This window comes from Abramis brama, assembly GCF_963993115.1.
Source record: "Abramis brama genome assembly, chromosome: 14".
In the NCBI taxonomy this organism is placed as follows: domain Eukaryota; kingdom Metazoa; phylum Chordata; class Actinopteri; order Cypriniformes; family Leuciscidae; genus Abramis; species Abramis brama.
The window spans coordinates 30470682-30542770 of NC_139976.1; the positions used below are offsets into that span (position 1 = coordinate 30470682).

At 42.1% G+C, this 72089-nt stretch overlaps 1 protein-coding gene across 3 annotated transcripts; it reads right to left on the reverse strand.

Moving 5' to 3' along the window:
- Nucleotides 1-27970: 27970 nt before the first annotated feature.
- On the reverse strand, nt 27971-55689 carry LOC311096014 (uncharacterized protein). Of its 3 annotated transcripts, XM_084134928.1 has the most exons (11): nt 55468-55689; nt 41290-41393; nt 36339-36420; nt 36104-36219; nt 35939-35993; nt 35769-35838; nt 34962-35615; nt 33124-33217; nt 32680-32767; nt 32372-32590; nt 27971-30704 (listed from the first exon to the last, which is right to left on the reverse strand). In XM_084134928.1, the coding sequence occupies exons 2-11, from the start codon at nt 41376-41378 to the stop codon at nt 30396-30398; spliced, it is 1776 nt and encodes a 591-aa protein (XP_083991054.1). In that variant the 5' UTR covers nt 41379-41393; nt 55468-55689; the 3' UTR covers nt 27971-30395. The 3 variants fall into 3 exon arrangements, with proteins under 3 accessions (XP_083991054.1, XP_083991053.1, XP_083991055.1); XM_084134927.1 differs by lacking the exon at nt 55468-55689 and having other exon boundaries at nt 41290-42304; XM_084134929.1 differs by lacking the exon at nt 55468-55689 and having other exon boundaries at nt 30530-30704; nt 32361-32590; nt 41290-42304.
- Between the last annotated feature and the right edge of the window lie 16400 nt (nt 55690-72089).

The window sequence follows — 72089 nt, forward strand, 5'->3', positions numbered from 1 at the left end:
TTGACGCTTTTCATGTGATTTAATGCCTACGGGATATAGGTATGCTGGCTGTCTTCTCAGAACACGTTCGCCAGGGGTTCAAGTTTTATGCACTGCCTATAGCGTCGTGGGTTCGGTGAGTTTTATTAATGTACTCATGAACTGTTTCCACCAGCTGTGCAGTAGTCTGCATTATGCAGAGTTACCATTGCTGCTAACTCTGTGTTATGACTATAATGTTACATAGCTGTTTCCGCATTACACAGTAGTTTTCAATTTCTGTTAACTCTGTGTATGGCTATAAGGTTATGCAGCTGTCACCGCTATTGCCGTCGACACTGTGTTAACTCTTGTGCTTGAGTGCTTATGGTGTTGTGCTGCCCTCCAGTGCAGCCTTCGCTTCATTGCATTGGATATGCAACTTGGTAGGTCGGAACAGACGTTTCTTGGTCTAGTTTCGCCATCAGTTCGAGTGCTCCTAGCGGCGCTGCTGGCTTAGAACTGTTGTCTCTCGTGGGAGTGTAGCTTGACCCCGTTTAGGGCTTATCTTCACTGCTCTCACGGCGGGATTCTATACAGTTCCCATATACGTCTTTGACGTAATGTTGAAGTGACTGCCTTGAAAGGGAACGTCTCCGGTTACTATCGTAACCTCGGTTCCCTGAGAGGCGGGAACGAGACATTACGTCAGCCGCCGTGCTCGCCGTTTGATCAGCTGTGCTAGCGTTCAGTCTTGATTCTGACGTAATTGTCGCGCCCATGCTATTTATACTGCCCGCGGACCGGTCAGCATTTGCATGTTTCGCGTCAATTGGCCAGCTGTCTCCAGCTGGCGTTAGCCTATAAGATTTCAGTGAAAATGAGGAGGAAGGGAGTTCCCATATACGTCTTTGACGTAATGTCTCGTTCCCGCCTCTCAGGGAACCGAGGTTACGATAGTAACCGGAGACGTTCTCTTACGAGAGGTTCTCTCGTACTGCGTAATATCTTACGCTATGGGGAAATCTCTTTTCCACGAGATATTGAAGCCAAAAAATTATCCTTAATTTTGTATTTATGTGGCCACGCATCACTGGAATAACAAGATATGGTCTTGAACAGAAGGTCTCCCTCTATGCCGATGACTTATTACTATATGTGTCCAATCTCTCTGTCTCAGTTCCAGCTGCTCTTGACATCCTTAGTTCATTTGGTCAGATTTCAGGCTATAAACTAAATTTGGACAAAAGTGAGCTGTTTCCTTTAAATCAAGGTGCCCAAAATGCTGCTCAGGGTTTCCCATTCAAAATTGTTCCATTTGGCTTTAAATACCTTGGTATTCAGATTAGAGACCGATTTGAAGATGTGTTTGATTATAATTTTGCCGCTTTGTTAGATCAGATACGGATGGACTTTCAACGGTGGTCACTGTTGCCTCTTTCCCTTGTGGCCAGGGTTAATTCGGTTAAGATGAATATTCTCCCCAAATTGTCTTATCTCTTCCAGTGCATACCTGTCTTTCTCCCTCAGTCTTTTTTTCACAAATTAGACAAATCAATCACTGAGTTTATATGGAACAGGAAGGTCCCTTGTATGTGAAAGGAGCTGTTGCAGAGACCTAAGACCCTTGGGGGCTTGGCCCTTCCTAACTTGAGGTTTTATTACTGGGCTTCCATCCTTAGAGTAATTCAGCTTTGGATTTCTCTGGAGGGGGCACCAGTTCCTCCTACATGGTTGAGTATGGAGATGTTTTCTGTTAAACCTGCTTCGTTGACTGCTCTCATCCACGCTCCTCTTAGCTTTTCTCCCTCCCCTTTTTGCAATAATATTTTAGTTAAATCCACTTTTTTTGAGTGTGCTGCTGCTGTATTTTTACAATTTTCAATGATGATTTAGTTTAGCAGCACCTCACTACAAGACTTTATTGACGGATGAGCGGTGGCTTTTTCTATTTAGTTAAATCCACTTTTAAAATTTGGAAGCAATTTCGACGCTATTTTGGTCTACAGACCTTCTCTTTCCTAGCACCTTTATCAGCTAACCCTGTTTTTCATCCTTCCTTAATTGATGGGGCTTTTTCTTTGTGGTCTGACTATGGCATCAAGGCATTTAGGGACTTGTATATTGCTGGTACATTTGCATCTTTCCAGCAACTCTCCGAGAAATTCCATTTGCCTAGACAGCATTTTTTTTAGATATCTTCAAGTTCGTAGTTTCATCCGCAATCTTAGCCACAATTTCCCAAATCTCCCAGCGGTCTCTCTAATTGACTCCTTTTTAACCCCATTGCCTACCATTAAGGGTGCTATTTAATGTTTATACAATCTTATCTATTCTTTGCAGCCTACCCCGCAGCATAAAATTAAAACCCATTGGGAGGAGGATCTAGGGGAGGGGATCTCGGAGGAGCTGTGGGATGCCATTTTGCGTCGGGTTCACTCCTCATCTATTTGTGCTAGACATGGTCTGACCCAGTGCAAAATTCTACATCGTACCCATCTCACTCGAGTTAGGCTTTCCAAAATCTATAATGATGTCGATCCCATGTGCATTAGATGTCATCAGGCTCCAGCTACCCATGTCCATATGTTTTGGTCTTGCCCTTCACTATTTAATTTTTGGACACAGATATTTAATTCTATTTCTGTTTGTACGGGGGTTCAATTTGATCCAACAGCATGTACCGCTTTGTTTGGGGTTTTACCTCCTACTTTGCAGCTTCCTAAATATAAAGCTGACTTTGTAGCCTTTGTCTCCTTACTGGCTAGACGTTTGATTTTATTGAGGTGGAAGTCTCCTGTGCCGCCTTCTCACTCGTCTTGGATCAGGGACATCCTACAGTTTGTGAAGTTGGAGAAAGTTAGGTGCTCGATACATGGTTCTCTTGCAAAGTTCAATAAAACTTGGGGTCCATTTTTTGCACATGTTGAGGGATTGATTTTTACGGCTATTCCAGAGTAGCCACCCTGATTGTCTACTAATTGTTAGTTTTTTCTTGTGTGAATTGGTAGCATGCTGGGATGTTTTTTATTTATCTCTGTAAAGTGTACATATTGGGCTTTTATTTAGCAGTGGGGGACCATTTTGTGTTTTTGTTTTGTTCTGTTTATTTATTTATTTATTTTTATTTTTTTACTATTTAAACTATTACTATTATTCCTTATCTGATTTCATTTTATTTATATTTTTCTTCTCTTTTTCTTTTTCTTTTTTCTTGTAGTTGTACTTGTTGTACTTGACACTGTTTTGACTCCCGAATTTACCTCTTGATTTTGTTATGTCACTGAAAAATCAATAAACAAATGTTTAAAAAAAAAAAATTTGTATTAATGTAAAACGCGTTGCAGCAGCACGCAGACATAGGCAAGACGGCTCGCGTGCCTATTGGCTGCTCTGCGGCAACTGCACCAGCCTATCGAGAGAGGCCCTCATGAAGTCAGATCCAATGAGGGCGCTTTGCGCCCTCAGCGTCACGTCCCGCCGAAACGGGTGTGGCCAGGGCCTATAAATACGGCTTGACGGGCTGGGTAATCTGGTTTTTCATCGCCGAAGCGAACCAGTGTTAAAACGCCGTGCGTGCTGAGATCCAACACCAAAGTCCCAAGGGCAGGTGCCCGGGGCTTATACAGTGCAAAATCATAAAGGGACTCGCAGAGAGTCCAGGAAGAGAGGCTACAATAGCATCATTCCTGTAATAAACAGCATCCTATAAGGAGCAATTATAATGATAGTATACCATACAGCCAGGGTCGAAAAACTCGGCCTAGTCTGATGAATATTATGGGTCTTACACACAGCCCAAAGGGTCACATGATTTAACAGCGAGCATTGCTCAAGCAGTTTCAGTAGTCTGGGCTGAAAGCATCGGGGCAGACAATACTGATCTTTTAGACCGAAAGCAGCCTAGCCTGCAAGGCGGGAACCTCTAGGTTATAAAACCTAATAAATGTAGACGGGGAGGCCCAGCCTGCCGCCATACAGATATCTTGCAAGGCAATCCCGCTAGACCAAGCCCACGACGAGACCATGCCTCTTGTGGAATGCGCTCTGACACCTAATGGGCACTGCAGGCCCTTAGAAGCGTAAGCCAGCGCTATAGCATCAACTATCCATCTGGATAGACTCTGTTTCGACACGGCAAGTCCCTTAGAACATCCGTGGAACGAGACAAAGAGCTGCTCTGTCTGTCTGAAGACAGCCGAGCGAGACACATAAGCCCTTAGCGCCCTGACCGGGCAAAGGAAGCTTGCGTCGTTCTCCTCATTAGAGACCGGCAGGGCCGACAGGGAAATCACCTGAGCCCTGAACGGTGAGTTGAGGGATTTAGGAACGTACCCGTGTCTTGGCTTGAGTATGACTTTCGAGTCATTCAGCCTGAATTCCATACACGACGCGCTCACTGAGAGCGCATGCAAGTCCCCTATACACTTTACTGAAGCGAGAGCCAGAAGAAACACTGTCTTGAAAGACAAGTGTTTAATGTCTATAGATTGTATCGGCCACAGTCCACGGCCGGCCACGGGCTGTACACCAGCTAGAAAACACAGACCATTTCGAGGAATAGAGCCGTCTAGTAGACGGGGCCCTAGCCTGCGTGATTGTGTTTAGCACTACCTCCGGGAGGCTAGTAGATACCCGTTGATGGTCCATGCATGCAGGGACCAGAGCTCCGGGCGAGGGTGCCAGATCGAGCCCCTGGCCTGGGAGAGAAGATCCCTCCTCACCGGTATCGGCCACGGGGCAGTGTCTGCCAACTGCATCAGGACTGGGAACCAGGACTGGTTTCTCCAGAGCGGAGCCACAAGCAGCACTGAGCATCCGTTTTCCCTGATTCGCTCTAGCACCTGAGGCATGAGCGTGACGGGGGGAAAAGCATAGAACAGACGGCGGAGCCAGACGTGGGCCAGCGCATCCCTGCTCTTGGAGAAAAACTCCGGACAGTGAGCGTTTTCTTGAGACGCAAACAGGTCTACCTCCGCTCTGCCGAATGTCTTCCACAGCAGCTGGACTGTCTGTGGGTGTAGAGACCATTCTCCTGCCGGAACATTGTTCTTGGACAGTCTGTCTGGTCCAATATTCAGGTGACCTGGCACGTGCGCTGCCCTGAGCGAGCGCAGATTGTGCTGAGCCCAGACCAGGAGGCGCTCCGTCAGCCTGTAGAGGTTTTGGGACCTGAGACCTCCCTGGCGATTTATATAGGCCACCACCGACATGTTGTCCGAACAGACCAAGACGTGGTGTCCTTTTATCCGGGGACAAAAGTGCTTCAGCGCGTAGTCGACTGCTATCATCTCTAGGCAGTTTATGTGCAGAAGCTTTTCCCATTCTGACCACTGGCCGAAGAACGGTCTGCCCTCAAGCAGCACTCCCCATCCCGAGGTGGAGGCGTCCGTGGACACTACCTTCACCCTCGAGGAAGTCCCCAGGCTTACACCTGATCGGTACCAATTGGTCGCTCTCCAAGGTTTCAGAGCTGAAACGCATTCTCTGTCGACCTTGAGGTGAAAAAGACCAGAGGTCCACGCTCGACGTGGTACTCGCGCTTTTAGCCAGAACTGAAGTGGGCGCATGCGAAGCAGACCCAACTGCAGTACTGATGATGCTGAGGCCATGAGACCCAGCATTTTCTGAAACTTTCTGAGCGGGACTGTAGTGCCGCAGCGGAAGGATCTTGTCGTGCGCTGAATATTCATTCTGCGCTGTGGCGATAGTTGCGCTGTCATAGACAGCGAGTTCAGTTCTGTGCCCAGAAAAGATATCTCTTGACTGGGGGACAGTGAACTTTTCGCCCAATTGACTCTGAGACCTCTGAGGTGCTCGAGTAGTATAGTCCTGTGCTCTATGAGCTCCGAATGCGATTGAGCTAGAATCAGCCAATCGTCCAGATAGTTCAAAACTCGCATGCCCCGAAGTTTCAGGGGTGCGATCGCCGCGTCCATGCACATCGTGAATGTACGGGGTGCTAGGGACAGGCCAAACGGAAGGACTGTGTATTGATATGCCTGGCCCTCGAAGGCAAATCTCAACAATCGACTGTGATGTGACGCTATCTGTATTTGAAAATACGCGTCCTTTAGATCTATCGATATAAACCAGTCCCCTTGGCGAATTTGCAAGAGAATTTTCCTGGTTGTGAGAATTCTGAATCAACGTTTTAGAAGCGCTTTGTTCAGCTGCCTTAGGTCTAGAATGGGTCTGAGACCCCCGTCTTTCTTCGGGACCAGAAAATATCTGCTGTATAGACCCCCTTCACTCTGAGCTTGAGATAAAGGCTCTATAGCCCCTTTGCTCAACAGTGTCGCTATTTCGGCTCGAAGTAGATGTGCTACTTCCTTCTTCACCGTAGTTTCGACTCGTGTCGTGTAACGGCGAGGGCGTCGAGCGAACTGTAGCAAGTAACCTCTCTTTATAATGTTCAGCACCATTCTGACACCCCGGGAAGCTTTGCTCACGCATTCGCATGACACAGCGGTGACCGGAGAGCTTTGATATGCTGTAACATTGATGCCGCGTTTACGGCATTCGAGGCGGGGGGCGCACTGATCACAGCCGGCCCGGGCGACTGATCACAGCCGGCAGCCTGCCCGCGCTCGACTCTACTACGGCGGCTTGCTGAGAGAGAGAGAGCGGGGAAAGGCTTGTAATGTCTGTTAGTGCATGTGGGTGCGGGACAGCGGGCACAATCTCTGCACTTAAGACATCGCCGGCATGTGCTGGTTTCGTTTTTACAGAAACCGTGAGACATGCAGTGTGTAGTGTTTGTGGGCACTGGGACGTGGGCACATTCACTACATTTAATGCACAATCGACGTGAGTCGATTCCATGTGTGCGAGTCCTGTGTGGCGGGCTGTGTTTGTGTGTAGGGATGAGCACTGAGTCGTGGGCATTTTTTCTACACTCATAACACCATCGGCCGTGGCCGGAACACCAGAAAATACACTCTTTATGAGATTTATCTGGGTCGCCGTAAAAACGGCGTTTGTGTGCAGGCAAACGGGCTGTGGAACCGGCTTGTTTTCTGCAAAATACATTGGAACAGTCACATTCTCTGGAACTGAACGAGCGAGAAGTTTTGATGAAAGTCTGGCCACGGCGGGACTTGAACGTCATCGTTTTCCTAGGCGGGCTAGGAAGACTTTGAGGCCTCGGGCTTTATCTCGATCCTAGGCCGGGGCCCGCGCGGAGGAGGGCAGTGGCCAGTAGAACAAGAGCGCGGTCTCAGGCCTGTCGACGCTGTGAAGCGGCGGCAGTGGGCGGGGGCGGTGGCTTAGAGCTACGAGCAGGCGGCTGCTTCGGGCAGCTTGCTGCAGAGCTGGAGCGTTTTGGCAGGAAATGCTTCATGGCCTGAGACGTTTTCTGTACCTCAGCGAATCTATCCGCGAAATCTTTGACGGAAGATCCGAAAAGGCCAACAGAGGAGATGGGAGCGTCGAGGAACGTGGTGCGCTCTGCCTCCGACATCTCAGAGAGCGTCAGCCATAAATGTCTCTCTGCCACGGTGAGAGAAGCCATAATTCGCCCAACGGCCTGTGCAGCAGACTTAGTGGCACAAAGAGCGAGGTCCGTGGCGCTCCTTAAGTCTGGCACGCTGATAGCTTCCAGTCCATCCTCATCTAACTTACGTAGAAGGTCGGCCTGGAAGATTTGCAGGATGGCCATAGAGTGCATCGCAGAGGCAGCCTGCCCAGCGGCGGTGTAAGTGCGACTGTGCAAGGCTGAAGTCACGCGACAGGCTTTAGACGGCAACACTGTCTTAGCCCGCCGTCCAGCAGAGGGCGGGCAAAGATGGGCCGCTACAGCCTCTTCCACAGGAGGAAGGGAAAGGTATCCTTTGTCTTTCGCACCGTCCAACACGGAGAATGCAGAGGTGCACACAGAGGTACGCACTCTAGCTGAGAAGGGGGCGTTCCAAGACTTCCACAGAGCCCGTCCAATCCTCACTGCCCGACGCCAGGATAGAGCAGCTGTCATCCTCCACAGATGCAGCTTCCTCGTCATCTATGAGGGAAGCCGCGGCAGACGGTGGCCGCTGTCCGTCAGGGAGAGACCAGAGCGAAGCAGGCGGCGAAGCTGGCAGGCGAACCGGTGAGCTTTCGCGGGTTGGAGGAGGTTCCGGAACCCGCTGAGCACGGCGCTTTTTACGGCGCGGCACCGCAGCGGGCGGAGGTGCAGTCTCGGTGAAAGCCACCAGGCGAGTCCTCAGAGTCACCATAGGCAGAAGCTCGCAGTGAGGGCAGCCGCCGTCAGCGAGCGTGAGAGCTGCGTGATCTTCACCCAGGCAGGAAACGCAGATGACATGGCGGTCCCTGTCGCTGAGTGGGGCTCGGCACGAGCCGCAGAAGGAACGAGGCATCTTGAAAAAGATGCTAGCTCTTTTAGATCAAAGTGTAAGTCGCGGCGGCGAAAACACACTGGCAGAGAAAAAGGATATAGTACGCCGGATAGCGTAGCAGGAAAAATCGGATTATCCAGCCCGTCGAGCCGTATTTATAGGCCCTGGCCACGCCCGTTTCGGCGGGACGTGACGCTGAGGGCGCGAAGCGCCCTCATTGGATCTGACGTCATGAGGGCCTCTCTCGATAGGCTGGTGCAGTTGCCGCAGAGCAGCCAATAGGCACGCGAGCCGTCTTGCCTATGTCTGCGTGCTGCTGCAACACGTTTTACATTAATACAAAATGAAGGATAATTTTTTGGCTTCAATATCTCGCGGAAAAGAGATTTCCCCATAGCGTAAGATATTACATAGTACAAGAGAACCTCTCGTAAGAGAACCACTGTTTTCTGTTTCAAACTTTCACATAGCATTTTTAGGTTCCATAAAAAAAATTAAATCAAATCAGATTTTGATTTTCAACATTTTCTTGAATTAAAAAAGACTTCACATATAAAAAAGAAATATAACACAAACACATTTCCAAAACTGTAAAAGGTCAGGTTATATAAAAATAAACCTATCATAAATTATTTAATGATAAACATATTACTGTCTTAAGTGAACTCATTTATAGTTATAAATGCAAATAATAATAATTATCAATATTAGGCTATTAGCCATGTATTAGGCTACATATTTAGAAGACGCTTTTTCCCAAAAAGGAACAAAGCAATTAGTCAAAATGTCATTAATAATACAGGTTATACAATAATAGGCTAAGATTATCACAAATAAACAAAATTTTGACGCATATCCAAGGGTTTGTGCGGAGTGTGGAGCGCGCACTGCATGGCACAGAGGTGCGGGTGATGGATCAACGATGGAAACAATTTAAAATACTCTTTAACTTCTGGTCATACAGAAAAGAATACATCATTCGCAAATACTTTGATTTGTGTAAATTCACAATAACAATAAAACATTGTGCTTTCGAAACATAAAATAAAGCATCTCCGTGAACTGGAGCGCATCTCACGAATGAACTGAAACAAAATACCTATAGGCTACCTAACATTACCTATATAAACTTGAAATGTCCAATTTTAAACAAACAAATTCGAATCGAAAGCAATTAAATACCTTCTGATTATGTAATCCGCATGCATTTCTTAAGATGCACCCGCTTTACAGCGGAGATGGAGATGTTTGTAGCCGAGACTGATTTTAAAAAACAATAGTAGGCTATATTAATGAACAATTAGGCTAAAATGCCTCGTTATTTTTTCAGACACATTTATTATCATTAGCCTAATTACCAATAAATAACCTCTCTGTATGGTTCCAGATAGGCATGCTAATGGTTCCATATAATGGTTTCAGAGACAGAGACGGGTTTTATAATTTGGCCTTAGAAAACATGTAAAATCGATTAGTCCATATTTGTGAATATTTTTAATGTTAAATAAAGGGACAAAAAGTCATAAACAAAAATCTGAAAATACGTCCATATTATTATTTTTGCGCAGCATTTGGTGTGTAGCCTACCCACAGTTCACATAAAAATTTTGGTGTTCAACTTTATGTTTTATAAATACAACAACTGTAAATTTTTCAGTTTTCAATTATGGGTTAAATAAGGGAAAATGAATGGATGCAAAAGTAGGCCTATTATCCGGCCTATTTATCATATTGTTTACTATATTTATTTGCTTGGTCAAATATTGCTCTGAGTTTTGTTTATTTTACTGTTGTTGGTTGTTAGGACCATTGAAATAACTGGCTGGTGCGTTTCATTGATGACGATTCATTCGTTCGTCAGCCAGTCAGATTCGATCATTCAACAGCCCCGTAGTAGCTAGGCTACAACTGTAAACAACGTAAATGCTATCTATATGACTTTAAAGACCAGCACAATGGCTAAAAAAAGAAAAGTGGACTGCGAATATAGACAATTTCAAGAGAGATGGGAAACCGAATATTTATTTTGTGAATATAAAGAAAAGCCAATGTGTCTCATATGTCAAGAGTCACTCGCGGTTTTTAAAGAGTACAATCTAAGAAGGCACTTCGAAACTAAACATGATAAATATGGAAGCATGGACATGGAACTGCGGCTGCTTAAAGTCAAAGAACTAAAACACAAACTTCAACTACAGCAAAACATGTTTACTCGCATGAACAGTCAAGGTGAGGGAGCAGTGAAGGCAAGCTTCATAATTGCAGAGGAGATAGCAAAAGCATGCAGGCCGTTCACAGAGGGGGAATTTATTAAAAACTGTATCCTCTAAATACCGGCCCCTGGTTTTATTCACAACCCTCAGCAAGGCCCTTAAGGAGTTTGAATTTGACACCCCTGGTCTATGTGAAACAATGGAAATGTTTGGCACTTGCCATTTAGTTGACATTTTAAACAAATTGCACTGTGGTTCTACTTGCAATGATAGTGTGCGTGTTATTATAGTACTTTTATCAACAACAAAAAAATTGTTTTTCATGTTCCTCACTGTACATTAACAGCATTATAGTTGAAAATATTCACAGCCATCATGACAAAAATTAGAAATATATGAGAAATATTTGCGTGGTGCCCCTGGGCAATTGCCCATATGGCCCTATGCAGCCATGTAAGCCATAATTATAAAATGTTACTGACCTTCCGAACAGACAGGATGCTATGAAGGGAAATTCAGTGCCATTTTCTCCATTTTTTTCGATCTCCGCTATCTTCCCCAGCAAAGGCATTTTAAAACAAATTATCTTGTTTAGCAAACACACAAAAAAACAAAATTTTAAAAGTCTATCCACTGTCACGGGTCACAAATTTGACACACGGCAATGAAAACCGGATGCTAGTTCTAGCAATGTGGTCTGTGAAGTTCAATTGATCATCAATTGCAACTCCAAGGTTCCTGGCTGACCTTTATAGAGTTATGGCTGATGAGCCTGCTGAATGGTAAAGTTGTGATGAAGTCTTGGGTTGGCTGGGACCAGAAGCAGGGTTTTTTGCAGTTTCTCTTTTGCAGGGGTTTCAGGGGTTTTCCTGGCTCAAAACGAGCGGAGGTAGACCATCATAAGCCTACTGTGTTTCCCACAGTATTGTTGTGGGTGGATTTTGTACATTTGAAATATAAATTAATTAATCTGGTGCACTTTGAGTCACCCGAAACCGCCCGTTACTTTTTTTATTAAAAAAAAAAAAAATCCACCCACCAACCGCCCAAACCTATGATATTCTTTGATTTAGATATCTGCATCTGATCATCACATTACAATTCAAATTCTCAGTGTTAAGCATGATAATATTAGTCCAGTCATTTTATGAAAAAAGGTTGAACAAATTGCAACAGAAGCAAACTCAACTGATTTTGTATCCTCAATAGCCTATGTCCTGAGTAAGAAAAAGAAAAAAGCCCTGAAGAATCCCATTAGGGGAAAGTTTCGAAAGTTTCGCCTATTCATTCTTTTTCTTATCTAAACATTGGATATAGCCAGGTGAAAATGTCTTGTTAAATCTTGTTGACACATAACAGTAAAATACTTAATGTTAAGGTCTGAATGGAACCCATTTAGGCTACCCATGAGCATTAATACATAGAGGCAGGAAGAAGTATTTTCAAACTCAATGTTTAGATCTGTTGTGGTATTTATGCAAATTAGCACATACGTAATTAGATTATGCACCATTTGTCCATGTTAACAAACCATTTAAAAAAACTTGTAATACATTTTTTGTTTGTATTGATGCAAGTAATATATAAAAGGTAACATTTTTTACCCTATTCACGTAAGAAAAAGAATGAACAGGCGTATGAATAGACTATATTTGGGTCTTTTTTAAAACTTTCCCCTAATGGGATTCTTCTGGACTTTTTTTTCCTTACTCAGGACATATTGAGCATTCAAAATCAGTTGAGTTTGCTTCTGTTGCAATTTGTTCAAGGTTGACCCCCATTTTGGCTTAAAATGACTGGACTACAACTGACAAATATAGCTTACTCACGGAGGAGGAATCTGTGTTTACATAAACAAAGGCTGGTGTACGAACTGCTCTCCGGTAAGCAGTCACTGTCCTGAATATTTGGTGGAATATTTGCCACTGAAATGCCGACCGACCGTACTACCTGCCTCAGGAGTTTACAGTTGTGTTTATTGTGTTTATTGTATATTTCCCTTAGTGCTAACGCTAGCATGGCTCTCAGGGAACTACATGATCAGAAACCCTGGCTGAATGGAGAGGTGCAGTGTCTTCTGAAGGCACGGGACTTAGCATTTAGGACAGGAGATGCACTTGCATTGAGAGCGACGAGGAGGGAACTAGAGGTCGGGGCAAATGCTCGGAAAATGCAGGGTCACTTTTTCTTCAATGATCCCCGGAGAATGTGCAAGGGGATCAAGAGCATCACTGACTACAGCAGAATAGATGTGCCCTCAATATCTATCTCTTCCCGATGCCCTGAATACATTGAAGGGGGTGGATTGGAATCCACTGCTGCTTCAATGTATATGTAATGAGTGATTATAATCAAGATATTAATCAATATTTTTCCTTCTAAATATCAAATGAGTTGAATGACTTCTCTGGAGATTTTACTTTGTTATAGAAGTTACCAGTGTGATTACTGAAATGTTCTTTTCATGTATTCTTTAATGTCTGTATTTGATATTTGAATGCAGTAACAGTGCTTGCTTATTTAGCCTGGCTTCCAGAAATGAAATAGGGACTTGTTTTGTGTTTGAGAAAGGTCTTCAACATGTGTTAAAACATATAGGGGTCATTGAAACCAATAATTTAAGGGACCATTTCTTTGTTAAAGCCTTACTTTCCAGTTAGACTAAAGTGTAGCTCTCCTTGAGAGAAAGAATGTATTATCTTGATGTTTAGAGAAGACTCTCCTGTTTATAGTTAAAGCCTGGCCAAATTCAACCTGGGAAAAGCTGTGTGTCGGTATGTGTGTTAGTCTTCTTGGTTACAGGTTAAGGAACCACTGGCATTATTGGAGATTGACTGAGTTTTTGTTCTGGACATGTTGGCGCCTAATCGATGGAGATATGCTTCAGTCTATCTGTATATGTGTGGAAAATTACTATGTTTATCTTTTTCTTAGCCAATGAGAATCATTCAACCTGAAGCAAGGACGTAGCTTAGACCTTGGTGAACGGTATACTCCTGTGATGTTTGTAACTGTAAGCAGGGCAGCCTATGAACTCCTGTGTGAGTCTTGAAGCTGACTTCTGCTGATGAAACTGCAACCTATCTTCAGTAAAACTTTTCTTCAATTTATTTTAATTCTGACTCCGGGTCTTCTTTCAAACATCTGGTCATTGTGTCCTAAACTGATACCCCCTAATAACATTTTATGCTTTGAGACATTCAATTCCATATTAACCTTTATTTAACCAGACAAGTCTACTACCAAAAAGATTAAGGTTTACCCTAATAATAAACCTTGGATGTTTAAAGCAGTTAAGTCTAGTTTACAGAAGAAGAAGCTGTCTTACAATCAAGGAGGGACATTAGAAAGAGAAGCAGCAAAAAAGGAGGTTAAAGTGGAAATTCTAAAGGCTAAACATCTTGGTTCGGTATGAAAAATATAGTAGGTGTACAGCAAAGTGTGAATAGAGCTAATATTGTCATGCATGGTTTCAGTTCAAATAGTGAGCTTGCCAATGCTCTTAATTTATTTGAGATTTGATCAGTTTGATTTTAAGGATGAAGCTGAGGAATTGAGATGTCAATTTAAAGGTAATCATCATCTCATCCTGGATCAGAGAGCAGTTGAAAAATCTTTTCTTTCACTGAAGTTAAATAAGAGTCTTGGTCCAGACAATATTTGTGGCAAACTACTGAAATATTGTGCAGGACAATTAAGTTCTATCTTCTATGATATTTTTAATATGTCTTTATAACTACAACATGTACCTAACCTGTGGAAGCAGCAGGCTGTTATTATCCCGGTCCCTAAAAATAATAGTCCTAATAAAAGTCCAAGGCTTTAAATGATCTCAGGCCAGTTGTCCTCACTTCTCTTATAATTAAATCTTTTGAAAAGCTTGTGAAGATGGAGATTGTGAGGCAAACTGGGCAAGCTAGACCCTATGCAGTTTGCTTATAGGGCACATAGAGGAGTTGAGGATGCTACAATTACTACTTAATCATTTGTTTAAGCACTTAGAAGGGAGAAATACTAATGCTAGACTGTTGTTTATTGACTTTTCCTCAGCTTTTAATACTATCCAACCTTACATTTCAGCCACGAGACTAATAAAGCATTTTGTGGGTTGGATATTGGATTCTTTGACAGATCACAGAGGGTGAAAGTAAATGGCATTTTATCAGATTTACTATGTACATCTACCGGGTCACCCCAGGGCTGTGTTCTCTCACCCTTATTTTATATTTTGTACACTAACATGTGCCAAAGCAGGTATGCAAATAAGACGATATTGAAATTTGCTGATGACACAGTTATTGTGAGTCTGCTAAGTGACAATGAGTCCAGTCATGGTCCTATTATTGAGGAGTTTATCACCTGGTGTGACAAATCTTATTTTAGTTAAACATAACTAAAACAAAAGGGTGTGGTGTGTAGAGGCACATTGTCATGATCTTTTTTGAAGAAGAAGTTTATAGAACTTATAAGAAGTTTAGAAGTTTTTTATGCTTTGGATATTTTGTAATGTTCTGTTTATTGTTTGTTTTGATGTTCTTTGGATTGTCTTAATTATGGATTGCTGAATCTTCTCTCTGCACAACAAATTTACCCTTGGGTACTAATAAAGACACCTTGACCTTGACCTTGACACTCCAGCCAGGTGAGCTGCCTTTCAGTGTGTCCGCTGAGGATGTGAAGAGGTCATTGCTGAGAATTAACACATGTAAAGCAGCAAGCCCAGATAATATCCCAGGAAGGGTTCTAAAAGATTGCACTCATGAACTTGCTGGGGTGCTGACTGACATCTTTAACACCTCACTCTCCCAGGCTGTGCTGCCAGTGTGTTTCAAGACATCATCCCCATGCCCAAAAGCTTGGCCGTGACGTGCATGAATGACTACCGTGCAGTGGCTCTCACTCCGATAATCATGAAATGCTTTGAATGGCTGGTTATGGACCACATAAAGGATACACTGACATTAATGTGGACCCCCATCGGTATGCTTACAGGAAGAACCGGTCTGCATCGGATGCGGTTTCATCGGCCATCTACTCTGCTATCACTCATCTGGAGAATAGGGACTCTTATGTAATTTTGCTCTTCCGGGACTTCCATTCTGCCTCTAATACAATGATCCCACAGACAAGGCAATAAACTGTTGCTGCTTGGATTGAAACCATCACTTTGTAACTAGGTCCCATGGACTTTTTAACAAACAGGCCACAGACTATTAAAGTCCATAGCATTTAATCTTCACCTATCATCCTTAACACCAGCTTCCCCCCCAGGGAGGTCCTAGTCCCCTGCTGTACATGCTATTATCATATGACTGCTTGGATAAATATTCAGGTAATCATATTGTGACGTTTGCTGATGACACAGCTGTGGTGATTGATATCCCACAACGACGAGTTCTTTTACAGACAGGAAGTGGAAGAGCTTGTGCACTGCCGCAGAGTAAACAACCTCTGCATTTGTGTGGGGAAGATGAAGGAGATGGTCATGGACTTTAGGAGGAGAGGTTACACCCCCTCTCCCCTCTTCATTGGAGGAGCATCTGTGGAAATGGTCTCCATTTTCAAGTATCTCGGGGTAGACATTTCCAATGACTTCACGTGGTTTTAACACAGGTTTGAATAAATGATTCAATGATTCAATTTGATGCTATAAAAAAAGGAGTGTGACGTCATGATTGACAGCTGAAATTGACAGCTTCTCTCAGCGAAATAGGTACTGAGGCACCAACTGACTTTTTTCAGGAGGAGATTGGAGCTTTATCTGTCATTCTATCATCTATCATTCATCTGTTTATTTCACACAAACATAATGAGATGTTCTGCAGAAAACTGTTCCAACCGATTCTGCGGGAGTGTGGGCGGGGCCTTGATACCACGGCTCCACTTCATGCTCACTACTGCACAGACTCAGGTCATTACTGCGCTCATTCATGACCCGTCAGCACCATATTAAGACATTGGCGGCTTCACTTTTCTACAATGCTGCATCACAGCAGCCTAGCACCAACTAGAACAAAGGAACCTGAAATAGCACTACTCATTGATTCAAACGGCAAATTCATTGACATAAAGAAATTTTTCCCACAACACAGAGCTGTTAAATTCTAGTGTCCCACCACTGACAAAGCCCTGTAACTCCTGACAGAATCTCATCTAGGCCGGCCCAGCCACATCATAATCCATACGGGCACCATTGACCTGCGGAGCCAACAGGACAGAGTGTCTGACTCCCTCAGAGCGATTGTGGAAAAAGCAAGAAAAACTCAAAAATCATCCTGTCCACTCTAATTCAGAGGAAAGATTTACATCCCAACACAATCAATAAAATAAATTCTAGCCGCTGGAACAAATCTCCAGACGCTGTGCCCTCCTGCCTAATGTCCACTTGGCCCACCATCCAGACATGGACACTGACTGTCTATATGATCACATCCACCAATATAAGAATTTGGTACATATACTTTCAAAGAGACTCAAAGATGTCGCTCTAAACAGGACCAACCAGACAAGCTCCAGGTGGAGCAGAACCAGCCCTAACCCAACCAAGCTAACGAGACACACTTCAGGAAACCACATCCCATCCAACACCTCATTTAGAGTCCCGGCCAAAGCACCTCGCAAGGCACCGCACAGGCTTGAGTCTCTAAGTCTCTCACTTACTAACACACAGTGGACAGTGGAAAAAAACATTGTTAATGTAAGTGGTGTACAGTGCGTGTACATTGTTTTTTTGATTTGTTGATGCTCCTACCATAACATTGCATCCATCATTCATTGTTTTCATTTAATCTATTGTAATTTTTTGTGTCATTCTCTTTTCACAAAATGGCAAACAAACCATACATATTATTTTAAAAGTTTAAAAGTTTTTCTGCATGGAATATCCAATGTCTAAACTCCTCAGTCTTTGGCCTAAAAAGTATAAATTCTGACTTTATGCAGGAACGTCAAGACTTAGATGTCATCATCTTTCAGGAAACCATGGCGTAGAGGAAATGTGTTCACTGGTTGTCCCTCAGGATACAGAGAAATACTATTACCATCAGTCAGACTCACATCAGTCACACAGTGAAGAAACTCGGGAGGGATAATAATCTGAATTAAATCTGAAATGTCCATAGAATTAGTCAGTAGAGAACAATACCACCTGTGGCTGAAAATTAAAGAAGGAATAATATCAGCATCTCAGCCTGTTTTCCTTTGTGCCATATATATACCACCCCTTGAGTCTCCGTATTTCCAAGAGGGAACTTTTCAAAACATAGAACGAGGAATCAGCCATTTCCAGGCCCAGGGAAATGTGCTGCTTATTGGTGATTTAAACGCTAGAACCGGAGAAGAATTTGATTTCTAAGAATCACACGGTACCAGATTCATCACTGGCATTAACAACTTGTGATAAAACTGTGAACGCTCACGGAAGGCAGCTGCTGCAGCTCTGCCAAAGACTGGCTCTGTACATTGTCAATGGAAGACTGCAAGGGGACTCACTCAGGCGACACACCTACAGCTCAGCTCTTGGTAACAGGACCGTAGATTATACAATCACAGATCTCAATCTTTCCTTTGAGAGCATTCAGAGTCAAACCCTTCAAACCTTTCTCAGACCACAGCCAAATCACCCTCTATATAAAGCAATCAGAAACATCACAACCATATCAAATGAACAAAATGATTTCATTCAAATGGACAGAAAACAGTTCCACTAATTACACCAATGCTATTGAACAGTTCAATCACTGTTACATTCATTCCAAATACAGGCATAGTCTAAAAATCAATTTGGCATTACAACATACATAAACATCAACATACAAAACAGCACAAAAAGTAATTTGACAACTGTTAAATCAAAGAAAAAATAGTTAGATACTGACAAATGGTTTGATTTGGACTGTAAGTCTCTGAGAAAAAGAAAAAAAAAAACTCAGAAATGTATCAAATCCAGAATATAGACAACCAGATAATCCGGACCTCCACCTTCATTACTGTGAGACACTAAAACAATATAAAACCACACTCTGTCTGAAAAGAAACTCCAGTTTGAAGAAATTTAAAAATCTATAAACTCACAAAAATCTTGGGATAAATGGAAATTATTATACAAACCAAATCAAGAAGTTCTGGAAAACTAAGATGGGGAGAAGTCCGGGAGGCCATCAGCTCGGAAGAACGTCTCTGCATTTTGTCTGAGGTATGTGCATATAGGTGAAAGAAGTATTCTTTAACAAATGCATGTGTGGTACGACATCGCTTAATTTACTAATTTACTTATTTTTAGGTAAGTTTCAGTGCTACAAGATATTTTACACATCTAAACACATTTATTATTTAAAGGTGCTCTAAGTGATGTTGGATGACATCACTTCTTGTTGACGTTCAAAGTATTGTTAAACAAAATGGAGGCCAGCTAGACCTTACCTCCTCCTCATCCGGGCACCAACCCCAAAATCCTTCTTGTCAGTTATTGGCTCAGCTGGAATAGTTTTATGTTTTGTGGTGCGGGTTAGCCCAGTTTGTTTTTGTTGCTGTTTGTGGAGCCTGGGCTGTCTACAGAGACCGAGTTTTTTCACAGTGTGTTCAGGGGACAGGCAGTTAGCAGATAGTGAGGAGATGTTTGCTGTACGTGACAAAAAAACGTTTGGCCTAAAAAACGTGTGACATCGCTTAGAGCACCTTTAATAAAATGTATTATCATTTAAAAATATGTTTTATTGAATTTATAACTGTGATGAGGTTCAATATTGTGGGTGTTGGAAAGAAGAAGACAGGGGTCGGCGTGACTGGGACTCTCGCTTTATTTGTCATAGAAAAAAACAAAACAAAAGAAAGGTGTTCTCTTAGAGAGCTTACGACTGATGTACAGCATCGGCCGCTCTTCACCCTCTACCTCCTGGGACAGGACCGCCCCCAGCCCTCTGTCCGACGCGTCTGTCTGCAGAAAAAAAGGGAGAGAAAAGTCAGGGGCATGCAAAAGCGGTCCGCCACACAGAGCAGCCTTTATCTGAGTAAAAGCCTGCTGACACTGCTCTGTCCACTGAACCGTATCTGGTACTTCCTCTTTAGTTAGATCAGTCAGCGGGCTGGCGAGGTCCGAATAGTTAGGTACAAACCTCCTGTAATATCCCGCCAGCCCCAGGAACTGTCTAACCTCCTTTTTGGTCTTGGACAAGTCGCAACTGCTGCTGTCTTGTCAATTTGGAGACGCACCTGTCCATGACCCAAGTGGAAGCCCAGATATCTAACTTCCACCCGCCCAACTGCACACTTCTTCGGGTTGGCCGTGAGCCTAGCCCTTCTCAACGTCTTCAGGACAGCCCGCAAATGCTGCATATGACGCTGCCAATCACCACTATAGATGATGATATCATCCAGGTAGGCAGCGGCATATGCAGCATGCGGCCGGAGAATCCTGTCCATCAAACGCTGAAAGGTCGCTGAATCTCCGAACAAACCAAAAGGAAGGGTGACAAATTGGTGTAATCCAAACGGCGTTGTGAAAGCTGTCTTTTCTTTGGACATGGGAGATAAGGGTGTAGTGGCCGTTTGTCAACAAACAAAAAGGAAATTAAACTTAAATCAAACTTTCAAACGACAACTTCTAGCAGCCTGGGCAGGTGATGTACGCAGGCAAGAAATAAAATCAAATTCCAGGCTGGATTCAGGGTTTTATGGCTGGTTTATTTGTTCCAACTGAGCAAACAATACAGCATCTCTCGCGCTGGTAAAAAAACATATGCCCATCACCCAGGTGCTTACAAGCCACCTCCTACTTCCTACCTTTATTTACCTTTACCTGTGCCCACTACTGCCCTCAGGTGTCTAAATCAAACATTGTAGTTATTAAACTAACCAAAAATAAAGGCTAAACATATATATATAAAAAAACTATTAACTAAACAAACAAACAAAAGAATATTACCAAAATATATATTACTAATGTGAGCAAAATCATAATAGTAAACTAATTAATTAACAAAATTACCACTACTGAAAGCAAACTAATGTAGCTCCAACAAAGGGGATCTGCCAATATCCCTTTGTTAAGTCCAGTGTCGAATAAAAACGAGCAGTACCCAGTCGATCAAGCAATTCGCCAACCCTTGGCATTGGATAAGCGTCGAATTTCGACACAGCATTCACCTTTCTATAGTCCACACAGAATCGGACCGAGCGTCAGTTTTAGGCACTAAAACTATCGGGCTCACCCAGTCACTGTTGGACTCTTCTATTACTCCCATGTCTAGCATTGCCTCTAATTCTCTCTGAACCACCTTTTTTTTTTTGTGCTCCGGCAAGCGATACGGCCTGCTGCGTACTACCACGCCCGGCTCTGTCTCAACGTGGTGCTGAATGAGGTCCGTCCGACCAGGCAGGGGCGAAAACACATCAGCAAATTCTGCTTGTAATTTTTTTACATCAGTGAGCTGGGAGGGTGAGAGGTGGTCTCCACCAGGGGCCAGGGCGAGAGATTGAGTTTTTAGGCTCGCTTCTGGACCGAGATCCTCCTCTCCGCTCAACACCGTCGCCATCATCACTGATTCCGCCTCAGACCATTTTTTAAGAAGGTTGAGGTGGTAAATTTGATTAAATTTGCCCCGCCCCTATCTGTTCGTACTACCTCATAGTTGAGATCCCCAATTCGCCGTGTGACCTCGAAGGGTCCTTGCTACTTTGCGAGTAATTTTGAATTTTGAAGTAGGGAGTAATACAAGCACTTTATCTCCCGGTGCAAACTGACGTAGTCTAGTCCCCCTGTTGTACAGCCGACTCTGTCTGTCCCGGGCCTGTAACAAATTCTCCATTGATAGCCGCCCCAAAGTGTGGAGTTTTGTTCTCAGGTCCAGGACATACTGAATTTCATTTTTGCTAGTTGAAGGTCCGTCCTCCCAAGTCTCCCTAAGGACGTCCAACACCCCCGGGGGTTAACGTCCATAGAGAAGCTCAAAGGGGGAAAACCCCATGGAGGCTTGGGGGACCTCACGTACAGGGGTTCTAGCCATTTATCCCAATTTTTGGTGTCTTCCTGTACGAACTTTCGAATCATGGTTTTCAACGTGCGATTAAATCGTTCCACCAGGTTGTCTGTTTGTGGGTGATAGTTGCTGGTGCGAATCGATTTAATGCCCAACAACTCGTAAAGTTCGCGGATGGTTCGTGACATAAATGCCGTGCCTTGATCGGTGAGAATCTCTTTCGGGATTCCCACCCGGGAGATTAGTTGAAACAGTGCGCCTGCAACGCTTTTAGCGGAAATACTGCGGAGCGGCACTGCTTCAGGATACCACATTGCGTAATCCACCAGGACTAAAGCAAAGCGGTGGCCCCGTGCCGATCGTTCTAATGGCCCGAAGAGGTCCATACCAATTCGCTCGAAGGGGACCTGCATTAAGGGAAGTGGGCACAAAGGTGCTTTGGGTTGGCCGGTGGATTCACCAACTGACATTCACGACAAGACGCGCACCACTTGCGCACATTCTCGTGAATGCCCGGCCAGAAGAACCGGGCCATGAGATGGTTTAGTGTAGCTAAATCCCTGGCCATTGGATTACAGTGAGCCGCCTGGAAAAGCATTTCCCGACAGCTTTTAGGTACCAACAACTGAGTTGTATCCTGTTTTGACTGGGAGTCTTGGGTCACCCGATACAACTTATCTTTTAAAATTGTAAAATAAGGATAGGAGAGCGGTTGGTCAGGGTGGAGAATCTGGCCGTCGATAGAGCAAACCTGATCAAAGGCATGTTTCAGCATGTCATCCTGGGACTGCTCCAGGGGAAAAGCTGCTCCGGCTCAGCTTCTCCCAACTGAGCAACTGCCACCTTCCTCTTATCTCTTTTTTCCCAAGAGGTATCCGCACACAAATATCCCAATAATTTATTAAATGCTGGCCAATTGGTCCCCAAAATTTGCGGATGCCGGAGGTGCGGATTAATTGCCACCTCTACTCTATGTTTTTGTCCCCTAAATTGAATTTCCACGGGCAATATCGGATAGTTCACCACCTCCCCGTGCACACATCGTACCTTAACCATGCAGCTATTATCCAATGCCCTAGGTTGAATCAGGCTTTGATGGATGGAGGTTTGGTTCCAGCCTGAATCCACCAAAGCCTGATATGTACCCCCCTTGATACTCACTGGTATCTGGTACAGGCCAGCTTGATCAGGGGCAGCCTGTGGCGCATCGGGGATCCGGATCAGCATCCCCACCTCCATCACTGGACACCAGTCGATAAAGTGTCCCGGATCCCCGCAGCGCCAACAAGCCGGCCCAGACTTCCCCGCCGCTCTGGTGGCAGGAAGCGGGTCAAGGGATTGGCGTGGAGAGAGCGGTGGCGCAGCTTGTGGGGTGAAGAAACCGCTGGTTGAGCCCCCTCCCCTGGGAGGGGCCCTGGGCGATGCCACCGGCTCCACTGGAACCCCCGTCCTCCATCTCAGCATCGGCCTTGGCGTAAGCCCCCCGCGAGACCTGGGAAGGGGAACAGGCTTAGAGGGGGGACAAGAGAGAGAGGGGGGAGAGAGAGAGAGAAGCAGATTGGGTCTCCCCCAGACCAAAAACCAACCTTGCAACATGGGGACTAACGTCCCGGTAAGTAGGAAATAGGAAGTCCTGTGAGAAGTGAGAATGAGCGAGAAACACAAACTGCTTTATGGCAATTCGACATAAACACACCCCCTCAATACCAGTTAGCCACGCCGGCTAGCTATAAGAACAAGTGACAATGGATAATTCTTCAGATGCTCCAGCGAAAAGACCAAAGAGATTGTTCTTAGCGGAGGAGGTGAGGGAGAGTAAGATAAGAATAAGCGATAATGTTTGCTAGCTTCATCCGCCCTCCTCGTTACGGCTTATGGTTGATAACACAATGTCAATGCTCTATGATACTGTGTATGATGTATTACCCACCTCGGTAGACATAGCTCCACATGATAAAGTTGGCCAGCTCTGATAATAACAAATGCACATGAGCAGCGGTAGAAAGGGGGAGGAGGGTGCCACAAGTGAGTTTTTTTTATGACAGTGTTGTGAAATTTACTTTTACATTTACATTTAGTCATTTAGCAGACGCTTTTGTCCAAAGCGACTTACAAATTAGGACTACATTAAGCGAGTCATCGTGAAGAGGCAAAAACAATGCAAGAAGTGCTCAAAATCCAAAGTTCAGGCATTATTCAGAGTAGCATAAGCCCGATAAGCAAGGATTCAAAGGAAAAGGAATGATTTTTTTATTTTTTTTATTTTATGAGGTTAAGTGCTCACAAAAGAGATGGGTTTTCAGCTGTCTTTTGAATGTTGTCAGGGATTCTGCATTCCGGATGAGGGTGGGGAGATCATTCCACCAGCATGGAACTGTGAATGAGAATGTTCTGGAAAGTGATTTCTCTCTGTGACGGAACCACGAGACGTCGCTCGTTGACCGATCGTAGGCTTCTGGTAGGGATGTAGGCTCGTAGGAGCGAGTGGAAGTAGGAGGGAGCTGAGCCTGTGATAGATCTGAAAGCAAGCGTCAATGCCTTGAACTTGATGCGAGCAGCGAGAGGTAGCCAGTGCAGTGAGATGAACAGAGGAGTGACGTGGGCCCTCTTGGGCTCGTTGAAGACAAGACGAGCTGCAGCATTCTGAATCATTTGTAGAGGTTTAGTTGCACATAATGGAAGTCCAGCCAGAAGAGCATTGCAGTAGTCAAGCCTAGAGATGACCAGGGCCTGGACGAGAAGTTGAGTTGCATGCTCAGTTAGGAAAGGCCTGATCTTCCTGATGTTGTGCAGTGCAAACCTGCATGATCAAGCTGTCTTTGAAATGTGATCTGTGAAGGTCAGCTGGTCATCAAATGTTACTCCAAGATTTCTGACCGACCTTGATGGGGTGATTGATGATGAGTCTAGCTGGATGGTGAAGTCGTGCTGTAGAGATGGATTGGCAGGGAGGACGAGAAGCTCAGTCTTTGCCAGGTTGAGCTGCAGGTGATGTTCCTTCATCCATGCCGAGATGTCCGCCAGACAGCTTGAGATCCGTGCAGCTACTGTGGGATCATCTGGATGAAATGAGAGGAAGAGCTGTGTGTCATCAGCATAGCAGTGGTAGGAGAAACCATGTGCCTGTATGATGTGTCCCAGTGATGTGGTGTAGATGGAGAAGAGGAGGGGACCAAGAACTGAACCCTGAGGAACCCCTGTGGTCAGTTGATGTGCTCTGGATACCTCGCCTCTCCATGCGACCCTGAAGGACCTACCTGTGAGATAGGACTCAAACCAGAGGAGTGAAGTTCCTGTGATGCCCAGTGATGAGAGGCTGGACATAAGGATCTGATGATTCACAGTGTTGAAGGCAGCAGACAGATCCAGGAGAATGAGAACTGAGGATTTGGAAGCAGCTTTTGCGATCCGTAGGGCTTCTGTGACCAACAGTAATGCAGTCTCAGTTGAATGCCTTTTCTTGAAGCCGGATTGGTTGACATCCAGCTGGTTGTTCAGAGACAAGAAAGATGTTACTTGGTTTAAACAGCTCTTTCAAGAGAGATAGGTCTGTAATTCTCTACAAATGATGTGTTTAGTGTTGTTTTTTTAAGCAGTGGAGTTACCCGAGCCTGCTTGAATGCAGTAGGGAAAATGCCTGTCTGAAGGGATGAGTTGATGATGTGTGTGAGTGCTGGTAGAAGTGTGGGAGAGATGGTTTGTAGAAGGTGTGAGGGGATGGGGTCTAGAGGGCAGATGGTAGGATGACTGGAGAGGAGAAGTGTAGATACTTCTTCATCTGTTAGCGGAGAGAAGGAGGATAGAGGGTTATTGGCTGTGGAAGGGGTCGGTCTGGGTTCATGTGTGTGTGGAGATGAGAACTGACTGCTGATAGATGTTGTTTTGTTGGTGAAGAAGTTAGCAAAATCGTCAGCAGTTAAAGAGGAGGTGGGTGGAGGTGGACAGAGGAGAGAGTTGAATGTCTTGAAGAGTGATCGTGTGTTAGAGGAGCTGTTGATCTCGTTGTGGAAGTAGGAGGATTTTGCAGCATGAACATCAACAGAAAAGGAAGAGAGGAGAGATTTATACATACTCAGGTCAGATGTGTCTTTTGATTTGCGCCATTTCCTCTCCGCTGCCCTGAGTTCGGTCCGGTGTTCACGAAGGACCTCAGATAACCAGGGGTTAGAGGGAGTAGCGCGTGCAGGCCTGGAGGAGAGAGGGCAGATATCGTCTACAGAAGAGGTTAGAGTGGAGCATAAGGTATCCGTTGCGGTATTCACATTCAGAGATGAGAATTGTGAGGGTGAGGGAAGAGAAGATGACATGGCAGAGGAAAGATGGGAAGGAGAAAGTGAGCGCAGGTTTCGTCTGAAAGTGACTGGTGGGGGGGTTGGTGGTGCAGGGGTAGTGAGTTGTAGACTGAAAGATATTAGGAAATGATCTGAAACATGGAGAGGTCTCACCAAAATGTTGTCAGTGATGCAGTTGCGTGTGTAAACCAGGTCCAGTTGGTTGCCTGATTTGTGAGTACCTGTGATGATGAGCTGTTTGAGATCGAAAGAGGCTAGGAGAGAGATGAAGTCTGTTGCATGCGGCTTTTCAAGATGAATGTTTAAGTCACCAAAGACTACAAGTGGGGTGCCGTCCTCAGGAAAAGAGGACAGCAGCACATCAAGCTCCTCTACGAAGTTACCCAGCTGACTTTGGGGGCGATAAATGACTACAATATGGATCTTATTGGGAGTTGTAAGTGTAATAGCATGATATTCACATGAGTTGTTGTTGCATAGAGAAGAGAGCGCTGAGTATTTCCAATTGTTAGAAATGAGAAACCCTGTATTCCAGACTGGCGAGGGGAGTGAGAGAAAGAGAAATTGCTAGAGAGAGCAGCGGGGGTCGCTGAGTCATCTGGACAAATCCAGGTCTCAGTCAATCCCAAGATACTAAGAGTAGAATGAGATGCAAAGGCTGGAATAAAGTCAGCTTTATTGACTGCTGACTGACAATTCCATAGACCCACAGAAAGAGAGAGAGGTGTGTGTGAGGATGAGAGAATGGGACGCAGATTGGCAGTGTTGCGCTGCCTTTTGCGCATTATGAAAGGGCATTGCCGAGAGATAACAGGAATGTATTGGAAGCACATGTTGAGTAAGGTGAAAATAAGATAAAAAATATACGGCCCACAGCTGTAGGGGGAGCTCGTTGAGAAAACATGCGACAACAAAAGTGAAAATCAGCGAAGAAATGGCTAGAGTTGCCAAGTTCCCCTTTAAGAGCTACACATTGTCACACTGTAGGTGGTCATTGAAGGCACAAGACGACAATGAGGGTAACAACAGTGTTTATTTAAACTAACTCAGGCAGGACAGACACAACCACATTCAACACAAACAAGAGCCGACAAAGGACTGAACAGAACAGGGAGTATAAATACACAGGAGGAAACTAATGGCGATTTTCCATTACCAGTAACAGCTCAACTCGACTCGACTCGACTCGCCTCAGCTCGCTTTTCGCTCCGTTTTCCATTGCAGATAGTACCTCCACAATAGTACCTGGTCGTCATAGCGACGCCGCAGGAAATTGCCGTGACTTAATCTTCTATGCGAGACACACCCGCTACCCACACACACAGGACAATGGAGGAAATCGAGTGTATGCTGTTTTTGGATGTTTTTGTTTTTGCTGTTTTTTATTCAGGATACTCCGTCTGGCGCGTGCAATGATGACGCAGTGAATAGTGACTGCGTGACTTAATCTTCTACGCGAGACACACCCGCTACCCACACACACAGGACAATGGAGGAAATCGAGTGTATGCTGTTTTTGGATGTTTTTGTTTTTGCTGTTTTTTTATTCAGGATACTCCGTCTGGCGCGTGCAATGATGACGCAGTGAATAGTGACGATCCTCTCTGACCAATCAGCAGTCTGCCGTGTTTTCACGTCACATTTTAGTATCGCCTCAGCTCGCTTAGAACCTCGCCGGAGGTGGTACGAAAAAAAGTACCTGGAAGCAGGTACAGGTACAACTTTTACACAGTGGAAAACCAAACAAAGCCGAGTCGAGCTGAGCCGAGCCGAGGCGAGCTGGTACTGTGTAGTGGAAAAGCGCCATAACTAGACACAGGTAAGGATGGCTGAAGCGAAACAGTCGTTCCGAAGCTTTGCGAGATCCCGAAGCGCAGATGTGTCGAAACACTGATCCGAAGCGTGATTCGAAACACCCATGTCACGTGACTATGACCAAACGAAGCCTCAAAGTGTTTCACTAAGTGTTTCATCAGGTGTGGTCCGCCGAATCAGCGTTTGATTGGAACGGTCGGGAACAGACCACACAATCGCACATCTGTATAAAAGTGAAATAAACGCATTTTGACCTCGTGGGTTTTTGTGAGAGGATTTTTTCAAAGGCTGGAGAAATTATCTGTAAAAAAAGAAGTAGGCTAAGTCCTTCCACAGCAGATAAATTAATATTTTTGAATAAAAATCTCTAAAAAAGTGAGACATTGTGGCTTGATTTCTTTTATTAATATTCATTTTTCATGACCAAAATAACATTATGCACAGTGAGGAGCCTATAGGTTACAAGCTTCACATATTAGAACATTATAATAATAAAAAAAAAACACATTTTTTTAATGGCTCGTCAAGGTTGTTTCAGATCAACACCTGCAAGTGACCACTAGGTGTCACCGTTGAGACGGGTGTCGGATTGATTCGAAGCCTCGAAACAATATGGCACATTTGGTTCAACTGTTTCATTGGTTCACGAGGCCTCGATTTTGCCATCACTAGACACAGGTGTAGAAAGTAAACTAATCAGGGACTAACGAGCACAGGTGCAGACAATATATGACATCATGGTGACACACATAACCTTAGAAAACGAGCATATTTTCTTTCACTAACAAGCTACACATTACTATTAAAATAAAATAGTCTTAATCAAAAGAGGAAAATAAATGACTGGGAAAGATGAATGCTTTTAATTAATATATTAATGATAAATTTTCATGTCATATACAAAATTAATTATAAAATATAGCTGCAAGTAGCAATTATTGGGGCCAAGCGCAAGAAGATAAAACATGCCAACATGCCTGGGAGTGTAAGACAAACTGCAGCAAGGAGCAATTGAAGACATTGTAAGATGATTATAGGCAAAATAGCTGAATAATAATATATACAGTCAGTTAAAATATGATTTAATGGTTTATCACTTTCAACCAATAGGTGGCACTATTACAAAATTGATGTGGTATGGTCAGAGTGAAGTGACAACAACAAATACAAAGTTTAGTGTCAATATTTTAAAAGGAATTGCAGAGATACAGCTTCAAAGTCATTTTGGTAACAAAATATTCGAAACGGTACGAAATCCATAACTTTTTGTCTGCATGGTCTGGAGATGATATGATTCGATTTTGGTAAAAATCAGACAAACCGTCTAGGATGAGTTTGAAAAAGTAGGAATTGAACGAAAATAAAGATGGCAGACAGGAAGTGCGGCCAAATATGGCAAGCTTAGTATCTATGTTCTTGGCGTGACCCAAGAGATCTATTAAGATTATTCAAAATGTATTCGCATTTTTGGAAATTTCAAAAAAAAATTGACCAAAAGGTGACGCTGTCTCGAAATCTTTTGAGTACCTTCAAGGCATGGTGCTGATGACACATACTGAGTTCCGTAATGTTACACCAATGCATTCGTTAAGTATAAAAATTATCACAATACTGTATTTTAAGTCAATAGCAATTTCATGTTTTGTTCTATTAAAGGGCCAACAAGAGGCACAATCCTACCATTTTTTTAATGTGTTCTCATGGTGAGCCCATACATGTGTGTGTCAAATTTGGTGAAAATATCTCATTTCGTTTTGGAGTTATAGACATTTATTTTTATAAACACATAAAAAATGACCCACACCTGACTTTGTTTGCATTTTCTTGCCACTTACTATTAATATTTTGTCATTAAGGTATTGGCGATTAGCCAACGACCTATGATTCCAAACTTCCTACGGTGGTTTCGTCTCGATTGGTCAAACGGTTTCGAAGATATTGGCAAATGTTTTTTAGGTGCTAAATCACAATGCTACCCAAACCTAGTTTCATATCATTGGACTCGGCAAGGATTCAGGAACCTAAGGAGATGACTCCCGTGAAAATAAGTCAACCACACCCAGAATTATATAAATTTGAAAAATGTATTTTACCACTAGGTGGCACTGATTCGAAACTTCTCAGGCTCCTTCAGGTCATCGTATTGATGACCCATTCCGAGTTCCGTAACGATACGTTCATGCGTTCATAAAATACAGCATTTTGGTACAAAATTCAAAATGGTCGATAAAGAGTTGCAGAGATACAGCCTTACTTTTGTTTTTGCAAGTGCTTCCTTAAATTAGTACGCACGGTATTCGAGAAAGGTTTGATGAATCTTTGTTGGCATAGTCTGAAGATGATCTAACTACATTTTCTTGAAAATCAGAGCAATGGCCTTCGAAAAAGGAGTTCAAAAAAGTAGGTTTTTCTGAGAATTCAAAATGGTGGACAAATTTTCAAGACGGAAAATGACGACATAAGGTGCAATAGAATCGATTTGAGCCATGGAATCATGGGAAAAAATAATTTTGTTTCTAGCCCTTATGGTTCAAAAGTTATTAGCATAAACATGATTGAAAATTTGGACAGTTGAAGGCGCTAGAGGGATTGAGTTAGAGACTCCAAATTTGCTATGGTGACAGTTCAGACTGTCCTCTATCAGTGTGCCAAATTTCATAACTTTCCCACAAGGGGTTCTATGGGCTGACATAGACTTCCAGAGCGGAAGAAGAAAAAGAAACGGAAGAAGAAGAAGAATAAGAACGCCAACGATTTCAATTTTTGTGTGTCTGTCTGTATGTTTGTTTATGTATGCATGATACTGTTTTACTGATTGTTAAATTCTGCATCATGTAAAATCTGTTGAAATTTCATTTTAACCTCGGATCGACTGCATGGAGGAAGGTGTCTCAATGCCCCAGCTAAACTTAAAAGAAAATGCTCTTCTTCATCTTGCTTGCTATTAATGCCGTTCAGGACACAGGGCTGATCTGCCTCAGCCCTTCTCTTTGAAGCAAGAGTACGGCGAGAAGTTTTAGGTGTGCAGAGTGGTGGCACATTAGGGGAGTCAGGAGATCCGGGCTGTGTGGTGTCGGCCTGGGTTTGGGTCAGGGACTGTGTGCTCTCATCTGATGTCTGTGGGGGAAAAATCAGAAAGTTAATTTAAAAAATGAATATATATATATATATATATAGGTGTTACCATAGACTCAAGGAGAGCCACTACACTGACATCCTCATCACAAGAAGTGTTCTGTCTAAAATTGCTAGAGGTGTCCCTGTCTGTGATGTATGGCTCCAGTAAGTTGAGGATGGACATCTATTTCCACCTCCGATGGCAGGTTACCAAATGAGAAAGCAATAGGGAATGACAAAATAATCACTGAAACTTTACTATGCTACTACAAATACACTTATACAAGTCATCAAACAAAACTATTTTAAAGACCATCAAAGCAAAACAGAAGAATTAACCTATATAATTAAAACAAACAAACGCAATGGCTGCTGGCTCAGTGCTCGGAGCGTATCCTATAACGATAAGTCACTGGCAAATCAGTGGCTGTAATTAAATCATATCACATGATCCAATGTAGAAACTATCGAGCATACATAAATAGTTATTAAAAAAGAAGCTTAACTTCATTCAACGCTGAAAAATAGTTTTGTGCACTAATATTTTCAGTGGTGCTTTAACACGAAACAGGAAACTCGTGAATATTCATGTAAGCTCTGCCCAGTGTCACCGAAAATCTCAGACACAGTGAATGGTCAAGTCAATACAGACTGTATCAATTTTACAATACAGATTGTATCTTCACAGTGATAACATGAAAATAATACAACAAAGTTTGTTTCTAGAAGAAAATTGCGTCATTGTCCACCTGAAGCAGATCCATAATATTGTTGAATATTAAATGTCGAACTAAGCAAGCCAAAAGCCAAGCCAACCAAAAGCAAAGCTCCATCAGGTGACAGAATGGAGAAAAAAACATTCTGAATATTTCAGAACACCGGCCTCGTGCCCTCACGTTCTCTCGTGGCCCTCGGCCTTGTCCTACTTGACACAGTATACAACTTATATACAAGTTTCATTTTTAACTTGCATCACAAAAATAAACAACAGAAATATTATTTTTTTTTTTTTCATTTAGAACATTATTAATGAACCCATTTTTAACTTAGATTTTATTTATTAACCATTCTCTCAATAAGAGAAAATAGTTGGTCCATTCTCTCTCTCTTGAAAATCGATGTCTTCCTTAAAGGGTTAGACTCAAAAATACAAAAATAACGACTTTATTCCACTATTCATTTCCTTCTATCTGGGTCTCGAGTTAGTTCACGTAGTGTAATAGCGTAGCGCGTCTGTGTTGTACGTCACACGTAGGCTGACGACGCTGGTCATGTGTGATGCGTGTGACGTACAACACAGACGCGCTACGCTATTACACTACATGAACTAACTCGAGACCCAGATAGAAGGAAATGAATAGTGGAATAAAGTCGTTATTTTTGTTTACTTTTTGCGCACAAAAAGTATTCTCGTCGCTTGATAAACTTAAGATTGAGCCACTGATGTCACATGGACTACTTTGATGATGTCTGTATTGCCTTTCTGGACGTGAACAGTATACCGTCCATTGACTTTCAATGGAGGGACAGAAAGCTCTCGGACTAAATCTAAAATATCTTAAACTGTGTTCCGAAGATGAACGGAGGTCTTACGGGCTTGGAACGACATGAGGGTGAGTCATTAATGACATCATTTTCATTTTTGTGTGAACTAACCCTTTAAGTACCTTGACCAGCTCATCGACATGGCCTTTTTTTCTCTTGGCTGGTGGTGATCGTGGCTCCTCCTCATCTTCGTCATCCACTGCTGAACTTGTCCCTGATGTGTCTTCAGGGAAGGAGTCAATTAGGACAGGGGGGTTGGTGGAATGCCTCTGTCCCAACACCTTATCCATGAGGGTAAACCACGGCCAAGTTTCAGCACTTGCTCTCTTACACTTGCAATCCTATGGCAGAGCAAATATACCATGACTGTTAACAAAAACAACAACAGCACAATAAATTTCAGCAAAGATGTGCCAATTAACTTGCTTACTCTGTATCTTTTTTTTAAGTACTTCCATTTTCCTCTGGCCTCTGTGGGAGTGACCTTACCCAGCAGGCCCATTTTCTTCAGAACTGTCCTAAAACAAGAGAAAAAGGAAACACTTATGAAAAACATTATGATGGGCGCAATCTTAACATAAGTGCAATCTTAACATTACAAAATATGACACAACAGGACATGCATACAAAAGTCCTCAAGTTTGGTTAAAACATTTGTAAACATACCTTGCATGACAGTACTGTCATGCAAGGTATGTTTACAAATGTTTTAACCACCAATAGTCTTTCACTTTGTTGTTTTTTGTACTACAAAAAAACAACAAAGTGAAAGACTATTGCCTTATCTCCTGGTTGTCTTATTGTTGTGGGCTTTGTATAGGGTGAGGACTATTTGCTATAATACACAAGATAGCCTAGTGGAAATAGGCCTTACCCCCAAGCCACACTGTTCGATTTATTGTTCCCGGTAAATAAATGGTCGTTGACAGCCCTCATTTCAATAAATTCAGCTGTCCGCTCCAGGAGCTCTAAAACAACAGAAAATATTACAAGAAGTTTTGCAAGCGAAGGGTCCATCAAGTGTATCCTTAATTGCCCGAGAAACGAAGGGCGCATTTGAAGTCACATTAGAATCGGGGTAGCCTTTGTCACTCCGCGGTGATGCAATCAGCCTTCGAAGGGTGCAGCCTTTGAATTGGGACAGCCTTCGTCGTGCCGATGTGACGCAATCACACTTTAAATGCCTCTCTGGAGGAGTCAGGACGCAGCCTCCGAATTGGGACAAAGCTCATGTTATAAACAGTCACTTGTCACTAGGGTTGCAAAGGGGCGGAAAATTTCCGGAAAGTTTCCGGTAAATTTCCATGGGAAGTTAAGCTGGGGAATTTTGGAAATATTCCATATTACCATGGCAACCGCTTGTCCACTCTGAAAGTAACTGTACACATAAGAGACGGATAGATACATTATTTAAGGTTATTTCTATTCGTTAGAATATTGATATATGAACTTGTTGTCAAGTAAGCCCCGTTGCGAGCATGTGCGTCTCTCTAAACTTTCAGTGTGCTGCACTGCTCTAGTTGACTTCTGCGCCTTCCCCCCTGAAAATATCACGTTAATTTTGAAAACGTAATTCCTTTTGTGGATCCTCTTGGTCTTTCTTTATGTTTCTTTGACAAATATCAGTGTCTCAGTCTCACGCACGCTGCACGTGAGTGAACCACGCCTACTTATTTACATGTCGCGGTATACACGGAATAAAAAAAATCTGTTACGGTTGACATTTTCTTCCGCGGAAACGATATATACCGTCATACCGCCCAGCCCTACTTATGTGGTAAATAAAGTTATGCTAGCTTATTTAGCATCTAACTTATCAGCTTGCTATCTACTAGATGAATACATTTGTATGTGATATTTGCAATTTAAACATTTATTAAATATATTTCCCCATAATATCATCAAAACTTACTTCACTTTGTTTAGTCCACAGGCTCAAATGTGTGCCTTCAATAGTCTTGTGCTTTGGGCTTCTGTACATGTGATGGAGGCATGCACAGTGCCAGTAGGGGGTGTGGTCTCAATAGCCATGCAGTAAGCAGTGTGCTATGTGCATGTGATTGAGGAATGGCATGGATATTCAAGTGTATTTGAATGGCATCTGTTTGTTTTAGTCAAGATTATGCTAAAATATACTTTCCTCAACTATATTTAAGTTCCCTATGAAGAGCCAACCTTCAACTTTGAAAATTCCCAGTTTATTCCCGTTTATTCCCAAAAATTCCTGTTAATTCCCTTAAATTCCATCTTTGAAAATTCCCAGAATTTTGCAACCCTACTTGTCACCAACTAGAGGCATAACAATGTAATTGATACAATCGTTGTTTGAAGCACCAAGTTTTTTTTACAAAAGGTGAACTGCTCTTATGATCGCTACATAGACATCAGTGTTTATATCCAAACTATAAACTTTCATCCCAGTACTTCTGTGATCATTTTTATATTTGCAGCACAGAAACAACAATACTGTGTGGATGAAAATAGGCTACTGTTTGTGAAGTTGTTTCATACACATAACTGCTTTCTCAGCAGCAGCGCAAACACAGATTTGAATGTTCCGTTGTGATTTTGTCAAATGTTTAATAGACAGAGGCAAAATGTTGTCATTTAGTAATGAGACTGAGTGAGCGATTACTTATGCATCTCTACTTCTAAGTTGTTAAAAATAGTTGTGTTCATGAGGAGAAAAACAGAAGAAAGACTCTGTCTCACCTTTGATCCTATAACTAGGTATTGCAGCCTTAAACTCATGTGGACCACCTTGGACTTCAGACCTATAGCCAGCATTTGATCTTACGGATGTTCTTGGTGACATTTTCACTTTAGTCTTCTTACCTACTGGGCCTGGAGTCTGAGGCTGGCCCAAAGGCATTTGGAGATCAAGGCTCTGATCCCGTGATTCAACACTTCTCCTTCCTTTCGGGGATTTAGGAGTTTTGTCCTCAGGCTGAGGCTCTAAGAGAATTTGCTGGACAACCTCACCACCACTGAAATTCTGAGGCGTTTTCAATGGTGTTCTCTTCTTCTGGGAGACCGGAGTTACACTTTTCTCTGTAAATGAGGGGGTGATGGACCCTTCAGACGGCATATCATCAGCAGGTTTCTCTTCCTGACTTGCATGAAATGAGCTATCATGGATAGCTGGTCCATTAATATATTCATCTAGCAAGAACAAAGCATCCTCAAAATCCAGTTCTGGAGTTGTGACCGGTTTAGGGCTACTTTTAACATCTGCAGCGGGAGCTTCCTCATGATTAACCTGAGGTCCAGCAAAGTCACAAAAATGTATTTTGCCATCTTCTGGTTCATTCTGAACAGATTGATCCACAGATGGCAGTAAATTTGACCCATCTTTTAAACAAGTGTCTGTAAATATAGCACACATGACAATCACGGATATGTAATTATATTCTAGCAGAATTAGGAAAACTAGAAACATTTTTTTTACAGTAAACGTGCTGCAAAAAATAAAAATAAATGTATAGAATATTACAGAAAATACATTTCATGATCACTAACCAAACAAATTCTCTGACTTCCTCTTCTCTGCATGAACGGGTGTGCTTTTTTCCTGCTGGTCTTGCAAAGCCTACAGGATGACAGAACCAAAAATTTAACAAAATAAATAAATGATAAATTAACAAAAAATACACATCATCTGTTTCACAAGACTCACATCAGCTACACACCTGAACTGTTTTGTCTTTTCCAGCTGTCTGTGTCTTGGGACGTGGGCACTCAAACCTAACATTAGATGAAAACAAAATGAAAACAAATTATTTTCAAGACAAATTATTCTCAGAACAAGAAAACTTTCATTTTCTTTTCATAATTCTAATAAAAATCAGAATCACCTGTAAGAACGATCAATGATTGTGATGAGATCGCCATGCTTTAACCGTTCAGATTGATTGAGAACTTGTCCATTAATATGTGTGGGGTTCACAGAGCTTAAATTGGTCAAAATGAACTTAAACAAGAGAGAGACAATAAATGAACAGCATGTCATGTGTTCTTATATGCAAAGACACAGTTTAAGGAAACAAAAGATAAAGTCAAACTTATAGTGTTATACCACAGCATAATTACCTTGTTGTTCTCATTCAGCTCTATTTTACAGTGCTCTTTAGACACCTGCGGCAGCTGAATACAAATATCACAGTCCAGCTTCCTAAAAAGGTAAAGAGTCCACATTAAAACTGCTTCTTTGCCCATTTGCATATATGGCCCATTCTGTGAATGAGAAAAATTAAACTATGATGCACTTTTTGATTACAATATCATTTCTATGCATTGTTTAATGTGGTGTAAGTTGATATTCAAAGATGCATCTCCCATGTATTTCTAGTTTCAGAAATTTTTAATGCTAAATAGGCCTATAGATATCCCCCGGCCCAATTTAGCATTTTATGTTTTGAGGTTAATTTGTAATTAGTCAGATGTTAGATAATTTTATACTTTTTAAATATTGTTCATATTGTTTATCCTTATTATTTAATGTGCCTATCAGTAATTTAGCCTAATAGTCCAGTCATTTTAAGCAATAGCTTATTGCATTATTGCATTAGTGCCTTTTTGCAGGTAACATTTTGTTTTTGTTCATTGATGTCTAGAACATTTCAAATAATTACAGTTGCAGCAAGACGAACGATATGCACCACACAATCAAGTACATTATTCATTTGTTGTTCCTTTTTTGAATTATAGGCTAAACATTAAACGTGCGCATTTAAACAATTTAGGTTAATTTGTCACCTTTTCACATTAGAATATTTTACAAAATATTCGATGGCGAAGGCTTCATAAGAGGCAGTGACGTGAAGGTTGCTGAAGGAGATTAAATCATAGACAGTATAAGAAGTGGACAGAGCCATCTCATTGGAATTCAACTGAGACAAGTGAAGCCCATTTTTAGCGATTTTTTAGGACTTCCGTTCCTGACGCACAGACTCAAACAGAGCTTGACGACGTAGATGTGACATGAGCAACCCGTCTGTCTTCTAGTGGCTGTGGCATGAGAAATCTGAATCATTCCCTTCCAAAACTTGCAGAGACGGAGAGTGTGAGTAGGAGCTGTCCATGAGCTAGGAGCAGGAGAAACTTTTGCTAGGTATTCTGATTAATTATTTTGTCATTTTGCCTCCACGTCCCCCCGATTGCCCGCCAGCTTCTCCTCCCATCCATACGGTAATCTCTCTACTGTGCGACAGAGAGTCGCGTGGTTATGACGCAATCGTTAGCCAACTTTTACAAAAACTACTTTTACGGGGCCGTAACGTAAGATACAAGGTAATGGAGCATTTTATACATTGTGGTGTTTCTTTAGAAATAAATAATGGACAAATGGAGTCTTCAAACGCCTCAGATGTAAAGTTATTCGCTGTCAAAGTGATGCCAAAATGAATGGGAGTCAATGGAATGCTAACAGCAGGTAAAGTTCTGCTACAAGATGGTGGCACGCGGCCCGCTTCAACTTCCGGTCGATTTCCTTCCCGCTTGGATTAAATCTGTTGTTATGGCGAAATAGATGGGCTTTTATGGCTATAAGCCACGCCCATTCTGGCGGGCTCTGACGTACTTGGTGCCAAGCTGCCTGATTGGTTCGCGTGTCTGAGCCGCCTTGCCATAGGATGTGCAGTTGCCTCAGCACAGCCAATGGGCGAGCTAGTAGCTCTGCTGGTATTTGCTGTGCAGCTGCAGCGTTTTAAATTATAGGCTTCAATATTCTCGAGGAAAAGAGTTCCCCACTGCGTATTAGCAACACAATACGAAGTGACCGTTCTCGAAAGGGAACTACTTTTAAACAGGAAATACATATTTACAGCTGGTCTATTCACATGGTATTAGTATTACCTGCTTTTGTTATCAAAAAAATGTATAGAAAAATATTGTAGATGGTGAAAAAAATTATCTCTAATAATTTCGGGTAGATGTATGCTATGCAAGCTAACTAAAAAAAAACACTAAGAACGATAAGCGTTTAATTTCACAATCTATAGCTTCGGTTATATACTAGTATATGAAACAAGTTAAAAGACATTAATGGTCGTTATAAAGCAGTTCTAACGACTTATATAATAAAGTGATATCTGATTTGTAACCAGGCACTAAAGCGATTACCCATAAGACGTGCTTTGAACAATCGGATTGCTTGGGTCCTAAGCATAAACAGTAAAGGTCCTAAGCTGGGACTCATCTCTTCCACACCGGTAAGTAAGAAGCCATTATGGGAGCATGTACAAAACACCGTGATGTATAACACAGTGGGGGATGAAATGAAGAGGTGGCCTGACATTCTTATAAGAACATTTTAAATTATTTTGTTTTGTGAGTTGGAGTAGACGGGTCTTCGATGCGCGTCTCGGCAGCTCGTTTAACAAATGCCATCCCTGCATGCTGTGAGTTTGTGTTTCTTAATGATGTTCATATGGGAACGCAACGTGCGCCATTTCACCAGATTTGTAAGGTAAATAATCTATAAAGCTACATCAACACAGGAGAATATATCAGTATGTTTCTAAATACATCTTCTAACGATCCCCTAAGCTGCCCGCCCCATAAGCAGGCCGTCGAAAAACGCGTCTCTGTCGGCAGCCTAGGCTCTGAGATCTGCACACAAAAACAATTGGTTTCACCAACCAATCAAAACCAAAATAAATAGTGTTCCAACCAATCACCGACAGGGGGTGGGTGTTGTGAGGTAGTAACCATTTATATTTCAAATGACTATTATGTTAGCTGGGAGCAAAGCTGGAAGCGAGCTATGAAGTTGATAACATAATGTTCATGCATACAAAGTTAAAAATAAAAATAAAAATCTCTGCATTTACCTATTTTAGAATACACAATATTGAGTGTGCAAGTAACGGCTATTATATTTACTTGGTTATAAAATTGTTACAAAACAACTATAATGACTTAACCAGCAGAATGAGCCATCATTGGAACATCGATCTGAATAGGCCTATCGTGTGTCTGTCGCTTTAAGAAATGCGCGTGCATGATGATTTTTATTTTATTTTACTGTCTATGTTTTTTTCATGATGCACGAAACGGGAGAGAGGGGCGAGCTAACTTGGTTTGTTTGGGATCTCGCTTCAAACGAGATGGTCCTCACTGCAGAACACGAAATCCAGGGGGAGGAGTTGGATCCAGATCCAACTCCTCCCACCTTACATATACCTAAACCATGACCTACCATCTCCATCCCCTGATACCTAAACCCACCCCTAAACCTACCCATCTCCAACCCTTATATCTGGATCCAACTCCGCCCCCTGGATCTCGTGTACTCCAGTGAGGTGCTACTGCTTCAAACACAAACAGAAGTGACGTCACCCACAATCGCTGATACAACCTGTGCGTGCAAAGAACTCAAAATGGTGATTGAACGGTAAATGCAACAGATAACGTTACACTGTTAACTATTTGATTAAAATATAAAAATAACAAGCAACTCGCATTGTCAGCGTGTTCACACATTACAATAATGCTTTTATTAATGCGTTTATCAGCTCCAGTTTGGATCCTATTATGAAGACTTCAGATGCCCAACACCTATGAAGTGAAGTGAAGTGACGGTGCCAACTCCCTGCGAAGAGTTCAGATGACGCAAATTCTGAATCAACATGTCATGCACCAATGCTATATTTTCTAAATGCCATAATAATTTGTTAAACAAGTATCCATTACTTCAGTGAGCTCATTGTATCGCCATTAAAACTCTACATTGTTAAATTAATACATTTTTAGGTAACTGTGATTTTGTATACACTTCTGAAATGCATAACTTAGACAGTTACCTCTGATAACAGAACACTCTAAATTGTAATATGGACTCATGCACTTTCTGTAAAGCTGCTTTGAAATGAACGTAGCCTATTATGAAAAGCGCTATACAAATAAACGTGAATTGAATTTTAACCAAGGCCGACGAGCTTCTCGCAGCGTGCAGATCATAGGGTGCCCCACTAGGGCTGGGCGATAAATCGATTTTATCAATTAACTCTAAAGTGTAGTTTACTTGTTGTTTGAATGAAAATCGGTTTTCTCTTTAACATCCGCCGACGCTCCCCTCTGGGCTCCCGTAGTTGCGTATGGGCTCAGAATAGAGATAGACAAACAACATGTCAAATGAACGAGACCGCGGCAGCACAAGCACACCCGCCAAAACCGTTTACAAACTGAATCCGCAGGGCTGCCAAATCTCAAGAATTCACCGTGAGACTTTTCACACGCCACACATCCATTTTCTCACGCACAGAAAAATCACGAAGCAAAGAGGACACGGAGACCGACAGACAAGGAAGAGCAGGTTACTGTTGAAATGAAACAAATTCTCAGCTCTCAGATTCTGTCAATTTAATTACGAAATTCAAACAATAAACACCGTTTTGGCACTTGAAATTAACATGACACATTAACGTATCTAATGTAGCCTACCTAATATTTATCCAAAGGAATCGATATTGAATCAAGATCAGAATTAAATTGAAATGGTGAAATTTGTGTAAAGCAATAATAAAACCAGTAGCATTCCAGTTATTACCATGTAAACATTGTGTTGTCACTAAACTTAATAAAATTCTGTTTAGTTACCAAATGTTTTGACAATCACAACACACTTAATGATGCAAGTGTTGTTTTTTATTAACACATACCCCAATCCCAATCCACCCATTTTATGTTATGCTATGTTACATTTTCACTGTTTAAAAAGGCAGGGCGTGCCATCTTGTCTTTTTGGCTTGTTGTTTCTGATTGCACTTTAACCTCAAGGGGGAAATCCAGATCAAATCCCAGAAGGAAAAATCAAAACAAAATAAAGTTAAAACTTGTTTTGAACAATTTCTTTGTCATCTGCAGATTGATTTTAAGTAGGGGGGAAATAATCGATTTAAATCGTAAATCGGAATTTTTGTGAAACCTAGCCTCATAGCCATCATGACAAAAATGAGAAATACATGAGAAATATTTGCGTGGTGCCCCTGGGCACTTGCCTATGCAGCCATGTAAGCCATAAATATAAAATGTTACTGACCTTCCGAACAGACAGGGTGCTATGAAGAGAAATTCACTGCCATCTTCTCCATTTTTTTCGATCTCCACTATCTTCCCCAGCAAAGGCATTTTAAAACAAATGATCTTGTTTAGCAAACACAAAAAAAAAAAAAAAAATTAAAAGTCTATCCACTTTCACGGGTCACAGATTTGACACACGGCAATGAAAACCGGATGCTAGTTCTAGCAATGTGGTCTGTGAAGTTCAGTTGATCATCAATTGCAACTCCAAGGTTCCTGGCTGACCTTTATAGAGTTATGAATAGCCTAGAGGTGAAGTTGTAATGAAGTGTTGGGTTGGCTGGGACCAGAAGCAGGGTTTTTTGCAGTTTCTCTTTGGCAGGGGTTTCAGGGTTTTTCCTGGCTCAAAGCGAGGCGGAGGTAGACCATCATATAGCCTACTAGTGGTTTAAAGTACCGGTACGTCGGTACTGAAAATGTGACGATACCAGCATTTCTGTAGTAGCCTACCGGGTATATTCGGTACCCACTAATAGTCAGCTGCTTTAAGTCGCTTCCGTGTTTTTATCTAAGCGCGGGCTCCAGACTAACTTCTTTACTTGGAGCATGCACTGTCTGCAGCCGATATATACCAAGATATATTTAGTGTATGTGTATATTAAACTGCAAAAAGAATATTTAAATATTAACCCTGCATGTTCTGCTTGTCTCTGTGTGAATGAATGGTGCAGACGCGCGGTTTCATTTACCACACATACACACACACACACACTGAAGCACGCAAGTGACGCTCGCGCTGTTTTCAGTCTCTGCTGCCTCACGATATGATGACATGGTGAAATTCATCTCCAGAGCCACTCTGATAGTCACTTCATGAGCATTTTACCGTTTAATTTGAGAAAAAACTATCGTCATATTATACACACAGATACTCAAAGGTCTTCACGACAACCCGTCAAAATAAAAGGTCGGTTTAACTTGAAAAAATTGACAGAAATAATTATATTAGGCTACTGTACAGTAGATTTAGCTACGTCTCCATGGGATTTTTTTATAAGCAATATTTACGTTTAAACAGCATGTAGCTTTTAATGCTTACCGTCATAAATAAAGTAATTGAATTTAATTTAATATTTTTTTCAAGTATTTAAATAAAATAGAAAAATAGTTCCAACAGATTTTGCTGTGGTACCGAGAACCGTAACATTTTAATGGTATCGGTACCGACTACTGAAATTTTGGTACGGTCATTGACTGGTGATGTCACACTCGTGAAACACGAAATGCATTATGGGCGTCGTCAAAGAGTACCAGAGCCCGTCTACGGAGAGCCTGCCCACTCCCTATTAAGCTCTATTGTACCGAATTTTTGTTGTAGTACCACCAGAGTTCCACTGGGGGCGATCGCCATGAGTGCAAAATGAATGGGAGTCAATGGGGCTAGACAGCTAAATTTGTCTCTTTCACCCGATTGCCGTTGAGAAATCTCAGATCTGATTGTAGATTTTGCAAGTTCAACATGGGTTTTAGGTCGAAAGTTTTGATTTCTTACAGGTTGAGTTGTTGTTGCCCATAACACGCTAGCATTCTGCTAATGAATGCTGATTGGTCAGTGAAGGACTGATTACGACCAGAGATACCGCTTGATGGCATCGTGTCATCCGCAGCGGGACCAGAAACAAACAAAACAAAAACTCTTCTAGCACATGTGTTTACCTGTGTCAGCTGTGTTGTCGATGCCTCGAGTGAAAAGAAAGTGCAGAGCGCGAACGCACCAGAGTGAGTGAAGGATTGCTGTGAAGCAGTATCTCTGGTCGTACATGTGTATGACGTCATTGACACTTTAAAAGACTTTTTAAAGCAAATAAGTGACTCAAAAAAATCTAACACCCAGCAATGTGTAATTTATTTGCATCTCCTTTCGAATACAACATTCAAATTACTAGACAAAAAACTATATCCTGAGAAAAGTGGATTTTTATTGGTATAGCGCCATAGACCTCCATTCATTCTGCACTCGTCCTATGAGCGCCCTCATATGGAATCAGAGAGGAACTGCAACCAGTTCAGAAGCCGGAAGTGTACTGAGAGTGAAACTTGTCGCCATATTACATATTACGCTAGGTTCACACCGGACGCCGAAGCGGCGCGGAACGGAAAATCACGCGCGGTCCGGCGCCTGCCTGTTCACACCAGACGCATATTCTCCACGGCGGTCGACAAGCGCTTCTGCTCAGTTGTTGTTTATTAAGAGCTATTTTTTACATCATGGGTAAGTAAATAACCTCATAAAATGAATACACCATGTTTCTGTAACCAAGAAGTTTGTACACTTCTTTTATTAATCCTTTGTCGAGACACACACGCAGACAGAGAGAGAATATGGTGTAGATATACCGTTGAAATATACATCCTCTCTTCAAATTTATTAAATCTATTTTGTTGTGTTTTTTCTTTGTTTGTTTTCATCTTTCTAGTCTGTTTAGATACACAAATATGATCGCATTTACTCGCGGTATTTTAATTTGAAAATTGCTTATATTTTGACAATTGACCGGATTGTCTCGTGTTTATTGGTGTGACTTCCTGCCGGAATGGACGCGGATCACTCGCGGCTCGCGCAAAAAATAGACCAGACGCCGAAACTGGCGCTTCACGGCGCGGGCCGGCCGCGGCGCTCCGCGTCTGGTGTGAACGACACCATAGTTCTCTGGAAGTACCAAGAGGCGAAACTCCGTTGCAGTTTTGACAACAATCGCTAGATGGCGCTGCAGTCGCCATTTTGGACTGAACCAACGGCTTTACCGTTAGCACAACTACCGTATACAGCATTAATATTATGTCTGGAAATAATTGGAAACATAGAAAACAGTGTTCTGCCATCAACTGCAACAACTACCAGTGTACAACCAATCAACTAGCATTTCATAGATTCCCCAAAGATCCAGAGAGGTAAAGTAGAAAGAAAAAGGTTTTATTAACGTTAAAGTGAGCTAACGTCAACGATAACAGGTGCTCTAACGTTAATGTAAGCTATCCCATAACCGCAGTAACAGTTTGCTAACGTTATGTATTTGGTCGAAATTGAGTCAAGACTCGAAATGGGCTTTTTAAATCGCATATTTTCAGAGATATATGAACACCTAACCTGGCAAATGACCGCTTTATTAATTCATATAAAATAAATTATGAAAGTGAAACAGAAAAAAAGTTATATAAGTTTGAGTTTATTAAAATGTACAAATTTAAAAATATAATTATATTTTATATAAAATATATATATTACAAAATATATTTTACTCTATAACTGCAAGAAAATGAAAGCAAAAATCTGAACAAGTTGTGTTCCACATTTTAGGTTGATATCTCAAAAAATGAGCTTTCAGTAAGATTTTATTTGGGCGTAGTACCAAACTTTTTCACTGGATGGACAGCCAAGCTTCCTTGCTGACCATATAAGGGCGCCTCTATTTTCATATATGTTTTGAGTGATCTGAACCATGTATTTCCATAATTTTCATACAATTTATGAAGTAGACATCCTATTCAGAGGTAGTATGGGTGGTTTGGCAGTATTTGATTTGAATTCAACCTCTAATAAACACATAAAAAGAGCACATGCTTGTTGAGGCACACTAGCACACACAAGCAAGGTCTCTCGCTCCCTCGCCCTTTCTGCCGTGTGCTCTACACCAGGGGTTCCCAAACTTTTCCATTCCAGGACCCACCTAGACAAGAATAATCTATCTCAAGACCCACCAAAATATAAAATAATTTTAAAGCATGAATGTGGGGTGGGAGGCGTTAGTTCTCTTTGGAGCAGTTTTTTTTCCTTGTTATAGTATGAATGACAAGCTTAATTGCAATACAAACTTTTGGAACATTATCAAAAATTGAGAGCCTAACAGCCTAATGGCTGTTGAAATAATGTGAAGAATACTGAGTAGTTTTTGTCTGCTGCCTCAACTGATTTACCAGACATGGCAGAACAAATTTAAAGAAATGAAAAAAGATTAAGTAAGCTTAATCATAACCAAAGGTTTGATATGACAAAAAAAAACAGAATATAAAAAAAAAAAATAGACTAATAATTTTATTTGACAGTAGGCCCAGGACCTAGAATTTCAATACTAATATTTATGCTGCGAGTGTTGTTAAACTCATTGCGTTGTTCAGCGCAGAAAACGCTTTCGTGCTCGTGTGTGTACATGTGAAATACTTTTTATAGGCTATATTTTTTTGCGTTGTAGCAAAATGCATGCAAGGGAACGCAAACAACGCACTCTTACGACGACCATATCTCTGAAAGACAACAGTGCTGTGTTGAACAGACGACAGAAATCAGTGCAATTTGTTTCATGAAGCGCGCGCTTGCGACATGTTGTGTTAACAATTTCAGCGTCTCAGAGCGGCGCGGTTCATTAAGCGGTTCTGTGCGCATTATTAACAAGAAGAAACTCGTTTACTCCAATCACTGCTCTGCATTCTGCATGAGATCGCATTACACCGGATAATTCAAATGTCACGAAAGGCTGATTCAGGTCTCCGCTGCGTTTCCCAAAAGCATCGGGAGCAAAGCTGATCGTATAGAGACCCTATAAGTGGCAACGGTTTTACGATCTACTTAGGCATATGATGCTTTTGGGAAACGCAGCGCCTTTCGTGGCATTTGAATTCTCCTGTGTAATACGATCTCATAGCGATTTCTATTTAACGTTGGTACATCGTGCAAAATGTTTGTGTGTGTGTCATTCATGAAACGTAAATTTAGCTGCAGCCAATAGTGACTGCGCGACCCACCTCTTCCCAATCTGCGACTGCGACCCACAGTTTGAAAACCCCTGCTCAACACGGTTTGGAGCTGCGCGCTCTTGCTCGCTCGCTCTAGATTCCGGGAGATTTTAGCTAATTTGCGGGCATCAGGGAGCCGCTATCAATATGCGGGAGACTCCCGGAACTTCCGGGAGACTCGTGATGTCTGCTATAGAGATATTAAAAACTAGAAACTACTATTTAGTTCCCTTAACCGCTTTTGAATTGGAACCGGTATTGTTCAATTCTATGACAGCTGTGTTACGTTCAGTCCAAGATGGCGGAGCTGCAGCTCTGCGCATGGGTGCGTTTGTTGCAATGGAACGTTCTATTGAGTTTCGCCTCTTGGTACTTCTATACTATTTGGCGTAGTCGCCATTTGTACGGTATCAATGCTAGTGTGTTCTATTGGGAGAATTGTGTTGTTCGTAAATGTGATAAAATGGTACGTTCTTGTTGTGTGATAGGCTGCAATAGTAAGTATCACGACAGAAAGGGTCACAAACTAAACAACGGGGAAAGGTTTTTTAGTTTTCCCACTTTGAAGAAAGGACATGGACAGCATAGTGGACGTAACAAAGAGGCGTCGGATGGCCTGGGTTGGAGCTGTGCGACGCAAAAACATCACTTTTGCAAACATATCTCCGTTTATGTATGTCTTCTCTCGACATTTTGTGTAATTAATACAATAAAGAAAAAAATGCATGAAAAGAGGGTAGTATAACAATTTATTTGACACGTTCAAACTAAACAAACCATCCTTAATCAGGCACTGATGATATACAGTTAACATAACAAAGGCCGACAGCCTACTGTGTTTCCCACAGTATTGTTGTACCGAAGAAAATTTTGTACATTTTAAATATAAATTAATTAATCTGGTGCACTTTGAGTCACCTGAAACCGCCCATTATTTTTTTATTTAAAAAATAAATAATCCACCCACCAACCGCCCAAACCTATAATATTCTTTGATTTAGATATCTGCATCTAATCATCACATTACAATTACAATTCTCAGTGTTAAGCATGATAATATGGTAACATATCACACTGAAGTAGGCTGATTTAAAATGAACATTTATTTAAAATAAAAGTTCTTCTTTTGGCAAAATTACATTTCCTTAATAGCCTAAACAGAGGCATTACTACCTTCAAACTTAAATTGTCAATGTTTCATTACATCACTGTTGGAAAATACTGTTATCAGAATAAAATTTTTTACCTTTATAAAGGGCATTTTTTACCAAATTTTATTAAATGTATGCTCCATCTTTCATTTCAAATTCTTAAATTTGATCATTATATTCACTTAGAATAAGACACTAGACCAATCAAATTAAATAATTTACATTGAAAACTGTATTAAATGAGATTATGAGAGTGTTTTAAATATTTTTTGAATATACAACTATGGAATGTTGAAAAGAATGATACTTTGAAACTAAACCGCCAGAAGGTGGCGGCAGGCGACTGTCTTAATGAGCCAGTCATTCATTGTTCAAATGGCTGATTTATTCAGAATGAGGCAGTTTATGAATGGGTAATTGAATCTTTGACTCAACCGATTCGTTCAAAACGCTGAATCATTCAGTAATGAAACATGGCTGAGTGTTCCTGTGAGATGCACAATGGTCCTGCTGTGATGTTTGTTTGGAACTATTTTCGCTGCTGAAACAGAACAAAAACAGTCGTTGCGTCTAAAATGTAAGTGACTTAATTTTAACAATTTGTTTATTGAACTGTTATGAAATCAGTGTCTCGGTTTCAATCGTGATGGTATTCAGAAAAACAGCACTCTGGTCGTGTGATGGTTCTTAACTGTATAATATGTTATAAATAACTGCGTGAGCCTCAACAGCGCAACTTTGTTACTGTCAGTAGGCCTACATTAGGTAGGCCTATTATCAACTATAGGCTATCAATCGCCACTTACATTAAATGAAATAAAATCAGAATCGTCCTCGCGTTTTCAGTGATTCCCTAGTTATTTTTTTATTTTATTTTTATTAAAAATAGTTATAATCAGGGCATTTGTCCAGTTGGGCCAGTACAAAAATAACGACTTTATTCCACTATTCATTTCCTTCTCTCTGGGCCTCGAGTTTTTTCACGTAGTATAACTACGCAGCGCTTCTGTGTTGTACGTCACACGCATCACACACATGACCAGCGTCGGCCAATAGTGAGCCTACGTGTGAAGTACAACACAGATGCGCTGCGTAGTTATACTACGTGAAAAAACTCGAGGCCCAGAGAGAAGGAAATGAATAGTGGAATAAAGTCGTTATTTTTGGGGGGTTTTGCACACAAAAAGAATTCTCGTCGCTTTATAAACTTAAGATTGAGCCACTGTAGTCACTTGGACTATATTAACGATGTCTTTAATACATTTTCTGGGCCAGCAAGTTATAATGTCTTAGAAGCCTATGGAGGAGTGATCCAGCTCTCAGATTTAATAAAAAATATCTTAATTTGTGTTCCGAAGATGAACGAAGGTCTTACAGGGTTGGAACAACATGAGGGTGAGTAATTACTGACAGAATTTTCATTTTTGGGTGAACTAACCCTTTAACACATTATAAGCTAATGATTTATCTGTCATCCACCCTCGATTAATTGGAATGTTATGTTTTAATTTCTTGGCCCGCCCGACCCACGGATTATGATCCGCACAGCACTATTGGCAAACTATACGGTTTGAGAATGGACACAGGCCGGGAACCCGCAACAGAACCGTCATGGTGGAAAAAGTGTATCTGAGCATGTGACTGTCTGTCCTAGTTTTGTCGAGAGCGTGAGGCGGCACGAAATTTGATGTTGGCAGCCGCCTCGTAATTCTCTATGTAGGAAAAACCCTGGGTTTAGCAGGGGAAAAACCCTGTGTTTAGCAGGGGGGTTTTCTGGGAGGGTTTGTGCAGTGAACTGTTACTCATTAGTTTTAGTGCAGTGTTGTGCTTATGGGACTGGGGAGGAGCAAACTGCAACACTGCAGTTTGGGGTGGGTGAAGGAAAGATTACAATTGATTTTTATTGAGAAACATAATTTTTTCAAGTGTGTTGGGGTTTAGATGATTCCTCTTCTTGGACAAAACCTCTCCAGCCTTGGAAAAGATCCTTTCGCAAGGAACAGAGGATGCAGGGGAACTGTTACGTGCTCAGAGGATATGGTGTTCTGTTGTTGTTTTTATTTTACTTTCACTTTCTCCATTATCACCTCTTAGGGCGGTGCTGTTGGCTGTCAATCATCATTTCAACGGTTACACCTGAATGGGCGTCCCTGTTATAAAAGTGACGCAGACCAGAAGCGGGGGAGAGAGAAGGAGGGAGTTGATTTGTTTTTTTTTTGCCACGCTGGGTTGTTGGCGTGTTTTGTTTTTGTTTTCTGATTCTTTGTTTAATCTTTTAATTTTTTTTAAATTAATAGTTTGTTTTCTTTATATTGGTTTACAGCTGACCAGGGAAGCATGTCACGTGACTTCCATTTTTTGAGAGGGTGCCACTATTGTATGTTTTGAGTTTTCTTAAGTAGTATAGTTTAGGTAGGGCGTGTTGTACACCGAAGACTTTTTGTTGTTGTTGTTGTTGTATCTTTTCTTTTTGAATTAGCTTATTGGGAAGGGGAGATAGTTGTGGGTTTTGTTTTCTTTCTTTCTTTGATTTAGCCCCGCTCAGGTTCCTATTCCCTGTGTACGGTATTTTTGTTAGTCTCTCTCTCTTTGAGTTCTCTATTGTGAATAAATTTATTATTTTTCTTAAATTTAAACTCCCTTTATTCCTGTGTTATTTTGCACCAGTGCCTTAAACACGTACCACAGTTAAAATGATCTGGGAAAATATGAATTTATTTTATGTTGTGTTCCCTCATGCCCTTAGCCACTTTAGGGACGTAACAGGAACATAAGCATGCCAGTGCCAGCTGGTATAAATGAGGATACTGATGCTTCTGTTGAGCCCAATATACTAGTGGATCTTCAGATCTTGTGAGATTCATTTCTGATAAATACCGGTCCACTTCTACAGTAGCATCTGCTGTTGCACTTGAGCTCCTTCTACTGTGATCAACCATGCTATCCAGCAGATGCCAAAGGTCACCTAAAATTAGAGATAAAAAGAAAAGAAAAATCCATTAACAATGGTTCACAGTACTACTCACCAATGTGAAAATTCACACAACAAAGAAATATACTACTTACTGTTGTTTAAAGATTGACCTGCTTCTGAAGAGGATGGCAGCTGAGTTGGGGGTGTATTGGTGGAAGCAGAATGGAGACCAGAATATTTGATTACAGTATATTCAGATTTTAATCTTGATGCAGCTTCTTGCAGTTTCCCTTGACTTAAGAATCCCAGTTTAAAAAAAAAAAAAGAAAAAGGGATCCAATAACGTGGGTATGATTGTAAATGTACTTATTCCCTGACCCTCCGGACAAGGCTGTCACCCAGCTGCCTTGTTAAATTGGACTTGAGGCTTTCTAGCTTACTCGTTACAGCATGATTAAATGGTAAATGGACTGCATTTATATAGCGCTTTCACAGACCTATGGCCACCAAAGCGCTTTACATATTGCCTCACATTCACCCATTCACCGACAGCGGTGTCAGCCATGCAAGGCGCCATCCAGCTCGTCAGGAGCAGCTGGGGTTAGGTGTCTTGCTCATGGACACCTCAACACTTGGTCAGGTGGAACCGGGGATTGAACCACCAACCTTCCCGTTTGTAGACAACCTACATGAACCACTGAGCCACTGCCGCCCCAGTAAGCAAAGGTATCAAAGGTATCACTTTGGAGGCAGACACCCTTTTTTCCTCCAGAATGCTTTACTGTTGCCTGGCAGAAAGGGGCAAGACTATGTAAAGTATCTTGGACTGCCTCATACTCAAGGGCAGTAGGAGGGGTGATGCCCTCACTGGCTCCTGATAGAGACGTTCTAGCATGTTATAAGTGCTGTTCCAGCGAGTGTCCACTTCAATTATCATTTTCAGAACTTGTCTCCCCATCTGCTCCTGTACTTGGGCCAGTCTCTCTTTTGCTGTAGTGCTGGTTCGGAAATAGGTCACAAGTTTCCTACATTTGGATCGAATTTCATTGAAGCTACTGATGTCATCAAAAGATTTCCTCACAATAAGGTTTAGTGCATGTGCAATGCATATTGCATGCCTAACATTCAATGATTGTGCACATGCTTTCATGTTGGCTGCAGCATCAGTTACCAGGCACTTCACTTTATGCTTTATGCCCCAATCCTCCATGAGTTTGATATGTCCAGTAGCCAAGTTCTCAGCAGCATGGCTCTTAGGGAAATTGTCCACAACTAGTAAAATAGTGCAGAGCTTGTCATTGTCATCTATAAAATGGCAAGTTTCTGCTAGGTAGGCATCCATGGTATGCATTGTAGGCATTGCTTTTTTCAAGAAACCCATTCCACGCAGGATGATGCTAAATTTTGGAGGCCCCAGTGGGGCAATGATATATGGATGTCTCACAGTACAGAGCGATCAGCAGGTATTGCTATTTTGAAAAATAAGTTTGCTGGTGAAATAATACACCTTGTCAGTGACCCTAAGGGTAATTTTCTTTTGTTGGTGGTTTTACTTGGCCAGACCACCACAGTTCTTCTAAATATGTATGGATATAATTCTTCTAAGTTAAATACCACCTTAATGGAAGTGATTAGTGATCATATACAGCACTGGATAAATAAATACCCAAATAGTGATTAGGATAGGTTTCCTTCAAGAGTGGCTTCTGTATGTCCAATTATGAATGCATTTATGGTGTGATTTAGTGTTGTTTATATATTGAGAGAAACATATTGTGGTGGATTTTTAATAGATAAAATAGTAAGCTGTATATCAAACTAATATGAACTCTAACATCTAACCTTACTTCCCTTTTTAGGCCTAACAAAACTAACACTTTGAAACACAATGTACTAAAATGTTCTGTCCTGTTTTTGAATGTTGTATGTTGTGTTGCCATGCCCATTTGACTTTGGTTGTGTGAGTGTAAAAATAACAAATATGAGAAATGAAACTAGACAGATGACTAAGTTTGAACCTTGTGATTAACAATGAAGTAATCATTAAAACAAAGTTTGCTTTACCTAGTAACAGAAGGGTTTGCATATGAAGAACCAATCAAATTCATATCATTTTTCCATATTCTATAAAAACTGTTGTATTCGTGTTAGCTGGTGGGATTCTCAATGGAATTTGTCTGAGATCCTCCGGCCTTGCTTCTTCTTGGGGGAAATTCTCTGAGAACTGCTCGAGAGATCCTCCGGCCGTGATTAAAGCATTTAAAGGACATTTGCTGAAGTCTGTTTGTCAATTATTCCTCCGCAGGGAGAAAGCTAGTTAGGGAAGCAAGTTAGTTAGGTAGACTATATATTAAACGTCGATTGGAGACGTTAGGGAACGTCGATTGGAGATGACCCAGGTAGATTATATAGGATTGGGAACGTCGATTAGAGACGACTCAGGGAACGTCGATTGGAGACGACCCAGGTAGATTATATAAGATTGGGAACGTCGATTGGAGACAACTGTAGGGCTGAGCAAATATGGGCAGAACTCTTTACTGCCCTAGTACTTCAAAAAGCCTTTTAAAGGTATACATGTGAATTAAACGTGGCACAATGGCCTTCACTATCACAGTATGCTAATGCCTATCTAGTGCAAGGGATTCATCAATATGCTGATTGAAGACTGTTGGGACACTCCAGGCACAGGATGGTTCTGTCGGGAGAGACAGAGTCGTTTGCACCTCAATGACACGTCTGTACCATTTGCTTCACAGGACATACAGTACAGTAGATGCTTTCAACTACATACTGTTTATTTACTACTGTGTTCTAATATGTAACTATGCCATGTTTGGTCTCATCTGACAGCTTATAAACTGAAATGAATGGTGGTGAACTTAATAGAGATATTAAGTATCCTAATGTACAATCTAGGTACTATTGGTTAAACATGCATTGAGGAGAATATGTTAATGTTCTTCTCCCCCTCTGGATCTCCACCCATTTGCCTCATCTTCCTGTCATTGGGTTTGGTGTTGGTATTCCACTCATGTTTAACAATGCTTTGCTCAGGGTATAAGAAGGAAAGGTAACTGTTGATCTAGGAGAAAGGCTTTAACTCTGCCACTCCCGCACACCGGTGCGTAACCTCATACTACAAGAAAGGCTTTTACGGCCTCTTCTGCACGACAGTGCATTATTTGTTACAACTAAGTTTCTAATACAGTATGTTGTTCCATTCTACTGTCTGTATATTTAAACATGTAACTTAATAAATAACTTTGCCTGCTTTAAAGGCTTTGAGAATCTTTCCTTTTATCACTGATTATGTTGAAAGCTAAAGTGATTATAACTTTCGTTATCTAAACGTTCAGGTTAAATTCTACGTTTTCCTATCAGTTCTAAGAAAGACTTTTACTTTTAAAGAATAAGAGGTTAAAGAATAACAACAACTTTAATGGAGTCAGATTTATTATATTGGAGTCAGATAAACATTTGAATTATACACGTCATCCTTCAACTGCCTTTTGTTCCGATTATTGGTTCAAAATAGCAGCGTGAAGTTTCCAGCCTTACACGACCCAGGGAACGTCAATTGGAGACGACCCAGATAGTTAGGTTTAGGGAAAAATCTACAACAGCATGAAGGTCTTTTTCTTCAATTAATCCAGTGCGGCATCGGAGGAAAAACATATGACAACATCAAATCAATGTACACAAACAACAAATTTGCAGTTAAAATTGGTAACAAACACACAGAATTCCTATCTCAGAGTCGTGGAGTGAGACAGGGCTGCAGCTTAAGTCCAACGCTGTTCAATATATACATAAATGAGCTAGCGAGAGCTCTGGATCAGTATGCAGCACCTGGCCTTACTCTACTGGACACTGAAGTCAAATGCCTTCTGTTTGCTGATGATCTGGTGCTGCTGTCTCCCACTAAAGAGCAGAATCTACACCTCCTGCACAACTTCTGTCAGTCATGGGCCCTGTCAGTTAACCCCAAAAAGACAAAAATAATGATTTTCCGAAAAAGACCCAGCCGCCAAGACATCATAGTTTTAAATTGGACAACATGTTCTTTTGAACACATGCAGGACTACACTTACCTTGGCATAAATATTAGCAACACAGGACATTTTAAAAAAGCTGTTAATGACTTGAGAGACAAGGCACGGAGAGCTTTTTATGCTATTAAGAGAAATATCCAAATTGACATCCCAATCAGAATCTGGCTAAAAATAATCAAAACTGTAATAGAGCCCATCGCGCTGTACGGGTGTGAAGTCTAGGGCCCATTCACAGACCAAGAGTTCACTAAATGGGACAAACACCCAATAGAGACTCTGCAGACCGAGCTGTGCAAAATCTTGCTACGAGTTTACAAAACCCCAAATAATGCCTGTAGAGCAGAATTAGGATTATACCCATTTGTAATAACTATTCAAAAAAGAGCCATTAAATTCCATGTCCACTTAAAAAATAGCGAACAGACCCCCCCATCCATGAACAGACCCTCCATCACAAAGCCCTGTCCTACCAAGAACTGAAGCCAGAGAAAAACGCCCTTGGCCGATTGGTATTAGATCTGACGTCACAAACTGACAATAAAAACATAGCCAGACCAAACCAAATAATTAAAACACAAAAAGAAAAATACCTCAAACATTGAACAGACGCAACAGCCAAACAGAGTAAATTGGAATGCTATTTGGCCCTAAACAGAACATATGAATTGGCAGGATGCCTGAGTAAAGTGAGAGACCCTAAACTGAGAAAAGTCCTGAGCATGTACAGACTCAGTGAACACAGTCTGACCATAGAGACAGGTAGACACAGACAGACCTGGCTGCCGAAGGAAGGCATCCCCTTCCTCTGCTGATCCGTCTATATGGAAGTTTGTAGAGGAATACTCCTGTACTTCATCCACAATTATTGTATCCGATTCCTCCTCCCATTCCATGAAGTCAATCCTTGGCTTTTTCATTAGCCATCAGCTATACCTACAAAAGACCTATGAAATCTAATATTGATCCATGTAGGTACATAGCCTAATATTTTACACTTATGAAAAATAGCCCTACACAATCAAGATAGCCTAATTAAACTTAATAGCCTAGGCCGGGGGTAATAAATACTATTAAAATATGAGAATTAAACAGTGCAAGTCAATGAAAGCGTGCAGCTCTAACAAACTATTAGCGCGACCACTGCGCATCAGCGCACACAATACAGCTTGTTCCGCTGTAAAATTAAAATCCGCTGTTAAATTTCAGCCAAGTATACAGAGTCCTTATTTAACATTCCATACATATTAAAATGACTGTGATGCATGTGGAAAAACGTTCATGCGTACCTGGTCACTTCATGTGTTTTCTCTGATCGGAAATACCAAGCGTGAGGTAAATGCCCTCCAACAGAGAGGACACTTTTTCATATTCCAGATGAAACTGAACAAAATGCATCTGCTTGTTGAAGTCACATATATGTAAATTTTACTCCTGCCAAAATGGTAAAAAATGAACACGCGAGAGAGCGCGTTATAACGGCTCCCGGACAGATGATGCACTGCTGCAACACGCATCGCCACAGTTATGGCTGAGCATCTCTTCAGCAAGCAAATTAAACTGAAAGTTTAGCTCACATCCTGAAGCTCAACACACAGTGTTCTTCATTAAAATAGTGACACTAAATTATATTACCAGTGCTGATGCCACTCTTGAAATTAGCTAATGATAAATAAAATGCAGCTCATATCTTGCTTTCATTGACGTGAATTTGCATATAGCCTGGAAATTAAAGATTACATTTTTATTAGATCTGCGTGCGGAGAAGATGCAGTTATGTTGCCAAGTGTAAGTGGAACACTTTTAACAAAACGGATAGCAAAAAAGTCCAGGTGTAAAATCTGTTCTTCAAAGTCTAATTTAAGCCTGAAAACAAAGATGACAAATCTAAAACTAATTTTATGAGAAATTTTTAAATTTCTGTACTATTTCTATGTTAGAAATAGTCCATGTCCATTATTCTATGTCCATTATGAATATTTTAAATATGTTTATGTGTATTTATACTATTTATTATTTATTTTTTGTATATATTATTATAAATAATATATACAAATATATATTATTTGTATATATGGATTGTGGCACAGTGATGAATTAGGAAACTTAAAAATGGCACTTTATAACAAAAAGGCTGCCGACCCCTGGCTGAGGCAAAGTATCGACCCATCTTGCTCTGTTGCTGGCATGGGCTCAGTGACAGGGTTGCTTCCTTCTCCATCATGACTGTGACGGATGCCTTCCTCTGGTAGAAGTTTGCAAACTTGCTTAATTCTCGTCTGTCCTCTTCTACCAGCATTTTCAGGGACTTAAATTTCGGGTGGAGAAAAGTGGCAATTTTAAGAGTAGCAGTAGGGCACATCTTCTCATCAAGAAGGGCAGACGCACAAGAGCGCAGACTTTTCATGTAAGGTGGGTCTCCAAACTTGGGCTCACAGTGATTTTTGAGCTTAAAAAACCAGAGCAACACCATGTGAATGGTTGGGTAATGTTCCCCTTCAAGCTCACTGATTGCTAACTTGAAAAGGGTGAGAAAGTCGATCAAGTGTGTGAGTTGATCCTGGTGGATGCCACCAAGGCGATATAATTGGTCTCTGTTCTCTAGCAGCTCTCTTATGTCTTGGTATTGTTTCTGTATCGATTCCAGCATAGTGACTTTACTGTTCCATCGCACATCACATTCTTGATTCACGGTGTGCTTTAAGGCTGGCGATCGCACCGGTTCTCTTCAGGTATGCAACAAGCTCTTTGCAGTAATCGATCATGTCCACTACATCTTCAATGCCATCGGACTCGGAGTCACCCTTTGTGCTGAACGTATGTCTCAGCACCGTGTTAAGGATGTGTGCGGAGCACTGAATCCAGTGGTATGACCGGAGTGCGGCCTTTATGTTCGAGCCCTGGTCACTGACAAAAACTATTTTGTCTCTCTGTATTCCGTAGAATGTTAACACACTGGTTATCTGATCATGAAGGTTTTCGCTGTTTTTTTCAGGGTAGGGTCAAATTCCACCGTTGCCAAAATATGATTTTCCAGTTTCCACTGACTGATATAATGACACATAAGGACTGTGTATGCCCTCTTTTTAAATTCATCTGTCCACATATCTGTGGTTACGGCAATACCACCGTTGCTGCTTAGAGCTTTCTGGATGGCCTCCGAAAGTTTCTGCTTATCAATGGAAGCCTGCTTCTTTGCCTGATCGCACACAGTTTGCCGATGGGGTAAGATAGCACCAGCGTCAACGGCACCGAATTTAGCTCCTAACGTCTGGGCCACTTGGTGGAATCCTTTACCAGAAACTATATCGAACGGGCGCATATCAAGAGAGCACAGGTCCACACATGCATCCGTCAGGTACTCGACAGGTACCGACATCCTATGGTACTCTATTGGGATCTCGACGGACGAAACTTGTCAAGGTGTTCGTGGAGGTTTGGGGTTTAGCACACTTGTGATGCACCATGTTAGACGTACCCGTCTTGTGACTGTCATGAACATAAACAGCTTCGCAGGTTTTGCAAATGACATAGCCTGCACTGGTGTCATCCTGATTCACTACTTCATAAAAATTATTCCAGGCAGCACTTTTCTGACCTTCTTTTCCTTGGTTTTTAGTTCTCCCTTTTTGAGTTTGTCACGTACCACCTTCGCCGGCGTTGCCATCTCCGATAATAAACAAAGCAACCTGCATAGACACGACTAGGCCAAATTACTGCCTGTCAGTGCCTGATGAAAATCTGACTATTTCAAGTGTGCTCGATTTTTTTCGGATGTAGGTAACAATATTTAACAATGTATATATTTTTTTTCATTTGATTGGTTCAACCACCACCGTCATTTACATTGTGGGAGTCTTTTTCTGCTTTCTGGTTTTATATTAGTGCTCCCATTTCCCTGCACATAACCAAATCAAATGTTCCCTTCGCTCGCCACTTTGTATTTAATTTTTTTGATCCTTTTTTCCCACCTTTTAGATAGGTTTTTAATAGTATCTTTGCATATGGGATATTGTGATATGAGCTGCTCTACAGTCAAGTCAAGTACAGGGGTTTCTTGTTGTGGTGACGTCGAAGCCATTGCTCTAATTCCAATTGTTTATATCCCCACGACCCACCCAATTAGCCAAATCATTTGTTTTTCACTTTTCTGTTTTGTTGAGGAATTCAGGTACCTGTTTAATTTTTTGAAGATACTTCAAGATGGTTCGTATTTGTACCTCAGTCTATGGCTAAATTTGTCTCTTTCACCCGATTGCCGTTGAGAAATCTCAGATTTGATTGAAGGTTTTGCAAGTTCAACATGGGTTATAGGTCGAAAGTTGAATGAACAAGTACTTATGTCCTTTAGATTTCTTACAGGTTGAGTTGTTGTTGCCCATAACACGCTAGCATTCTGCTAATGAACGCTGATTGGTCAGTGAAGGACTGATTACGACCAGAGATACCGCTTGATGTCATCGTGTGTGTGTGTATTTTCGGCGTGGTCTTTTAAAACAACAAAACAAAAACTCTTCTAGCACGTGTATTTACCTGTGTCAGCTGTGTTGTCGATACCTTGAGAGAAAAGAAAGTGCAGAGCACGAAAGCACCAAAGTGACTGAAGGATTGCCGTAAAGCAGTATCTCTGGTCGTACGATGTGTATGACGTCATTGACATTTTAAAAGACTTTTTAAAGCAAATAAGTGACTCTAAAAAATCTAACACCCAGCAATGTGTAATTTCTTTGCATCTCCTTTCGAATACAACATTCAAATTACTACACAAAAAAATTATATCCTGAGAAAAGTGGATTTTGAGGGGTATAGTCCCATAGACCTCCATTCATTCTGCACTCGTCCTGTGAGCGCCCTCATATGGAACCAGAGTGGAACTGCAACCAGTTCAGAAGCCGGAAGTTTACTCAGAGTGGAACTTCTCCCCTTATTAGACATTCTCTGGTTATCTGTTTTTTGATCACATCACGCTAATCCACTAGGGGCCACTCTTTCTCAAGCTGGTTCAAGTTTGTGATCTTTGTCAATTTTTGTAAGAACTTGTACTTTCCTTGGCCTCTCATCTCTTGTCTCTGCCCTTCATCATCTATAAACTCTTTTTCTAATCAAAAGTGATTCTTGATGCCTTTGGTTTGTTTTAATGCCTGTTTAAAGGCATCTTCTTTTTTTTCTTCTTTTTTCTCAGTTCCTTCATACTCTGCCTTGTAATGATGTCTCACTCTGGTCCACATGTGTTCTTATCTTCAGCCAGGCTTCAAAAATATAATTGGTTCTTTTATCACTGTCACCTTTCTCCCTCCCTTCTTTTTTATCTCAATACAAATATACTTAGTTTGTTAGTATATTCATTCACACACCCGGGATTTCATTCACACACACAGACACACTCACTGTTAATTTTCCTTGTAACAAATGGAGAGACCCTGCCGTTTTATATAATTTTGTTCAACATAGGTTGTTTTTCTCCGGCCGGATCACAGCGCTTGCAATCAGAAGAGTGGCCAAACAGCCTTCAAAGCCAGTATCTGGGAGTATTTTTTATTTTATGAACTGTATATTTTCTTATATTCTTTTTTATTGAATTCCATCAGACTCGTCTCTCCATCTTTACAGGTCTCACAGAATATTCTCACACACTTTCACTGCCTCAGCTTCTCTCAGGCACAGTCAAATTAAGCCTCTTAAATGAAAGGTGTTCATCACACACGTTTTCCCAGGAATAGCATGATGTTTGTCTTCACCTAAAACAAAACACAGACCAACAAACAAAGAAATGTGTTCAGTGTCATCTCAACAAGATGGCTAAATCTAGTGGAGTGATAAAAAGTCGTTTACAAAACCACATTTAAAAAACTTACAAACTGCTCATGAATGGATTTTTCTGTATTCTGTATGCATCATAAACAGCGCTTTTCTTGTATGGCGTATCTTATTTTCTTAGTGATTTGGGCTCTTGAATTTACATGGTGTTTTCTGCACAAATCGTTTTTTAATTTTATCTGCGGGTTTTACCAGAGTGTGGAACTTTGTTTAACAGCCTAAAACTTTAATGAATGTGCAGCTTTCAGTGCAATAGTCAGATGTGATTCAGTTGCAACAGATAAAGTGTAAAACAGCATGACTTACTTTTCTTGTTGATGCTTCATGTGATCCCACATCATAGATAGCTGTAAAGTTGCACTAAAAGAAATATCAATTTAGTCAAACACTCTCAAGCAGAAAGACTATCACTTAAATCCTAATTTGCATTTATTCCTACACTAGATGTTGACAGTTCTCAAAGAAGAGTCCAACAAACAAAAAAAGATAACACTAGTGGAGTGATAAAAACTTCACTTACAAAACAAAATTTACAAACTTTCATAATTGCTCATGAATGGATTTTGTGTATTTATTATAAATGGTACTTTTCAATGTATGCTGTACCCTCTTTTTTTAGTAATCAGGGGCCTCATTTATAACCGTTGCGTACGCACAAAACAGGCCCTGAAAGTACGCCACTTCCGACGCATAAGTTGTGATTTATAAAAACAAACTTGAAGGGAAAATTTGCGCACCTGCACGCAAACTCTGACCCATGCGTACGAACGTTTTGGAGATGGAGCAGTTTGGCGACACCGATGGTGAGCTGGAGTTAATTGTCTTTTTGGTCACTTTTAGACAGAAAATCTAAAGAAAATTAAACATCTACAGAAAGATAATACAAATATAATTTCACTCACCAAGCCTGTCACTTGAAGCAAATATCCATCCCTTCTTAAATGTCCGCGCCAGCGAGCGCGTTGGGCCGTTTAGTGAAACTGACGCAGTTTAAATAAATAAAATAATGATTTAAACTATGTTTTACTTCTGATATAAACATTTAGATTAAATATGACATTCAAATTATGGAGTTAAACACTTAAACATGAAATCATTACTGAGAAGTTACAAGATTTTTTATATTCGATCAATAGAAATATTTGTTGTGGATGCGATGCTTTTGAACACTTTTGCTGTGGCGTGCTGTGTTTTAATGTTTTAACCACATAGATAATTGCTTATCATGATAATACCAGATTGTCTGAGAAAATAGTTTCATGCAAATAATGCCCAAGGTCTATCCGTTTCTATTAAAAATACAATTCGGCCAGTGGAAAAGATTGAGAAAAAACTTTCTCTAAAATGTATTTTACACTATTTGATTTATGTATTCAAAAACAAGGCAAGGATAGGCAACTACTTGATTTTTATTAATGTAATGTGTCTTGTACCGTTAAACGTTATCACGTGGATGAATAATTATATGCAAATAATATGCAGATGAGGATATGCATAGTAAAACTAGGCGTTGTAAGCTCCATATATGGTTATTTCGGGGTGGAGACGCATGTGCGCACAATCTTCCGCTGACTGGGATTTATAAAGATTTATACTCAAAAAAAATATTCAGACTTATAAGTTCGTACGCCAGAACCTGCGCAGAATTCAGTTTATAAATCCCAGTCAGCAGAAGATTGTGCACACATGCGTCTCCACCCCGAAATAACCATATATGGAGCTTACAACGCCTAGTTTTACTATGCAGATCCTCATCTGCATATCATTTGCATATGATTATTCATCCACGTGATAACGTTTAACTGTACAAGATGCATTAGGCTACATTAATAAAAATCAAGTAGTTGCCTATCCTTGCCTTGTTTTTGAATACATAAATCAAATAGTGTAAAATACATTTCAGAGAAAGTTTTTCTCAATCTTTTCCACTGGCCGAATTGTATTTTTAATTGATTTATATTTTTAATGGAAACAGATAGGCCTTGGGCATTATTTGCACAAAACTATTTTCTCAGACAATCTGGTATTGTCATGATTTAAGCAATTATCTCTGTGGTTAAAACATTAAAACACAGCACGCCACTGGAAAAGTGTTAAAAAAACATCGCATCCACAACAAATATTTCTATTGATTGAATATAAAAATGTTGTAACTTCTCAGTAATAATTTCATGTTTAAGTGTTTAACGCCATTCATTTGAATGGCATATTTAATCTAAATGTTTATATCAGAAGTAAAACATAGTTTAAATCATTATTTTATTTATTTAAACTGTTATTTGCGTCAGTTTCACTAAATGGCTCAACGCGCTCGCTGGCGCGGACATTTAAGAAGGGATGGATATTTGTTTCATGTAACAGCTTGGTGAGTGAAATTATATTTGTATTATCTTTCTGTATATGTTTAATTTTCTTTAGATTTTCTGTCTAAAAGTGACCAAAAAGACATTTTAACTCCAGCTCACCATCGGTGTCGCCAAACTGCTCCATCTCCAAAACGTTCGTACGCATGGGTCAGAGTTTGCGTGCAGGTGCGCAAATTTTCCCATCAAGTTTGTTTTTATAAATCACAACTTATGCGTCGGAAGTGGCGTACGCCTCTTTCAGGGCCTGTTTTGTGCGTACGCAACGGTTATAAATGAGGCCCCTGGGGCCTCATGTATAAAACTTTGCGTAGATTTCATCCTTAAAGTGTGCAGAATTTGCGTACGCACAAAAGTTTTCAGATTTATAAAACCGTCCGTACGCCAGAACCTGCGCAGAATTCACTTTATAAATCCCAGTCAGCGGAAGATTGTGCGCACATGCGTCTCCACCCTGAAATAACCATATATGGAGCTTACAACGCCTAGTTTTACTATGCATATCCTCATCTGCATATCATTTGCATATGATTATTCATCCACGTGATAACGTTTAACGGTACAAGACACATTACATTAATAAAAGTCATGTATTTGCCTATCCTTGTCTTGTTTTTGAATACATAAATCAAATAGTGTAAAATACATTTAATCTTTTCCACTGGCCGAATAGTATTTTTAATTGATTTATATTTTTAATGGAAACAGATAGGCCTTGGGCATTATTTGCACGAAACTATTTTCTCAGACAATCTGGTATTATCATGATAAGCAATTATCTCTGTGGTTAAAACATTTAAACACAGCACGCTACAGGAAACGTGTTCAAAAACATCGCATCCACAACAAATATTTCTATTGATTGAATTTGAATATAAAAAATGTTGTAACTTCTCAGTAATGATTTCATGTTTAAGTGTTCTCTATTAATTTGAATGGCATATTTAATCTAAATGTTTATATCAGAAGTAAAACATAGTTTATATCAGAAGTATTTTATTTATTTAAACTGTTATTTGCATCAGTTTCACTAAACGGCCCAACGCGCTCGCTGGCGCGGACATTTAAGAAGGGATGGATATTTGCTTCAAGTGACAGGTTGGTGAGCGAAATTATATTTGTATTATCTTGTATTTCTTTAGATTTTCTGTCTAAAAGTGATCTTCTGCAAGACACCAGTGCAGAGCTATAATGAAATAGAGTCCAAATTTTATTAAAATCAATGAATCCATCAAACTCCATCATAATCATATCATAATGATAATTCGGGTTGATGCAATTTGATTTATTGGGTGATGTAATAGGATAATTTAGAAGTTTTTCATTTTAAATAGTTATTGCTATTTGGGCCAGTTGGTGTCGCCAAAACACATACTCTTCTAAAAGAGTGCGTACGCACGGTCAAGAGCATCCTTACGGTGCGCACTTATCTACGCCTAGTTTATTTTTTATAAATCCCGATATGTGCGTGGAAAAATGCGTACGCATATTTCTATGCCCATTTTGTGCGTACGCAACGTTTATACATCAGGCCCCTGGTCTTTTGAATTTTACAGGTGTTTTAGACACATGTATAGTAATTTCTGTATAAAGATTATGTTCTAAAGTATAGCCTTTACAAGAGTGTGAAACTTTGCATGACATCGGTGACATAGCCACTGACAAAATATGATGGCATGTAAAAAAGATTTTAGCATAACTATTTACACACACAAAAATATCTAACTTGTGTCACTTTGATAGAACCTTGATATTACCCGTTTATTTGGGGTCAAAGAAGATGGTAATAGTTGAAACATCCAAAGCTCATCTCTTTAATTTTGTGCTGAATGTTGAAGTGCTCGTTAAAAACATGTTAGTAAAAACAAACAAAAACTTTAAAGCAACATGAAACCATAATATTCATATTGAAAATATTGTATAATTACATGTTGAATCATACTCACAGTTTGAAAATGACTTCCATAATATTTTCTAGTATGAAGCGTTGTCTGGATCACCCAACACAAAGTTTTGTGTTCTGGCCTCACAAAGATTAGCCTACACTAAGATGAGCTTTGCATGTTTGCACTGTACCTGAAACTTAGGAATCAACGTGTATCCCTTGTGGTTATTACACACCTCAGTTATAATTTGAAATGTAGGTTTGTCAAAAAAAAGAAAAAAGAAAAAAAAAAAGGTTTAGTCATACATTTAAAAAGTTTTGTGAAAAATGAAAATTGTGTTTTACTCGTGTGAGGAAACCGCTCGGCTATACATTACTAATAAAAATGCTTGTCACCAGACTGTTTTAATTAATGAAATAAAGTAGCCTTAAAGTTTTATTTAAAGAAAATAGACATCTTGCCTTGCTTTTGGGGCAAGCAAATGTATAGATGTTTAAACGTTTCAAATCCCTATGCGTCTTGTTTTACTAAAATATGTAATTTGTTCGTTTGGAACCTCTGACACGCATGGCAAAAGTTCTACCACTAGACCATTACAATACACAATTTTTGTATTAAGTATCAATGCATTTAGTCACGTAGAAATTCTCAAATGTACCCAAAATGACCCAATGTACTATTGAAATTGATTTCTGGACATCGTAATGTTATTTTTCCCGAAAATTGTTATTGTACACATGCATTCTATCTGATTTAACATTATATAGCAACCTCCCCCCACCCATGTTGATGACATCAGCGCGGGCTAGCCATCGACACATCGCTGGGCCTCTGGGGCGTTCTTTCACTTTTTGATTTGATTTGATTGGCTGATAACACGTCAGTCAGAGTTATGATCAAATGGAAAATGGCAGCTTCAACGGAAGGCTAGCTATACTACTAGTGCTGGTCCATGGAGCTGCGTTTAGATGACATATGGAAAATCCAGCTCAGTGGTCTTCAGATTATGACACATTGCGCTCTGTCTCTATAAACCTAGCTTCAGTCAAGGGAAACTGCAAGAAGCTGCATCAAGATTAAAATCTGAATATACTGTAATCAGATATTCTGGTCTCCATTCCAACCCGAGCGGGGCTAAATCAAAGAAATAAATAAAACAAAACCCACAACTATCTCCCCTTCCCAATAAGCTAATTTAAAAAGAAAAGATACAACAACAACAACAAAAAGTCTTCGGCGTTCAACATGCCCTACCTAAACTATACTACTTAAGAAAACTCAAAACATAGTGGCACCCGCTCCTTACCTAATGTTTTAACAACGTGTTTCCCTAGAGATGTTGCAAAAAATGGAAGTCACGTGACATGCTTCCCTGGTCGGCTGTAAACCAATATAAAGAAAACATAAAGACTTAAAGTTTTTACTTGCTTCGAAAACAACAAACCACTGAGAGTGTGCTGACAAACTGCCTGGGAGCTCCTCTTCCCCTTCAATCAGTGGTGAACCAGGTGGAACAAATCTTCCAGGCAGTCTGGGCGTGCCAGTACCTGGCTCTGTTGTTGTCTTTAGACCGCAGTGAAAGGAGCATTTATAGCACCACAAGGCCAAGGAAACTTCATCTTTGTCATCAAGGTGACTGTGCAACACTGTAAAATATTATCATGATTTTAACGGTAAAAGAAAAAAATGCTACAGTGAAAAACTGTTAATTGGTTAACAGAAAGTTTCCGTACTATATACGGTAAATAACTGTGATAGATCTAATGTTTAATGTAATTTTACTGTAAAATACCATTAAATTTACAGTTTTTGAAAGTGAAAAAGAACAACTCATTGTATAATTCACAGTGAAAAACCGTAAATTGACATTCCCACAATTCCCTGCGTGACACTTTACATTTGATCTATTTTTTATCTAGTTTCTTCATAGTTTTCTTAGTTTGTTCGAATCAGTTATGTACATTAGGGTTTTATGTTACATTTAATGTTGTTAAATTAATGTTTATTGCATTTTAAAAATTTCATGTGTGTTACCATGATGGTGTTTAATGTTTGTGTGAATGACACTGTGCAGCTTCTATTATATTAGTATTACATTTCTTGTGGAAAAGCTGCTTGTGATGAGCTTTGATTGATCATGTGACTCTCATCACTGCTGTGATTGTTGGTTATCAGTATATTACAATGGTACAAAACAGATATTAATACTTCAATAGGACGTTAAATTCACATTATATCAGATAATGAATGAAGTTTAAGTTAAGTCTGTAAAACGTACTCGGTTACTGACGTAACCTCGGTTCTCTCTAGAAGAGGGAACGAGTACTGCGTTGAAAACGCTAGGGGGAAAAACTCTTTTTCACGAAATACTGAAGCAAAAAATTATCCTTTAATTTTTGAAATAATGTAAAGCGCATTACAGCAGCACGCAGCCATGGGCGAGACGGCTCGCTCGCTCATTGGCTGCTCTGCGGCAACTGCATAAGCCTATCGAGCGAGGCCTGTGGTGACGTCAGGCCAATGAGGGCACTTCGCGCCCTCCTTGCCACTTCCCGCCGAAACGGGCGTGGCTTAGTCCTATAAAAGGAGCTCGAAAAGGCTGATTCACTGATTTTATTCATCGCCGAAGCGAACCAGAGTGAACCGTACGCACGGCCAGAAAACGCAGAACTCGTTCCCTCTTCTAGAGAGAACCGAGGTTACGTTAGTAACCGAGTACGTTCTCTTACGAGAGGTCTCTCGTACTGCGTTGAAAAAGCTAGGGGAACCAGTGCAAAACGCCGTGCGTACTGTGATTAATCACCCATAAACCTGGAAACCCAGGATTTATCAAGCATAAATCACTAGAGGGACTCACAGAGAGTCCTGGAACAGGAAGGGAACCCTTCTGCCCCTATATGGTGACGTCCACTGACGCGGTAACATGACATCACATAGACAAGGCGGGGAGCCTGAACTAATGTGGGAATTTGTGGGTCTTACGCAATACTGCCCATATGATAGCCGGCAGCGCACTGCGCTCGCGGCCTCAGAGTCCTAATCAGACCACTGATTTGATTATACCGACAATAGCTTAGCCTGTAGAGCGGGAACCTCTAGGTTGTAAAACCTAATAAATGTAGACGGCGAGGCCCAGCCTGCCGCCATACATATGTCTTGTAAGGAAATCCCACTAGACCAAGCCCACGATGAGGCAACGCCTCTCGTGGAATGCGCTCTGACACCCAACGGGCACTGAAGACCCTTGGCAGTGTAAGCTAGCGCTATAGCATCGACTATCCATCTGGACAGGCTTTGTTTCGAAACAGCCATTCCCTTGGAACGTCCACTGAACGAGACAAATAGCTGCTCAGTCTGTCTAAAGACAGAAGAGCGAGACACATAAGCTCTCAGGGTCCTTACAGGGCAGAGAAAACTTGAGTCCCCTTCCTCGTCTGACACCGGCAGGGCAGACAGGGAGATAACCTGAGCCCGAAACGGTGTGTTGAGGGATTTTGGCACATAACCATGCCTAGGTTTGAGTATGACTCTCGAGTCACCTGGCCCAAACTCTAAGCACGCTGCGCTCACGGAGAGCGCGTGCAGGTCACCTACGCGCTTAACTGAAGCGAGAGCCAACAGAAACACTGTTTTGAATGACAGATGTTTGAGGCTAGTCGTTTGGATGGGCTCGAAAGGGGGACCTTTCATGGCCTCCAAAACTGTAGAGAGGTCCCACATAGGGACTGAAGGAGGTTCCTCCCTAATGACTGACCGAGCGTTGTTTCAGAAAACGCTGTGATAGCCGCCACATAGACTTTGAGCGTGGAAGGGGCTCTGCCCTTATCCAACAGCTCCTGTAGGAAGGAGAGAACCTCCGTCACCTCACAATCGAGGGGTGAAAGACCCCGAGCTGTGCACCAGCTGGAGAATACTGACCACTTTGAGGCGTAAAGCCGTCTAGTTGACGGTGCTCTAGCCTGAGTGATAGTGTTTAGCACCCCCACTGAGAGATCAGCGGGTACCCGTTGAGCGCCCACATGTGGAGGGACCACAATTCCGGGTGAGGATGCCAAATCGAACCCCTGGCCTGCGAGAGGAGGTCCCTCCTCAATGGCACTGGCCACGGGGCAGTGTCTGCTAGCTGCATCAGGACTGGGAACCACGGCTGGTTCATCCAGAGCGGCGCTACGAGCAGCACTGAGCATTTCGTTTCCCTGATCCGTTCTAACACCTGAGGCAGGAGGGAGACGGGGGGAAAAGCGTAGAGCGGACAGCGCGGCCACGTTCTGGACAGCGCGCTCTCGCTCTTGGAAAAGAACGCGGGGCAGTGAGCGTTTTCGTGGGACGCGAACAGGTCCACCTCCGCTCTGCCGAATCTCTCCCACAACAGCTGGACTGTTTGCGGGTGTAGTGACCATTCGCTCGTAGGAACGTTGTTCCTGGATAGTCTGTCTGGACCCAGATTCTGGATCCCTGGCTCAGATTCTGGATTCTGGATCCCTGCTCGCAAGTTGCGCTGAGCCCATAACAGGAGGCGTTCCGCCAGCCTGTACAGGTTTAAGGATGTGAGACCGCCCTGGCGATTTATATAGGACACCACAGACATGTTGTCCGAACGGACTAAGACGTGTTGGTCCTTGATTTGGGGACGAAAACGCGTCAGCGCGTTGTCCACTGCCATCATTTCCAGGCAGTTGATATGTTGGAGATTTTCGCGTTCTGACCACAGGCCGAAAAACGCTTTGCCCTCGAGCAGCGCTCCCCATCCCGATGTGGAGGCGTCTGTCGACACCACTATCACTCTCGAGGAAGTCCCCAGGCTTACACCTGATTGGTACCAGTCGCTCGTCTTCCAAGGTTTTAGAGCTTCCACACAGCTCTGATTGACCCTGAGACGCAGCCAACCGGATGCCCACGCTCTGCGCGGTACCCGCTCTTTCAACCAGAACTGCAGAGGGCGCATGCGGAGCAAGCCCAGCTGGAGAACTGATGATGCTGAGGCCATAAGACCTAGCATCCTCTGAAATTTCCTGAGCGTGACGGTCGCGCCGCAGCGAAAAAGTTTTGCCGTGCGCTGAATGTCTAGCACGCGCTGTGGTGACAGCCGCGCTATCATAGACTGTGAGTCCAGAACTGTGCCCAGAAACGAAGTCGTTTGACTGGGGTTCAGCGAACTCTTCGTCCAGTTGACTCTGAGACCAAGATTCTCGAGGTGATCGAGTAAAATGGCCCTGTGCTCTACGAGCTCTGATCGCGATTGAGCTAGAATCAGCCAGTCGTCCAAATAGTTCAGCACTCGCATGCCTCTGAGTCTGAGAGGTGCGAGCGCTGCGTCCATGCACTTCATAAATGTACGAGGTGCCAGGGATAAGCCGAACGGCAGGACTGTATACTGGTATGCCTGGCCCTCGAAGGCGAACCTCAAGTATCGCCTGTGACGTGACGCTATCTGTATTTGAAAATACGCGTCCTTCAGATCTATCGACATGAACCAGTCTCCTCTGCGAATTTGCGCGAGGATTTTCCAGCTTGAGACACAGGCTCTATAGCCCCTTTGCTCATCAGTTTTGATATTTCGGCGCGAAGTAGGTGTGCTACTTCTGAATTCACCGTAGTCTCGACGCGCGCTGTGAAGCGGCGAAGACGTCGATAAAACTGTAGCGAGTAGCCTCTCTTTATAATGCCTAGCACCCATTCCGAAACCCCTGGAAGCGCTGCCCATGCGTCCGCATGGATGGCTAAGGGTTGGATGCGAAGCGCGCTCTGTTCGTCGGGCGACAGAGGTGCTTCGGTGTGCTGCAACATAGGCGCGATGCCTGTGACATTCGAGGCGGGGGGCGCGCTGATCACAGCGGGCAGAACGCTCGTCCTCAACCCGACTACGGTGCTTAACCGAGTGAGGGAGGGCTGAGCGGGTCCCAAAGGACTCATGGTGTCTGTGAGTAAGTGTGGGCGCGGGGAAGCGGGCACATTTACTGCTTTGGACGCGCTGTCTGCCTGGGCAGAGCGAGCGCGCACAGGTTTCGTTTTTACAGAAACCCTGTGACATGTGTGACATAGTGTTTGTGGGCACTGGGAAGTGGGCACGTTTACTATGTTGTTTGTGCGATCGACCTGAGTCGATTTTATGGGCACGCGCCCTGTGTGAAGGGCTGTGCTTGTGTGTAGGGATGGGCACTGGGCAATGGGCATCAGCACTACATTTATTGCACCATCGGCCGTGGCCGAGATACCAGAAAATACACTCTTTACAGGATTTATCTGGGTAGCCGTAAAAACGGCTTTTGTGTGCAGGCAAGCGGGCAACTGTACGGGCTTGCGCGTTGCAGAAGACGCTGAGACAGTCGCAATTCCTGGAACTGAAACAGCGGCGCGCTTGGGTGAGAGTCCGGCCGCAGCGGGACTCACACACCGGCGCTTTCCTAGGCATGCTAGGATGTTTTCGGGGCTTCCGGTTTCACCGCAATCCTCGGCCGCGGCCCACGCGGAGCGGGGCGACGGTTGGCAGAGCGAAAGCGGGGCCTCGAGCTGCGTTACTGTCGGTGTTGCGATGAAGCAGCAGGAGGGGGAGGCTGTGGCTGAGAGCTCCGTGGGGCCGGTTTAGCACGACTCGCTGAAGAGCTAGAGCGCTTCGGAAGGAAGTGCTTAAAGGCTTGAGACGCTTTCTGGACCTCGGCGAATCTCTCTACGAACTCGTTGACAGAGGATCCGAAGAGGCCAGCAGAAGATAGTGGGGCGTCGAGGAACGCGGTGCACTCAGACTCAGCCATATCCGAGAGCGTTAGCCACAGGTGTCTCTCAGCTACAGTGGCGGAAGCCATACACCGTCCCATGGCCTGTGCAGCGGACTTAGTAGCGCGGAGAGAGAGATCCGAAGCGCTTCTTAAGTCCGAGAGGCAGATCGCATCAGGTCCCATCTCGTCCAGCTTACGGAGGAGATCTCCCTGAAAGATCTGCAGTGTAGCCATGGTGTGTAGCGCAGACGCAGCCTGCCCAGCGGCGGAAAAGATTCGTGCGAGCAGCGTCGACGTCATGCGGCAGGCTTTGGATGGCAACACCGGTTTCGTCCGCCGTCCAGCAGAGGGCGGGCAAAGATGGGTCGCTATCGCCTGTTCCACCGGCGGAAGCGAATGGTAGCCTCTGTTTTTAGCATCGTCTAGAGTAGCGAATGCTGGTGAAACAGACGAACGTGTTCGGGCTGAAAAGGGAGCGCTCCAAGCCTTCGCAACTTCTTCATGAAGCTCAGGAAGAAAGGGGGCAGGCTTGGATTCCGGAGAAGTGCGCTCACCAGGGAGAAAGCTACCATCCAGTCGAGTCCGAGAAGGGGGCTCCGGAGCGGACCACTCAAGGCCGAGGCTCGCCGCGGCCAGCGAGAGTACGCGCATCAGCTCCCTCTCGATGTTAGCTCTTCTGTTAGGTGTACGGGCAGGAAGCGCGAGATCCGCAGAGCTCGCCCAGTCTTCACTGCCCGAGGCTAACAGAGAGCACGAGTCATCATCCCCCGACGCGGCTTTAGAATCAGCTTCCTCTGCTGAGGCGGCGGCAGACAGCGGTCGCTGAGCATCAGGAAGTGATCCAGGCGAAACCGGTGAAGCAGGCGGGCGAACCGGCGAGCTTAGTCGGGCTGGAGAAGGCTCCGGGACCCGCTGAGAGCGGCACTTCTTACGGCGTGGCAGTGCAGCGGGAGATGTAGGCTCGGAGAATACTGCCAGGCGAGTCCTCAGAGTCACCATAGGCATAAGCTCGCAGTGAGGGCAGCCGCCGTCAGCGAGCGCGAGCACTGCATGGTCTTCACCCAGGCAGGAGACACAGATGACATGACGGTCTCCCTCGCTGAGTGGGGCTCGGCACGAGCCGCATTTA

Coding starts and splice junctions, on each gene's coding strand:
- LOC311096014 (XM_084134928.1), bottom strand. CDS start 41,378: ATGCCTTTGCTGGGGAAGATAGTGGAGATCGAAAAAAATGGAGAAGAT. Junction 35,839..35,938: donor GAAAAGACAAAACAGTTCAG/GTGTGTAGCTGA, acceptor GTCATCCTGTAG/GCTTTGCAAGACCAGCAGGA. Junction 35,616..35,768: donor GAAGTCAGAGAATTTGTTTG/GTTAGTGATCAT, acceptor CTATATTTACAG/ACACTTGTTTAAAAGATGGG.